Source organism: Durio zibethinus, chromosome 2, assembly GCF_047325235.1.
Source record: "Durio zibethinus cultivar Kanyao isolate XHJ-2024 chromosome 2, ASM4732523v1, whole genome shotgun sequence".
NCBI lineage: Eukaryota > Viridiplantae > Streptophyta > Magnoliopsida > Malvales > Malvaceae > Durio > Durio zibethinus.
The window spans coordinates 39,248,622-39,315,989 of record NC_143163.1 but is presented as its reverse complement, the minus strand read 5'-3'; the positions used below and the strand labels follow the sequence as shown (position 1 = coordinate 39,315,989).

Sequence of the window (67,368 nt, the reverse complement as noted above, 5' to 3'; positions counted from 1 at the left end):
ACTCTCACTCAAATTAAATCTTTTTCGTTAGTAGCCTATAATGGGTAAGGATTGGACTGTCTTACTAGTCTGTGATGGACGATGATGTAAGCAACAATTTGAAAACCTTTAATAGTCAAAATCACCTAACCCTGTATATAGTTCATCCTTAAGTGGCCAACCTTAAGATAGAACCATTTCTTCCTATCCACAGATACAATTCAGAATTAAGACACAAGAAGATACAATTTATATATTATTTATTTAACCTTTCTATTTGTTTGATTCTATGTATTTGTAACATTTCCATATCATTATTTCATTTTATGCATCATTCTTATGTTCACATTATCATTTGCATCATTCACATATAGGAAGTATTTGTCACTTATTAGTTATTGATAAATTAGATCTCACACTTACATCTATGGAAAGCTAAACGCAATCAAAGTTTGCATCAGTTCATTATGAGTCTACTCATCAATTGAAAATCAAGTCAGATGAGGGTCAAAGAAAATAAGAAAATTGTTTGCCTGAAGGGTTTATCTCATTATTACCCGAGAGAGTTTATTTTGAGCTACAACAAAATGATTTAGCTGATGTAAGCAGTATCTAGGGATGTATGAGTAGAATAAGACAGAAGGCATTTGAGAATAAATATGGAGACATAGCATCACTACTTCAAGTAGAAGTGGATGATAATTTGATTAGAGCTATCGCTCAATTTTGAGATCTTTCTTATAGATGTTTCATTTTTAATGAAGCAGACATGGTACCCACAATTGAAGAGTATATGTTTCTCTTTCACTTCGATTTACCAAACTGAGATAAGATTTATTGGTCCAACAAGGTGGGCTATCGTAAAACGCTAGTATAAATGCTTGGACTTAGCCTGTCTCAAGTCGATGCATGTGTCAAGATAAAATGTGAAAGTAAGGCTATTCCATAGATTTCATCCAGGGATATATAGATGATGATCGGGGGTTAGTGGCTATGGCTATAGCTTTATATGGACTGGTGATCTTTCCAAAAGCCATCGAGTATGTTAATGTTGTAGTGATAGACTTCGTTGATCAGTTAGCATACTAGGTCAATGCAGCACCAACCATTTTAGCAGAAACTATTCGTTCTCTAAACTTTTGTCACAAAAATGGTAAAGGTCGATTCAATGGGCGCCTACCATTGCTTTATGTTTGGATTAAGAGTCATATGAAATACAAAAAAAGTCAGTTTCGTAAACCATACCTTCATTCCAGCATCCCAATGAAGGAGTTTTGTTGTAGTACATGGCCTTAAATAAAGTCAAAAGAAAAATGAGTTTCTTACTTTCGAGCCCTTGATAGTCAAAGAATAGTTTGGAGAGCACTTTGGATGTGTCATGATACAGTATTATACAATTATAGAAATCAATCGTGGGTGTTCTTATTAGGCCTATGGAGTGCTGTTACTTATGCCTCAACTTTAGTAAGAAGATAATCCGAATGTAAGTAATTCATTTAAGAAACTTATGGACTTAATCAGTGAAAATTCTCTTTCACTGATAAATGGGCATATGAAATGGTCAAAAGGGTTAAAAAGGTATGAAAGCAAGCCACCCGGGTTAACTAAAAAAGGCTTACTTATAACGTCACCCTAAAGTATAGTGTATGGCATGCGATGAGAGAAAAGGACATTATGATTCCTAGTGAACAGTTAAGGCATCCCCTAAAACCCATTCTTCAAGATCCTTTGCTTAAATGGAAATAGCTAAGAGAAAACTCTAATCTGAGAAAGATGAATTAGAATAAAAAAACAAGCGATTGAAGTTAGAAATAAAAGAGTGTTCACGACTTCAAGAGCTAAAAATTTAGAGCCTCATTGAGCAAAAAAATTAATTGAGAGCCTTATTTAATGATCTAGATATGATACATTCATCAGTTACATCCAAGCTTGCTCGACTCTTAAAAAAAATGAATTGTTAAAAGTGAGGGTGGAGAAAAAATAAAAGGCTACTACTAGGGCACACAAACACGGTCAAATACTACAAGAGGTAATGGATCGATGCATAGCACAAATAGAAACCTTGTCTGATGAATGCAAAAAGTAAGCTAGGTAGAGTGAGTTATGAAAATACATGTGCACTGAAAAACAAATGCATTTAAGGTATTTGTTCGATCAGTTATGCATTGCCAAAGACAAAGCATCGAAAATGAAAGAAAAAGTGAAAGATTTAAAGGCTATGGTGTAACCAGTGAGAGCTCATGGGTGACAATTGCTTGATTTCTTAGACAAGGTACAAAATCATTACCAACAAGCTAGAAAGTTTATAAGGAGGCATTATAAATAAGGAATGATGTTTAGGATTTTAGAATATTACTTTGACTTTATTAAGATGTAATTTTGAAATTTTATTTAATAAAGTTTCAAATGGAGATTTCTTTTATCAATATTGGTGATATGGCAAATATTAGTATATTTCATGCATACATTTGCATATCATACATAAAATTCATAATTTTTAATAATCATATAATTACATTAACTTTGGTTCAAGGATAGCTCCATCTAGTAAAAACCCCACTCATCGATATAACACAAGAGCCAAAGCTAGACAAATAGAGTAAAAAAACTCTTATCGACTTAAAAAGATAGAAAAGACATAGAAAAAGTTAAAAAATGAGTTGAATAAGATTCTAGATACTCTCAACAAGTTAAACAAGAGCAAGGGGATAGAAAAAATATAAGCTAACAGGGCCCTCCATCACAAGAAGTGACTGATCCCTTATATCCATCTAGTTTTGGTCCACCTCAAGCCCAGTCTATACAAGAAGTTTCACCACAATAATTCACATATCCTACATATCTTGGAATGCCATTAGCTTCTAATCTAGAGTATTACCATAGCTATATGAATCTTATTTTTACTGAAAAAGTAGTAGAATCGATTCAAATTCTTGATCTGGATGAACTGAAAGAAAAAGAGAAGGAAAAAGCAAAAGTGGAATCTAAAAAAAATTCAAAGATTAGTATACTAGAACAAAAGTTACGAGCTATGGAAGGAATCGATTTTTATGGTTCTGTTGATGCTACTAGGCTTTGTCTGGTCCTAGATGTGGTTATCCCTTATAAGTTTAAAGTACCAAAATTTAAGAAATATGATGGTACAAAGTACCCAAAAACTCATATCACTATGTACTATCGGAAGATGACAGCCCATGCTTATAATGAAAAACTATTAATGCATATTTTTTAAGATAACCTTAAGAACTTTGCTGTTATATGGTATGTCCAACTGGATAGAAATCGTATTCGTTCTTAGAGTGATATGACCCATGACTTCATCAGTCAATATCGATATATTGTAGACTTAGCTCTTGATCGTCTTTCCTTGTAAAATATGAAAAAAAAAATCATTGAATCATTCAAAGAATATGCCCAAAGGTAGAAGGACATGGCTATTCAGGTGCAATCTCTTTTGATTGAAAAGAAAACCACTGTATTATTTGTCAGTACTCTAAAATCTTTTTATTATAAAAAAATGATAGAGAATGCCACAAAAAATTTCATTGACATGGTGATTTCGGGTGAAATCATTGAGAATACCATAAAAAATGATAAGTTGAAAATAGGAAAAGCTAAGTAGGTACATGAGAAGAAAAAAACTGAAGCTTAAGCTGTAAGCTTTGACAAATAATTTAGGGGATGCCAACCTTATCCACAAGGTTACTCTTCATACTATCCTGTTGTGAACAATACCTCAGCCTACCCATACCAACCTATACCACAACCATCTTACCCATCCATATATCAACCTATTTTTAACCTTCAAGCTCCCACATACAGCCTTAACATTCAACCTCTAGCAATATTCTAAACTCATCTTGCTAATATAGTAAGTGGTTCACGAGAACAATGGACTATCTGAAAAAAACTCATATTTGATTCAATTTTCATGACTTATACGAAGTTATATCGAGAGCTCTATAATAGCCATTTGATTACCCCCAGTCATGTGGAGCTACTTAAGCCACCCTATCCCAAGTGGTGGGATCTTACAACCCACTGCGACTACCACTATAAAATTACTAAACATTTCACTGAAAATTACACTGCTTTGAAACATAAAGTGCAACAGTGAATCAAGAATGTGATAATAAGTTTTGATCAATGAGGAGCAACAATACCTAATATTAGTGGCAGTCCATTATCTAATCATAATGTCAATGCTCTAAGTAAAAATCAAGAACACATTGATTAGAAAATGCCTTAAAAATTGCAATGAATCGAAGGCAATAAAGATCATTCACCTGATTGCACATGGGCATACTTTTGAAAAGGTTGTTCAGGCTGTTGGAAGCTGCTTGTCATTTTAAGATTTTTTTCATGTTAATGTTAGCAATTCTTTTTTGCAATATGATTTCACTTGTTATCATTTCAGCAAAAGGTAATTTAATGTATTTCATTACATTTTTTTTTCATTCAACTATTATTCCATGCTTTGTCACCTTTCATAACTTTTCATTCCCATTCTTAAATTTTAAACGATGAATGTTTAGACAATGATAGCAATAATTTTGAGATTTAATTTTGAAAACTCATTCACATTGATTTAAGAAGATTATTTGAGTAAAAAAAGTCAGCCGCTAGCAGATGCGAAATTAATATGACTCGAAGAAGTGCAGTTTCTTATAAAGATTCATGAGCTTGTTCAATAGATGATGTTCAAAGAAAGCATTCACATTTGAGATAAAAAATGACCATCTTTCTTTTTGAAAAACTATTCATCGTTACTCTTTTGAGCCTGTTATGACTTTTTTTTAAAAAAAAAAACTTTGCCCAAGGATCACCCTCCACACTGAGGGATAATTTTTTTAAAAAAAAGCCCAAAGATCACAAAATGTCTAAAAAAATAAAAAAAAAAAAGAGAAAAAATAAATACCATAACAAGTTAGGGTAAAGTACTAAGAGTCCTTTTGTGAAGAATGAAATGAAAAAAGAAAAAATAGTGAAATGATAGGGCAAAATGCCAAGCTAAATCAAATGAAAAATGATCCATTGGTTTTAAACCCTTTAAACACATATTTGAGCCCATTGTATCCACTTCTTTCATGATCCATCACCGTGGCCTACATTATAACCTTTAAAAGTTCATTTGGATCAAATGTAAATGCTGAAATTGAATGAGCATATGTTAGACTAAGACATGCTCATGATGAAACGACAGAATCATGCTTGGTTGCTCTAAAGATTGATGTGAAAGAGATATCAATAATGGGTGAAAGAAAAAAAAAAGAAAAAAAGAGGAAAATGGAAAAAAGAGAAAAAGAAAACTCAAGTTAAAAACCCGAAAGGGCGATTTGAATAGAAAAAATTTTAAGCTGAGAGTTGGACAAACGATTCACATGGATGGAAGATCAAAGATATATGAAGATCCCTCAAAGCTGGGGCAAAGTTTGATGAGTTCAAAATGATTTCGATAGTCAATGTAATAAGGTTTTGAAAAAGAATCTTAAATTAATGTTCAAAATTGTCTGGATATTCATTGTTTGGATATACCATTCATCCCAATGACATGTATCCAATTCATTTTTTTCCTTATTTGTTTTACAGCAAGCTCGTCCTTCATTGATTACCTTTCTCTCAAATCACCCTCTATTCCCTTATTATTGTATCCCATAATAAATAAATAAAAATGTATGAGTGCATTATATTTGTCATGATTTGAAATGATAATGAATGAATGACAATGTGCTTAAAAGATTTTTGCATTCCTTTGAGAAGAAATCCATGATGATAGGATGAATTGAGAAGACACATGGTATGACCAAATGAGAATATGATGATGGATTGGTCAACAAAATGAAGAAGAGGCAAATTAAAAAAAAAAAAAAAGTGGTATGTCCAAGTAATGAATATGATGATGAATTGATCGACATAACCTGTGAGTTGTGATGAAAAAGTATGGGGCAATGAGCGAAACTGATGCTGAAAAGTCCATGACGATGTATGAACTCTTTTAAGCTCAAATGATGTTCAACATATATGTATGAACTCTTTAGTGTGCTCTCATGGCTCTAAGTGTGGTTTATCTCTCCAAAACCGATATTAGAGCCAAAGTTACAGATTTGAGTTCTGATAGTGTTATGCAAAAGTGAAACACTTAAGTGGGCGATGTATTGAGTCAATTTGGGGTGTAAGCTTGAAAGAGCGCTGAGATAAGTTAGGTGGTAAGATTGAGTGCTGTGATTGAGCTTAAAAGTGTACTAGAGATGTGAGGTTACCTGACTCAAATGAGATGTTGATAGGGAACTTCACTCGCAAGGAAAGTCAAGATGAGATTTGACGAGAACTTATAAGTGGGGTACTAAAACAACCTAGGTGGTAAAGTTAAGTGTTGTGATCGAACCTAAAAATGCAACAGAGATGTAAAATTATTTGACCCAAAGGAAATGTGTTGATAAGAAACTTCACTCTTTTTTTTTTTTTTTTTTTTTGATTTTTTTGTCAACATTTCTTTTAAATTTTTTTGGTCCCAACATTTCTTTTAATCCTTTTCAGAGTTTAAATTTTGAGACTTATAAGTTCAAAATTTGAACTTAAGTCTCAAAATTTGAACTGTAATTAGCTGTTGAAACATTTCTTGTAAGAGACAATGAAAACAAGATAATTAAATCATTCTAACAGTATCAATTTAATTATGATTATTTGTAATGATTTTACCCTTGAGGAAGGTAATATATAGACACACCTATAAAATGACTTGGATTTCACAACCGATTTCAGTTCCACGAATATATACATATATATATATATATATATAAATTATTGTAAGATGAAGCAAGAAATGCTTATTTTGACTCAGACATACTAAACCAAATTGGACAAAAATCTTATGATATTTTCATATCTGTAAAAATCATTATACAAAAATATGGTCACTGCTAGAGCTGACAGAGATAGGGACCCAACAATATAATAATCGTCCATTGTGCTAATAAATTCTGTCATGTCAAGCAATTAGCTATTGTTAGCTTTCAGGCCCTCCAAACAAGAAATAATCTTCTTCTTCTAAGGTCATACGTAGCTTTAGAAGATCACCGTCCATGGTCGTTCCACTAGCCATGGATGATGGTTGGTATGTCCTTGAAAAAGCTATAATTTGACTCACTTTCCATCCTCCATGACTATTCCTTTATGATTCATACTCTCTTTCAAAAAAAAAAAAAAAACCCATTGCTTCTTTTAACCAGTCTTTGGGAATTGCAACTGGGATTCCATTCATTAGTGTTAAAATTTGATTTTGGCTTTGGGAAAATAGTATTCATATATAATCAGACGGCCACAAATGCATTTGTTAAAGCTGCTATATATTCATCTTATCGTCATCCGCCACTTGATAAATTCCTGAATTGATAAGTCAGGGCTTGAGCTTAAAGGATCATGCTGCTACGTGTGTACACGGATTAAAGAATCAATTCTTCATCCTAATTACATTTTAAATATCAATAATATATTACAGTGGAAGGTGCAACATGGAAAATAATAAACATTTCAAAGAAGCTAGTGAATTAACAAGGAAAGAAGATTAAAGATATCTTTCTTTTAACATTGCCATTTTGTGGAAGCACTGCACTATAATTAAGAGGCTAAGGCATCAATAACTTTACAATATTTAAAAGGTTAACAGAAATCGCATCTTGTGGTACAGTGAGAGTTTGAACTAAACAAGCATTTGGGTTTTAGAGTCAAAGAAATAGAAGGGTAACTTATTTTTATGTTTTCTCTTTTATTTATTTATTTATTTGCCAAGATTTTCTCGTTTACTTTGGGTGCAGAGGATTCCTCCCCTTTATTTGGGAAAATATGGTCATCTTTAATCTTTAATTATAACCTAGCAATCTTGGATAATAAGAAACTAACTTTTTTTTCTTATCTCACGTTTTCAAATGGATTGGTCTTGAGTCTTGACTCTTGAATGCATAAAAAAAATACAGTTTTTTTGTGAATAAGTAGCTGTAAAAGAAAAAGAAGAATTCTCAGTAAAACACAAGGTTCCAATGGATCAATCAAAGTCATTTTCTTTAGTGTCTAGACCATTCTCTCCTCCAAGTTGAACCCAATGGCTCTTCCTTCCCCACTCTTTAAATAGCCCACCACCCTTCTTTTCTAATCAAATTTCTTCTTTCACCTGTGATCCAATATAACTTACCCAAAGTTGAAAAAGGAGAGAGAAAGAGCAATGGTGGGTTCCCCTTTTCTCTCTCTCTTTTTTTTTTTTTGGCTCCCTTTTTATGTTGTCCTCTCACTCACTCCTTGTTCTGGCTTGGCTTCACTCCTTATTTACTAACTCTTCTTTTGTTGACTTTTTCGCCACAGGAAGGAGGGAACCAGGATATCAGATGGGAAGGCTATGTGAATTGGAGGAATAGACCAGCTTTAAGGGGCAGACAAGGTGGCATGCTTGCTGCCTCGTTTGTCTTGGGTAATTAGTTTCCTATCAACCAAATTCCCCATAGCCCTTTTCCTAATGTCAGCTTCTATTTTAATTATTCTCTTTCTCTGATATGCTTTAATGATAAATTTGTGGTAGTTGTGGAAGTGCTGGAGAACCTAGCGTACTTGGCAAATGCCAGCAACCTGGTGCTGTATCTGTCAAAATACATGCACTTATCTCCATCCAAATCGGCGAACAATGTCACCAATTTCATGGGAACAGCCTTCCTTCTGGCTCTGCTTGGAGGCTTCTTATCTGACGCTTTCTTCACTACTTATCACATCTATCTGATAAGCGCACTCATCGAATTTCTGGTACTAATTCACTCTTTTTTCTTGCTCTCTATCTCCATCACCGGTTTTTGTTACTTAAATTCATCGACCACTATAGAATTGTGAAAATTTTGTATCATTGTTGCATTGGATCCGCATTCTGGTTATTTTTGAGAAAATAGCCTCTGCATGAAGGATCAGTACTTGAAAAGAAGAACAATAGAAAAGACACGGGGAAAAATCTTAGTGTGGAAGCATTAAGGTTGGGGCAGTCACAGGCGCAAGCCCCCTGAGACTTTGGTATATAGATCCAAGGAACACCGTCTGTCTAGGTACAACTATCGAGGCCTAGTGATAAATGTCCATGAATTTCTCTCGTCTGTCAGATCCCAAAAATGATCAAAACTCAAATAACGATAATTCTAAAGAAAACAGAAAAAGGGTCCGTTTCAAGTTTCAATCTTTCATCACATAAGAAAACTTACTAGAACAATTGGTTATGCTAGTTAGGCTTTCAAATGATCATATTCGGTCAAAGAATTACTCCACTCCTTTCGCATATTTCATTTTTTGTTTAAAAAAAAAAAGAAAAAAAGGAAGCATCAAATTTAACTTTATGTCCGATTAGATTGTGAAAAGGTAACTAAATGATAATTCAGACTTGGAGTGAGTGGATCCTCGAGTAGGCCAAGGTTGGATCCCTTGGATGCTAGTCATGGAACGTATCCAATCAAAGCCAACGCCTTGGGGGCCTTAGGGGAAGGGGACCCTTTTTAAGTGTACGTGTGGTGTTTTACAACAAGAGAAACTTCCTTTTCTCAATTTCAGCAAGATAGTAAACTCTGTCTTGTCTTGTCTTATTGCTTTGAAATCTTGTCTCTGTTGAAGCACACGAATAAAGCCAACATAACAGGTGGTAACAGTTTTAGCTAGACATGTCCCATATAAATCTTAACTCGTGTCAGCTTTGGTGCCGGAGGACACATTTGACCCACAAGCTTGTATTGTCTACGTCTAAGATACGGTAATTTTGATCCACTAATGACTGTACAGTATGTCAGGGAAAATGACGAGAAGAAGAAAATCTAGGGAAAATCAAATCCATTTATAATTCGTACATTTCTTTCTTCAAATGGTTTTTTCATCCTAAAGTACAAAAATGCAAAAAAAAAAAAATTGTAAATGAGTAGTTGCTCATTTTGGGCAGGTTCATGAACCACGTGTTTGGCTACTGTTAACTACTTTCATAGACCCAAAGTTAAACTTAGAATGTCTGCTGAAGAACCATACCCACATGCACCATTCCATTTTATAAAGCCAAGTAGCCAACAAACCAGCTTCTTTTACAATGACATTTCATTGAAATTTTGGCAGAGCAGTCCAAAATCTTGTGTGTGTTACGAGATCAAGGGACCCACTCTTTGTTGAGGTACTGAACTTAATCGGATGATTTTTGAGTGACCCCAATATATTGTTGTTTTCCTTTAGCAATGCTGCAAGCTTTTGGTTTTGGTGTGGCAATCAGATAGGGAAACTGGCGAATAGATTTGGTCCAGGACTGATCTCTTCTTGCCTATCCTACCAAGGCCTTAAGTTTTGAGTTTTGGTTTTGGGTGTTTCATACGGTTAATTCACACCTACAGTAGAGGCTAGGGCCCAAGTTGGGTCTTTTTCATTTTTTTTTTTGTCCAAAAGGGACATCAATGAAAGCTTCAATTCTATATATGAATGACTTGAACTCATCTTGGTCAAGCTAGGTACTCTTAAAACAGTTACATGTAACAAAATTAGAAATGCTTGATAACGATCAGCACAGTCATTCGAATTAATTCCTGGCATGGCCAACTTTTATGGTTTATTAATTATTACAGACTTGCTAATTATACATGCCTAATAAATTTCGGCCATTGAAACAGGGTCTGGTCATTCTTACCATTCAAGCTCGGACACCTTCCCTAAAGCCTCCAGAATGCAATTCGTCCACCACGTCCATTCCATGCCAAGAAGTTGGTGGTGGGAAAGCAGCTATGCTGTTCATAGGCCTTTTTCTTGTGGCACTTGGTGTTGGAGGGATAAAGGGGTCTTTACCAACACATGGCGCTGAGCAGTTTGATGAGAACACCCCACAGGGAAGGGAGCAAAGATCAACCTTCTTCAACTACTTTGTGTTCTGTCTCTCATGTGGTGGCCTTATTGCGGTCACAATGGTTGTGTGGATTGAAGATAATAAGGGATGGGAATGGGGTTTTGCCATCGCCACAATTGCAATCTTGTTATCAATCCCAATTTTCCTTGCAGGCTCAACATTTTACAGGAATAAAATACCCTTTGGCAGCCCACTTACAACCATTTTCAAGGTAAAGTTCTGATGCTCAAGTAATTTCATTCTAATAAGCACTGAGAGAGCCCTAAACTTTTGAACAATCTACCTTGATTTCATTCCTGCCAAGAAGTAATAACTAATAAGTATGTGTTTTACTTGAACAGGTTTTGGTTGCTGCTATGTTGAACGGTTGCATGAGTAGGAGTCCAAGCAATGCCATTGCGAACCTGGCTACAAGCCCTTCTTATCAAACTGAAACCAGCATGGAAGCAGAAGAAAATACCAAACAAAGTGAGCAGCAGGATCAAATTCCAACAGAAAGCCTCAAATTCCTAAACAGGGCTGTGATGAATAAGCCAGCTCACTCAGCACTTGAATGCTCAGTGCAGCAAGTAGAGGAAGTCAAGATTGTGCTAAAAATCCTTCCCATATTTGCTTGCACCATTGTTCTCAACTGCTGCCTGGCTCAGCTCTCCACATTTTCTGTTGAACAAGCTGCTACCATGAACACTAAGCTTGGTTCATTGAAAATACCACCAGCCTCCCTACCAGTTTTTCCTGTGGTCTTCATCATGATCCTAGCCCCAGTTTATGATCACTTCATTATCCCATTTGCTCGGAGAGTAACTAAAACCGAGATGGGCATCACTCATTTGCAACGAATTGGAATTGGTTTGTTTCTTTCCATAGTATCCATGGCAGTGGCAGCTCTTGTTGAAATTAAGAGAAAGAGAGTGGTAACTGACTCAGGGCTACTAGACTCAACCAATCCATTACCCATTACATTTTTCTGGATTGCTTTCCAGTATTTGTTCCTGGGGTCAGCAGATCTTTTCACCTTGGCAGGGTTATTAGAATTTTTCTTCACTGAGGCGCCCTCAAGCATGAGATCGTTGGCTACATCTCTTTCCTGGGCTTCGCTGGCAATGGGGTATTATTTAAGCTCGGTAATTGTATCAATAGTAAATAATGTGACAGATAACTTAGGCCACAAGCCATGGCTCTCAGGTCTTACAATAAATCGCTATCATCTGGAGAGATTCTACTGGCTTATGTGCGTGCTCAGCGCATTGAATTTCTTGCATTACCTTTTCTGGGCCATGCGCTACAGATACAGATCAGTAGGAGCTACTAAGTAAAATAAACCAGGGGCAAATTCTGAATTCTTATGTGAAAAGATTACCGTGAAGGAGAAAGTCTTCGGTTGCTTTGTATCAAGTTAATGTATAATTTTGGAAGAGAGAATTCAGGCCAATGCAAAATCCAGCCCCTATGCTATCCAATTTGGCAATGGCATAAAAGCCAGATTTAGTGCTTATCAGATATTGTTGATAAGCCTGTAAATAGGGTATGTAAAACAGGGGGTTCAAGAATGTTGGCTACTGTATCAGATATTTTAGCTTTCCTCTTGAGCTTTGTATTTACTGCTCTTATTTTTAGCTTGTTCTTGTTTCTTTCCTTTTTCTTGGTTCTGTACTTCTGTTAACCTTTTTTTTTTTTTAATTTGGTCTTGAGCTTCCCCTTATACCAGCCTTGGTTTTTAATGAAAAAAACTGGGTTATCCTGTAACTTTTATAATTGATTATTTTCTACTTTAACTTAAATTTGTTATTTTTGCAATTTTATTTTAAAATTTTCTATTGTTAGATAAAATTAAAGTTGAAATAATTTCAATAATTAAAACATCATTAATTAACAGAAAGACAATAATCTTTCTTATCATTCTATTATTAATTTTTGCGATATTGTGCTTTTACATTCACTGTCATTATTTTTACAACTAGCAACTGCAACAAAGAATAGAAGTCATCTATGACTTGGAGGAGCCAGCAGGCCCAGCACCCAATGATAAGCTCCTCACTGCAACCTTCACTGCACCAACAGCGCTAAGTTGCCTCATCTCAGGGCTGAGCCCATGTCTATCCTGGTTCTTAGAGTCTTCCTCTATCTGAACGCCCACAAAGTAAGCTATCTGAACAGATACAATCAGTGTAAGAGAGGGCAAATCACAACTGCTGCAAAAAAATATATTCCATGACACTAGCATTTGATCCATTCCTAGCAGGCTTTAGATGATATGCAACCAATCAGAAGAAAAAAAAAATACTAAAAACAACTATGATTATTGACAATAATTGAATGTTAGCCTAGATCCCAACTTCTTGCAACTTCCAGTCTCACCAGGATTTAGCAAGTAGCATCAACATTTTCAATATGAAAATGCAAAGAGATTAAAACACAAATCTTGAAAAAAAATGACTTATAGCCCCTTGGAATGTGAAAGCCTTTTGCTCATAAATTTCGCGTCAGTTACTCTATTTAGAATGACAACCAAATAATCAGACATTTCCGAAGTAAAGATAGAATGAGGCAGCAAACACGTCAAGTACTAAACATCCATATCTCTCAAATTCTATGGCTTATATGCTACTATTAAGGATACTTAAATATTAATGCTATATCTAACAATTATCCTTCACCTATTTTATTTCAAGTTTCAGATTTATAATGAAAGATTTACTACCAAATGAGCTGGTTTTATACACAGTTGGGGCACATTCCACCATTCCTCTATTCTTTACACTGCTGTACAGACATTAATCTGTAAAATTCAAATACAGTGTAAATCCCAGAATGGAGAGGAATGAAAGCAGAAAACTACCAATTAACTATAGAATTTCTAGCATTCAAACCTAGTCCGAGGTTATGGACTGAATTGCATGACTGACATGATAGCCTATGTTTTTTTTTTCTGTTGTCAAACAAACTTAACCAACTTTTCAGAGAAAACACATCCTTTGGTTATTTCGAGCAATAAAAAGAAAATCAAATTCATGTTAAATAAAACTGATGTACCAGTACCAATTACCTCCAATCCTTGACTGCAGTGAACGAATGAAACTGAAGGTACACTAAGTTGGCTAACAACAAATCTAAATAATATTCATCTTATCAACAGAATATCAACAAATAAGAATAGAGAATTTATCTCGACTCATAAAAGTTAATGCACGACCAACAACACAGTACCTTGCCAGAGGCATTACGAACAGGTGATAAGTGAAGGCAATTCCAAAATGAACTTTTGTCCTTCCTGGTACAGTAATGAGACATGTATAATTAGACCTTATGGACACAATGCTATTCTTCAATAAACATTGGAAATGTGAAAGTATCAACCTGTAACTTAATATACGTACTGTGCATGCTCGTTCTGTCTGAATGCTCTCGTTTATCTGGAGAAAAGTAGTCAATATGCAAACATGCACTCAACAGAAGGTTCTTACATCATCATGATATAACCCAGAAAGTTCTAAGATTTATATTGGATGAAAGCAGCTACCTGATGTAAAGTTGAAGTATCTGTATCAACACCATTCAAATCTCTAAAATTAAGGCCCAATGCTTCATGCCTATCATAGCCTATTGAGGCAAAGAAGTATGTAAGCAGCTACATAAACTGCATTGTTAAATGAATTTATAAACTGTTTACTCTAGTTCTTTCCATCTTGACCGGTGAAATAATTATGTAAGATTAAATTTATGATGATTAGTATTGTAGATCGGATAAGCGTTAAAGCACCTGTCAATTTTAAGAAGGCATCACTTGCATAAACTATAGGCATCCCGGGTAAATGTGGATCAATTCTGCAAGGCCATGGAAATATGTTGCAGGTAACAAAAAGCAAAGACATCATAAATCCCAATAGAGCTGGTCATTTACTACTATAAAAGAAGAAAATTAAGAATTTGCAAACAACTCACAATACAAAGCTTTGTTTGATTCTACCAAGTGATATATTTAGTGATGAACTGATGTAGCCAGCCCCAGGTACACTGCGTCTTTTCCCACAGACCAATCTGCCAGTCAACTTACTATAATCGGTAAGCACAGACAAGATGCTGTTAAATGCAATTGCAGCCCTTCCCTTCTCCAAATCACTTGCCTCGCATGTCTCTTCAATATCTAATACTGTAATATAGACTTTATAGATGAGAACTCAACCAAGTGAATGCAATAAATATAATGGAAGATGAGAATATAGTGTCAATTATTGTCGTCAAAACATAGAATGAAACATCAATTAAGCAGCAGATATTGGATGACAAGCTCTAAAGCAAATAAAACATCCGTGGTGGAGTTGGAAAACATTTTATCACTGTAAAAAGTGGGCACAACTGCATTAGATATTGAGCATAGATAACCCAAAAAAAAGGCAAGAGAAAATATTTGAAAGAAAATTGTGAATTGGGTTTTGATAAAATGGCAATAAGCACTCTTCTTAAACTGCTATTTTATCAACATGTTTTCACATTAAATGCACAGTTGATAGCAAATATACTATTAATAAAAGCAAATTGAATGAAAATATTTTTCATAGCAGTTCCCTTAATGCACTGGTTACTTAGTTTAACCCAAATAAGGAAGGTATGTTATATTTTATGAGCTCTAGAGCTCATAAACCACCAATAATTAAATTGCATCAATTGCATGAACGACTGCAACTGATCAATCAATAATGGTTACACCTACACACAAAAAATATAGCAAAGAAAACGAACCTTTACTACCCGTATCCAAGCACAAAACACGACCCAATTCCAGCGAAGAATCGGAACCCACTTCCCTCCTACAAGACCCAAACACAATCTCATTCAAACCAGAGCCATCCTCACTCAGACTCACCCCTCCATTCCTCCCATGGTTCCTTGTAATCGGGACCTGAACCGCCACGAAATGAGTCACCCTCCCATCTTCTTTCCCAAAAACCGGACTCATATGAAACAACATCCAAAACGGCGTCCCATCTTTACGGTAATTCAACAAATTGACCTGAATACCCCTCTCTTCTCGAATCGCTTCCCTTATTTCCATCACCGTTCTTCGATGAGTTTTCGGCCCCTGAAATATCTTCCCATTTTGCCCAATCACTTCTTCTTGGGAATAACCCGACATTTTCAAGAAGCCGCCGCTGGCGAAAACGATTGGGTGGCCCGAAATTGACGGATCGGTGATAGTGAAATTGTCGGGTAATTCGTTGAGAGCTTCACGGACACGTTGGGAGTAACGGGTGTTGAAAGATTGCTGGATTAAATCCAGTTTCGAATCCATTTTTCTCGTTGTTGCTGTTGTTCTTTGAGGTCTGTGATTCTGGGTTTTCCAATTGGAACCAATCCCATGTGGGTAACAAATTCTTTAAGAACTTCGAGGAATTCGCAGATTGAAAATATCAAAGAAACAGCAACTTACAAGGGAATCCCAGAACAGAGAAGCTTCAAAATTAACAAAAAAATTACTACAAGAAGCTTGAAGTTTATTGAATTTAAGTTATTTGCTACTAATTTATGATAAGTTATGTCTCTCTCAATGAGGTGAAAAAGGAGAAGAGATGTGGCTGTGAGAAGTACGAAGTTGGGAAAATATCTTTGGAAGTGAAATTGTGGAGCGAATGAACAAAGACGATTGAGCAATTCCCATCAATCGTTTTTTTGGGGTGAATGATTCGTTAACAAGGGTTGAATTTTTTGTGATGATCGCGAAGTTGCGGTGTTGGAGAATTCTCTACTACTGCTACTACTACTACTCTGCTACCACAGCACAGAGCTTGGCAACAACAGTACTGTGTGGTCAAAAGTTAAAAGAACACAACACAGTACTAGATTTTTTTTTTTTAAGGTTTCCTTTTTTAACTTTTATCCGTAGGCTGATTTGATTTGATTTTGCTGAGTTAAATTTTTAATTATTTGAATAAAATAATTTTCTTAGTCGTTGTCTACCATATATATATTTTTAAGTAAATCTAATATATATATATATATATATTATATAATCACATATATAAATAAATTTATCACATGAGTATTCATACGAATAATTTACTTAAATAATACATAAAATAATTTTTTAAATAATAAGATAGTTTATTTTAATTACAAATTAAATAATTTTAAATTTATTCAAATATTAAAATTATTCATATTATAATTAAAAATTAAATTAATTTAGAAATATATTTTTTAAATTAAAATATATAATATATATTTTATTTTTAATAAATAATTTTAGTTGTTTACCAAATAACCCTATTTAAAATTTTATTTAATTATCAAAATCTTTTAAACATATTTAAAAACAATAAAGATTAAGTTTATCTAAATTTTTTACCAACCTTTTTTATCTTGATTTAAAAGAATAATATTTTTAAAAAACTTACATATGACATTAAAAATTCAAGCAATTTTATGTAAGATTTTGAAAATTTAAAAAAATTTTATCTTAAATCTAACATATATATATTATATTATAGAATATATGGATACTTGATAAGATATGTCACATAGATACTTATATGGATAACTTATTTTTTTTTATATGTAAAATAATAATTTAATTTAAAATTTTAACCAAATAATCCCATTCAATAATTATTTTATTTTTAAAAATATTTGAAAGTTTAAAAATTAGATTTATTTTAATATTTCAACAGTTTTATTTTAATTTAAATCAAATAAAATTTATCCCAAACTCATTTTTTTCAAATACATTTAGAATAAAATCAATAATTTTGTTTTTTTTTTTAAATAAACTATTAAACCATCTATACATCTTTTTTTAAATTTAAAAAATATATATAAAATTTAGATTTATCTCTAACAATCTAGATATATGATCTATTTTTAAATATATAATTTAAATATATTTTTAATAATTTAAATATATCTGTTTTAAATTTAAAAATTTTAAAAATTTTATAAATTTTAAAGATCAAATATCATTTATTTCACTATTTAATCGATGCCATCTTCTGCCTTGATAAAATATTCTTATGCTAAATCTTTCTTATTACTCATTTAGTCCATTAATTGCACATATCAATGATATTAATCGTACTTGTATCAAATAAAATATCATCTTAATCTTTTTCATTCATTACCAATTGCATATATTCTTTTTTATTTTAAAAAACTATTATTTTGATTTTTAATAGCTGGTTAATGGTTGAAAGGGATATTAATTACAAAACATTCAATATAGAGCTTTGAGAGTTTTCATCAACAATTGATATTATTTTAAAAATATACCAGTGTGACAAAATTTCTCTTATCAATTTTGTTTTACTTGATCAATAATTATAGTTTTACCATTAATTTGTGAGATTTTTGCACTACTATAACTTGCTTTTAAGAATAATAAGTTATATATTAAGTTAGAGGAATTGAAACTTTAAAATCAAATATCCCATCAAACAAAACAACAATTTTATCAAGTAAATTTTAATAAAAACTATAATGTTAATATTTAAATATTGTATTTTGTTTAACTAGATTATTGTAGGAAGTAGGAATTGAGATATGTTTGCTTTAATGTTAAAACTCAAGGCATCTTTGATCTTTACAATGTAATAGTAAAATAATCTTATATAAGGTTTCTTTGTTTATTTTGTATTGCTAAATGTTGTATCCATGAAATACAAAAGTGAAAAGATTAAGTTGGGGTACTCTGTTATGGTAAAGTAAAAAAGTAAACTATGGAAATAAAATAACACCACTTGCTTTTATTTTTTGAAAATATTAATCTTTATAAGATGATAAATATATTTACTTTGCTACTAAACTTTATCATTTTATATTAATAACTTAACATTGAGATCGAGATGAAAAGCTTTTTTTTTTTCTATAAAACTTTTGAAGACAATTATCCACGGTATCTACAACTTTTTTACTTTTTTAATCAAATTGTTCAAATAATAAAAATTTATTATTTTCGTTAATTTTGTAATATAAGTTTTTTGTCATTAAATACTGATATTTAAATATAAATGATAAAATAATTAAAGTGAAAATGAAATTATATATTTTTAATTATGAATGATAATTTAATTCATTTGTATTTCATTATATTTTTAAGCATTATCCAATTTATATCCTTAAGCATAGGAAAGTGTTTATTTTTCAAGACTTTCTATAATTTGTAAATTTAAATGCATTATTTTCAAGTTAAAATTTGATAATTACACAAATTTTGAAAATAGTTTATGAAGAGTTGATTATCCATTTTCACTTAAAAATTTCAAAAAATAAAGAATTTAATATTTTTGAATAATACATTTATATTTTGTTCATATATTTATTTAAAATTTAATATTATTTTATAATTATAATTTCAAAATAAATAAATAAAATAATTCATGCATTGCATGGACCACAAGTTAGTTAATATAATATAAAATATTTACAATTTTGACAATTTTTTAATTTAATATGAAATCCAATTCTTTTTAAAAAATGAACTCATTATTATATAATATAAAAAAATTTATAATTTGATTAGTTAGGTAAAAAATCTAGGTTTTTTTTTTTTTAAAGAGAAAATGAATGTTGCAATTTTGCAATTGTTTTCAAAATTAAATTTGATAATTTGAAATACAATATAGTGATACAATATAAAAATAATACGAATAAAAAATATAAAAATAACATGTTTAAATTTTTAACAAAAATCATAAATAATTTTAATAAAATTTAAAATATATTTTATATTTTAGTGTCAACATAAATTATAACACATAATTTTCATATAAAACATAACACGAATACATAAATTATCAATATTTTATACAATACAAATATTAGAATTATTAAGTTTACTCAAAACTCTCTTATTTATATACTTTATCATTATTGATTTTTATAGTAAAAAAAAAATCAACCATAAGTTGACCATGTTAATAACATGTAGTGTATACTAAGAAACACTGATTTTGCTCACTACTTGTAGTTGTTATTGTGTATATCATTTACAATTAAAAAATTTAGTACGCAAATATAAGGATACAAAACATATGATATACAAAATTCAAAATTATATCATAAATTTTTTAATGTTTAATTTAGGAAAAAATATTTTTATTAAAATTGAAGCAACAGATAAAACTTTCAAATGCATTCACATCCAAGCAATCTTACAAATAATTTTTGTTTGGAAATAGAAAAAGAATAGCTTAGATAGTTTAAGATTGGAGGCAAACCAAGTAAATTAGGGAGGAAAAGCAAATGGAAGGGCAAGTGGAGCGTTTTATAGAAGGCCTCTCCTCTCCCACAAAAGTATACAAAAAGTTGGAAGGTTCGCAGCCAATTTACGCAATACATCAAGCAAATCGCTCTCAATTTAATTAACAAGCCCACTTGCGTACACATACTTACTCAGTGGACCCCAACCTTACTCAATTTTTGATTCTACCATATTTTATTTAACCAAAATTTGCCTCACCATACCTGAGAAAAATATATTTTCCAAATTTGCCTCACGAAAATTGTGTTTGCCGTGGGCATGGGTTGTTAAATGATATATTTTATAATTTATGTTGAAATTAAAAATTTAACAATTTACTAATAAATTATATTATTATTAACAAAACTTAAAAATTTATTTTTAATTTTTTGAATTTGAATATATGATTTTTATGAGGTAAGAGGATTTTTTTAGTTAAAAGGGTATTTCTTGTTTTATCTTAAAAATTGATCAAAATTATTTATTTAAAATTTATAAAAAAAGACAACATAAAAAAATAAAACTTAAGAATTCAAGACTTAACTTAATTAATCTAAATTTAAAATTTTAATTTTAATATTTAAAATTTATCTTTTTATTTCTCAATTGCAGACAACATAAAAAAATAAAACTTAAGAATCCAAGACTTTAACTTAATTAATCTAAATTTAAAATTTATCTTTTTATTTCTAAATTGCAGCCTACAATACAAAAAAACAAAGCTATTGTGTTGTGATACTTATCCATTTAGCCGCGTCATCCCAATGTGGCAATGTCGTTTTTTAACCTCATTTTCTGCTACAGTATTTAACTATGGGTTTAGACGAGTGTAACTGCGAACTAAGCATTGAATGCTGCTGTTGCCGCCAAACGTGAGGCTTTTTGTCGTGTAGAGGCCTGCCTGGCGTATGTACTTGGGCCGACTCGTGTCGTGTGATTACAACAAGGGAATGATAGGTGGCCACTGACTGTTGTTAGAGTTTTCGATAATTACGACTCAACCATCGGGTGTTATTGCGCATCGCCGCGTTTCCACGTGTTTGAGTCACCAGCTCGTAATCTGACATCGATACGGTACTGTTAAATTTACAAGGTAGTACTTGGTTTGGCTTTAATAAATGGCCCGCTCACTGCGAAATAATTACTGCATTTATCTCCAATAATCCCATATTACCACGTGTGTTGGCCCGTCGGAAATTGACCTTTGAAAAAAAAAAAAAATATTTTTAAGTTGGGTATCGTTCAATTTGATGATCTACTTCGAATTGTCAATTGTGATTACAAATTATAGTTTAATATAATTATAATAAAATATTTTTATTTAATAATTCCATTTAAAGGGATCATGTTATTTATAATGATTGTAAAATAATTAATTAATTATAATTTAAAAATATATAAAAATTATTAAAATTTTATTTTATATTTCACTTGATGGCATTGATATATACAAATATTGTATACTACCAATCAATTGATATACTAATATTTTATTAACGAGTAAAAGTAAAAATTTAATTAGTTACTAAAAATAATTTATTTTTAAGGATTTAATTATTTTATTTATTAATAGGATGTTATAGTATGATTGGTTGATTTATTAATTCGTATAACTAGTAAAAATGATACATTAATTACATATTTTATTAAAATAATTTTTTTCTTAAATATATCTTAATTAATGCCATCAAGTGACGTTAACATTTTATAAATTAAACTTTTAAAGCAAAATCATAAAGTATTAAAGTGATTATGATTTGTTGATAGAATATTGACCGTGTGTGATTCACCCTACCGATCAAATCCCTAAAAAAAAAAAAGTAAAATTTAAATATTTATCTTCACAATTATGTTGGTATGTTTTTATTATTCATATTATTTATATTTTTACATAGAACTGACGAAGGAAATTTCAAGGATTGGGCTCCAAAATTCATTGTTTTATCTCAAAGGGCTCGATCAAACTGGTCTCAGGCTAGACGGAATGGGCGAAAACGCCGAGGGCTGAGGCCCATTCCAATCTAACCAGGGCCGAAGTAACCGACCTGAAACCCGAAATAAAAAACCTAGACGGCCAAAAACCAGATCGAACAATCAATCGACCTAGTTAGAAAGTCCCCTCAGAAAGTCGGATCTCCCATTTGCCAGGCAGCAAACAATTAAAATAAGAAGTAAATAAGAAAACCTCATCAGCCGTTGATCTCCGATTAGGTAAACCATTCACTAATTTCCTTTTCAAATTTTGATAAAATGCAAATTGTTCAATCGCATTTTTGGTTCTTCAATTTCAAATTTCGCAATTTTTTTTGCTTGGTTATGAATATTCGTAATAAGTATAATGAAATGAGGGATTTTATGTCGTTCAAAGCTTATTTCAGTTTACAAGATTTATTTCAGTGATTTTACTTAGGCAAAATTGTTATTTTCCTTGTCTTTTACTTTAACTTTGTTGTGAACTTAAAAATCTAAAATTCAAGGTAATTTATAGGCTTAAAGGCCAAGGAATTCGGATAAAGGAAAAATGGTGTGGTTTAAGTTATTGATAGAAGGGGGAATGTTTGAAGTGTGATTTTGTTCATTTAGCTTTCTTTACATTTAACCTTCACTTTTGTTTGAGAAAAATCGAGCTGAGTTAGGAACATGATTGATTCTAAAAGAGAAACAAGCCTTGGACGCCTGTGTTTCCATGGCATTCTTGTTTTATAGTACAACTTGTACTTCCAGTATTTGAGATGTGAAGAATTGTTGGTGTTTGATTTGGCAGAAGCTGATTTTGGTCGGAATAATGAATTTTCTGCTGCTGCGGTCCAATCAACAGGGAGCACCAGAACCACCTCCAGTACCAGAGGAGGTGGCGGAGTCAACTTATGTTTCTAATTCTGCGATAACTTTGGAAGGGTTTATAGCAGAAGATCCATTTCCAGAGTATCCCACAGTTGAAAATCATGATGGACAAACTAATGGATTTTTAGGCAAGAATGCTGGTGTTGCAAGTGATAAGATTGCATCTGTCCATGATAACCACATCGATGTTTCTGAAGAAGATGGATGGATCACTATTCCATATAGTAAGTGCACACCTACTCTACACATTTTTTTGGTGATTCTTGTAGTTTTTTCTGTATCTACGTATGGTTTTAATGATTGGTTTTTACTCATTTTTTATCCTTTTCCTCCTCTCGTTGTTCCTTTAAAAAAAGTTTAGTTTGTAAAAGAGGTTCCTGTTTTAAGTATATGACACCATGTTATGCATTGAATCAATCTGCTCCTAACATCCAAACAATTGAGGTTGTGTAGAAGCCAATGGCCTGATATTTGTTTTGATTGCTGATTTACAACATCTGGTACGTAGACTGAGTCCGGAAAGGTAAATGCCCTAAGCACTGAAATATAAAAGTTAAATGTAACCAATTTTTATGGAATTATGTTAAGTATATTTCAATTTGATAAGAATTTCCTGGCACGATTTAATGAATGCTTATTTACAAATGTTATCTCCCTGAAGTTTGTGTTTGATGTGCTTTGATATACTTCCTGAATTAATACACAGTTTATTTGATATTTCTTTGTTGTATATCTAACCTTGATATGCATTTGTAGAGGTCCTCCCTGATGATTGGAATCATGCACCAGACATACGTTCGTTACATTCCCTGGATCGTTCTTTTGTTTTTCCTGGTACCTTTGTCTTTTTTGAACCTCTTGCTTCTGTCAGATTTGCCATGCAGTTGATTTTTATTCATATAGGAGATATGTTTTTGTAACTTGAATGTTGATCTGTTTTTTTCTTCAGGTGAACAAGTTCATATTCTAGCATGCTTATCAGCATGTAATCAGGAAACAGAAATTATTACCCCATTTAAAGTTGCTGCAGTGATGAGTAAAAATGGTATGCGAAAGGGTGCTGAGAAACAAAATGGAAACATGGAGGGTGAGACAAATTCAGTGCCTGTAAGAGGGGAAGTGAGTCCTAATGGTGCAGTAATGGATCAGAATAGTGAAAACTTGGAGATAGATAAGACTGATCCAGCTAAGGATGTCTCTTCTAGTGAATCATTTCTTAGGATGGAAGATCACAGAAGACAGACTGAAATGCTGTTGAAAAGGTTTAAGAACTCTCATTTCTTTGTCAGGATTGCAGAGTCAGGTGAGCCTCTATGGTCCAAAAAAGGTGCTTCTCAGACAGCTCCTGAGTCGTCTGAGTTGGATACCCATCGGGCTGTCGCAAATGAATCCAAAAACACTGCCAAGAATATATCTAGACAACATGCAGTTATTGATAGAGGAAATTTTGATGCCAATGTTTCTGGTGGAGTAGCTAGAGATGGTGTTAAGTGTTGCTCTCTTTCCAATGGAGACATAGTGGTAAGCACAACAGAAACTACATTGTTAATTATATATTGTTGTTTTCCTATTTGCTTTGACTTTGGATAAATGCTGGAGACATATTTGCATTTATTTTCTTGGCTGACAGGTAGCAAGTTAATTGTTTCCATTTTTCATGCAAATGAGTTATTATGGTAACTGCTTATATTTCTGTCTGATTATGCTGGATGTGTTATGGTGAACCTTGTAAACATTCAGTTGGTGTAGTAATTGCAGTGTGTTTTGAATTGCTGACTTGCATGTGGATGACATGCCAGGGGGCAGGGACAAAGACAAGGAATGCACTCTCTGTGACTCGCCTCTTGCCTCTTGCCTCTTGCCTCTTGCCTCTTGCCTCTTGCTCAAACCATCCCTTTCTGTTCTAGCTTCCAATTAGAGGCTAAACCATTGTCCAACCCCTCACTGTCAAAGACTGGAAAGAATCCAACTCCCTATCCCAAAAACTGTCCTTTTCCTGACAAGAAATCTTTTAATTACAAAAAGCTACATTCATCTGGATTTTCCAGGAAACTAAACAGAAAAAATGGAAAAAGATGGCTGGGGGGGGGGGGGAGAATAGAGAGATTTTGAAGCAAAGTTGTTGAAGATTGAAGATTGAGCAATCTGATGATCTTGTAGAACTCCTTGCCTCAATCTTTCATGGATCTTTGCTAGAGGGAGATATCAAGATTTGGCTTGCTGGTGCAATTTTGGAATTGTGTTAAGGAACGTGCAGATGATTTTGATGGAGAATAATGATCAGACAACGTTGTTTGCACCCGCAAAAAGAATCCTAATTGATTAATTATTGACCTTGGGAACTAGCCTGTAGTTAAAGGTTGAGTTCTTGGACGGTATTGTGAGAAATGGTAGGTAACTTGGAGAAGTATAAAGAGTAATTTCAGGTAGAATAAGAATCTTTCATAACATTGCTGGAGAGAGGTGAAGATGGAAAATGGTTATATCAGTTTAGGACTATGTTTTTCCACACTCAATATCTTGTTAGAAATCTGGGGCATTCAGCAATGCACTTCCTACCATGTCATTTGGAGGCTTGCTTATGAGGCTCCTGCTAGGCAACCTAAAAGACATTACTACTCATGTAAACTGGATTTGATGGAATTATATTTTTAGTATGCTACATATTGCAACCTCGCCACTGGCTTGTTCTTGTTCCTAGGCTTTTTTCCAAGTTTACTGGAGGAAGCCTATCTGGATTGTAAACTGCTTTAAGTTAACTATTATCTTTCTCTGGTTCTGCAATTGATTGCAGAAGCTTTTAGATGCAATTCTTCTCTTTTGTTTTAATTGGCATATTAACTTTAGTATTATTTAACGCCTTGCTGGGTGACTTGTTGATTCAGAGTACTGATCCTCATTCTATTTCTCTGTTTGGAAGGATGCAGGTACTTTTACAAGTGAATGTTGGTGTTGATTTTCTGAGAGATCCTGTCATTGAAATTCTTCAGTTTGAGAAATATCAGGACAGAAATCTGTCTTCTGAGAATCAGGACAACTTTGTTTATGCAAATCAAGATCCATGTGGAGAACTGTTGAAATGGTTGCTTCCTCTGGATAATACTCTTCCTCCCCCTCATACTTTATCTCCTCCACCACCTTTAGGTTCTGGTTCTGGAATTAGTAGCACATCTCAGAGGTCTGCCTTTTCTGCCTCCTCTGGCTCTCAGCTCTTTTCATTTAGTCATTTTAGAAGTTACTCCATGTCATCGCTTCCTCAAAATGTTGCAACTCCTCCTGGACCTGTTAAAGCCCAAAGTTCTAAACCATCATTTGACCTTGATGAGGTGGATCATTCCTCTTCTCAGAAGAATTTCAAGAGTCAAAGAACAGGGACTGGTGAACTTTTATCTTTTCGGGGTGTGTCACTAGAGCGAGAAAGATTTTCTGTCTGTTGTGGATTAGAAGGGATCCATATCCCAGGAAGAAGATGGAGGAGGAAACTTCAAATAATTCAACCTATTGAGATCCATTCTAATGCTGCTGACTGCAATACAGACAACCTTCTTTGTGTTCAGATAAAGGTACACCTTAACGTTCACTATTCCTGATAAATCACAAATACTTTTCTTCCACTCTCATGGACATTGTCACTAGGATCTTTTATTCATTTCTGAAGTTATTTTGCAGAATGTTTCTCCAGCACATTTACCAGATATTGTAGTATACATAGATGCTATAACAGTTGTTTTGGAAGAGGCTTCTAAAGGTGGACCACCTGCTTCCCTACCAATTGCATGTATTGAAGCTGGAGAAGACCATAGTTTGCCAAATCTAGCTCTCAGGTTGTTTTCACTCTAGGTCCCTTAATTTACTTGTAATTGTTTTTGACGTTTAGCATTTTAGCATGATGAGTAAGGTATCCACCCAAAAAAAGAAAAATATATTCATCTTTTGTTTCTGTATCAGACATGCTTGCTTAGATGTATGGCATAATGTCACTAGTACATTTTCAATGATTGACAAAACCAAATTGTTGCAGAATATTAAACAGTAAATTAACAAAAAACCCTTGCATGCATGAGGACTGCCTTTAAATGGTATACATTTATTTGACCATTATCTAATATCTTGAAATGTGTTTGGAATTAAAGTTTAGCTGAGTTATATCTACAGCCATCTTATGGTGCTGTAGAAGTGGGAAGAGTTGTGTATCCTCATGAGCTTATTGATGGTTTTGTTGCAGGAGGGGTGAAGAGCACTCTTTTATTTTAAAACCTGCTTCTTCTATGTGGAGGGACCTCAAGACTTATGGAGAACAGTCTAAATCATCCAGTTTGCAACCCCCTTCCAAGACTTTCGATAGAAAGGGGAGTGCTTCAATTGTTAACCACTATGCAGTTATGGTATCATGCCGTTGCAACCACACTGGTATGTACATTTCTCTTAGTTTACAGTATCATCTGGCGAATTTCGTGTTAACTACATGTTCTAACTATTAACATAGCAATTTCTTATGTTAAATGTAGAGTCAAGATTGTTTTTCAAGCAGTCAACAAGTTGGAGACCGCGAATTCCAAGGGATCTCATGATCTCAGTTGCATCCGAGATGTCAGGACAGTATTCTGGACCTAATGAAGGAGTCACTCAGCTTCCAGTTCAGGTATTGTACAATTTGATTCTCTATCTTTCTTGCTTGCAAACGAGTCATTTATCTAACTATGACTATTCTTATTCAACTGGTATGATTGTCAGGTCTTAACTCTTCAGGCTTCAAATCTGACACCTGAAGATCTAACTATGACAGTTCTTGCTCCAGCCTCCTTTACATCACCTCCATCTGTGGTATCATTGAATTCGTCTCCGACATCACCAATGAGCCCATTTGTTGGTTTTTCTGAGCTTGCAGGGAAAGCAAGTAGTGAGAGGTGCAGTAGTGCAGTGTACAGACTCAGCTCAATGCCTACTATATCAGAGAATCAGAAACAGAATGGTGATGCTGGGGCAAGGTTTACTTCTCTCGATGAGCATTTGACTTCAATAGCTGATTTCATTCCAACTTCTGGTTTGGGATGTACTCATCTCTGGCTGCAGAGTAGAGTACCACTAGGGTAATGCATCATCTTTTGTAATATTGATTCTAATTGTGAATATACAAATGGTAACACGGTTCACATTGATTGCTTCAGATGTGTTCCTGCTCAATCTACGGCTACCGTTAAGCTTGAGCTGCTTCCATTGACTGATGGCATAATCACTCTTGACACTTTACATATTGATGTTAAGGAGAAAGGTATCCATCTGTTCAGTTGTCCCCTTTTATCATTTGCCATGCCTGTATAATTGAACTATGTTAGAAGAAATGTGTAGCTTATGTGTTTTTTATGGGATCTATTTATTGTCGGATAGCTAGCCATGCATTGATCTTGAGCACGTCATATATCCATATTTGACATTGAAATATAACCTTTGCTGAGTGGCACAAAAATGCATGCCTTTTCTGGATGACATTGTTTTTTAATTCTCTCCTCACCAACCGTTAATGTAGTTTTGTAATTTATGTGTACATTGTCTCTAGCACATTTTGCAGGTTTTGTTCATTTTAATAGTTCTTTATTCAGTAAAATGTTACACTTTCTTCTGGACATCATCAAATGTAATGCTTAAGGTCTATCAGAAAGCTAAATTTTTATGGTGAATTCATTTTGGTGCAACAGGTCTTACATATATCCCTGAGCACTCACTGAAGATAAATGCGACTTCTAGTGTTTCCACAGGGATTATTTAGGATGGATTGCAACTTGTGTTTCTTACTTCATGTTATCTTTAGCCATCAAGGATTTCAAAATGTCATTCATTCTGTTATCCAATATTGGGCTTCTGGTGCTGTATTGTGCAGAATCTTTGGTAGCAAGGTAGATATCTTCCTGTGTTGAGCAGAAAAGGAATCGTCTTACTGATTCGTCTGAAAAATACGGCCACAAATGATTTCTTGTAAACTGCAGTCTTGAGAATGGCATTTGTTATATACCCCCTTTGATGGGGAAATAAATGTTCTTTGTAGATGAATCTAGAGGTGTGAAACTGTATCAGTTGCAAAGAAATTACAAGACTTGTGTACTTTATAGGTAATCAGGCAACACAAACCTTGTTAGGATTCAAAGACAGCCATGTTACACTTCCAATATAGTGAATTTGTACTCCTCTGATACAATGATTGTTATAACTCATTGCCATGGCAGCAACCCTAGTTCATGAATAGCTCAAATGGCTCGAAGTTTGCTGGTCAAGAAGACCAGTACTGGTTGTGATGCTGGTATTTTTTACAATGAATTGTTTATGATCGATAAGAGAAAAGCAAGCTACGTTATTTCTGTAATGCATTTATCGTTTTGATTATTGGTCATGGAATTCAGACTTCAAACTTCTGTATCCCACTGTTCTAATTTGCATTATTCCTTTTCCTGTTCATACTGTGGTTTTCGAATATGTAGGATCTGGTGAGGGGCAGGAGAATATCATTAACATCAAGCTTAGCCTGAGGTTTGCAGAGCTTGGGTTTCAATCCAGGCTTGAAGCTGATGCCAATGAGCTGCCGAGTGTGAACTGTGAAGTATTTAAGCTTTAATCTTGATTTGACATATATTACTAACAATTTTTCATTTCATTTGGAAACTAGCTTTGTTTCAGGAGCAAGATAGCCTATAAGGAGTAGATTGCAGTAAAAGGATAGATGAGATAGTTCCTAAGAAAAAGAAAATCTACTTAGTTGAAAATTTTGACAAAATTAAATCCTGTTAGGTAGGTTCACCAGCCAATATTGGTGCTGGAATGCTGAATTGTTGATGGCGACATAGATTCAAAGTCAAAAGAAAAGAGCAATTCCTTGAAAAAGGAAACCAACTCCAAGCACAGGTCTGGCTGCCTGGACTACCTACACTTTTAAACTCTTTCTATTTAGTTCTCACTTGTCAGATATGTACTAATAGTACCATGGAGTGAAGGACAGCTCCTCAGGTTTAATGATCTTGTGGTATAATTCAACACATTCTCCTCTTTCCACTCTGTTTACTTGGAAAAGCAAAAGAAATCTTAACCAGGGTTTCAACTTATATTATATATGTAGGCAATCTGACTTAGCAAACTTTATGTTTAGATATGTAAATTTTTTACAATGGGTTTTACAGGAAAATGTCAGTTAGTGTTGAAATTTTCCTTCAAAGAACAAAGTAATGACTAATATCTTTTACTGTAGTGAATAATGAAATTATGAATGGATGTTTAGTACACTAATCAGTAATTACTGATTGGTAAATTTAAACTGAAAGTTTTTTTTTTGTGAAATAAAATAGGTGAAAATGGATTAAAAACAAAACAAAAAAAGGATAGAGAAGCATGGATTTCAAAGTGACGCGCGCGTAGGCGTCCGCCCACCGAAAATGAACACGTCACCACCCAAGTAGGTCCCACTCTTTTTTCCATCTCTGCCCGAACCACCCCGCCTCTCATCTCGCACAACGTACAATCCCTCTAAAGCCTGTACGGTATTATCTCTCTCACAGGGCACTTCCTGCCCCTTTTCTCCGGGCAGCCCCCCCATTTCGCTTTTTCTTCTGGTCTTTGATTCGATTAGAATAAAAGAATAAAAACAAAAAAATAACAGAAGAGAATCAATTATAGCAAGGGAACTAGAGCGAAGTGTATACTACCATGGTTTCCTTTTTTTTTTTTTTTTTTGCTTTAAAAACTTTTAAACTATTTTAGCTCTGTATTTCGCTTATGTGTAATAATTTTTTAGAGAGAGAGTACATTTTCTTGCTTTCAACTTCCAATTGAGATTATTAATTCGATCTCCTAAAATAAAGAACCGAAAAATAAAAAAAAAGAAACCAACTTGTTTTCCCTTAAGCATTTCCAGACTCCATAAACATTCTACTCTTTTGTTTTTTTTTTTTCTACTTAATTTTGGTCTGGGTCTTTCCACCATTGGGTTTCTCTAGTTTTAGCTTTTTCAGGCTTTGGTTTTTTAAAGTGGGGTTTTGGTTATTAACATTACTAAATTTGGGTTCTTTTAGTTTTGGAGGGTTTTTAATGGTATGAAAAATTGTTAGGGTTAGAAGAAGAGAGAAGAAAATGGGATTAGGTTCTGAGGAAGGAAAGGTGAAGTCTTCGGATATGTGCAAATCAAAGGTAAGGAAGAAGAAGAAGAAAAACAGTGAAAAAGAAGGTCTTGATGATGAAGCTGTGGTGGAAGAAACAGGGTGTTGGGTTAAGTTAAGGTTTATTGGAAGCTGCATTTCTTCAAGATCCAAAGTTGATAGTTCTGTTAGTGGTACTAGCACCCGTTATGGTAATTTTTCTTTGTTTCTTCCTAAACGTTACTCCTTTTTTGCGCTCTGCTATTAAATTGTTGAACTTTTTTTTTTTTTTTTTTTCTCTTTGGCATGTTTTACTGGATGAAACGATATGTTTATTGTTTTGATCATTTATTGATGTGAATGTTCTGTTGCTATTTTGTAAGTACTTTGGAGATGATAATAGAGAAGCTAATTTAGCTTGGTTTAGCTTGTAAGATGCTGCATCCAGCTTAAGGAATAATAATTCAAGTTTATTTTTCACTATTTATGATTGGTGTCGATTAGTAGATTTTAATGAGGTATCTGTCTTTCGAAAATGGGAACATATATATTTTTTGGAATTCTTTTTCAATCCAATGAGAGTTTAACCACCCCAACCTTGAGCTTTTTAAATATTACGAGCTGTGGAAGTTACTGTCCTAAATCATTTTGAACCCTTGTTCTCGTGAGGGACGGACACAGAGTGGTTTAATGTGAAGACTGAAGAATGCCACTATGCCTTGTGTCAAGCATTTACATACTTGCTCAACTAGTTGCCTGTTTCTTTTTGTCTTACATTCTTTTTTCTTTCATATCTTTGCATTCTTAACTTGATTTATAGTCGTTGCTTCCATTTTGATACGTGGAAATACTAGGTCTGGAAACATTGTGAAAACTCTTGTTTAGTGCTAGAACTGATTATCTGCCACAATTAATTTCTTTCATATGGTAGCTATTATTGTTTTAGAGGCTGGGGAAGGAAATCAGTTGCTGGCTGGAGAAATTGAAATATGGCTTTTGTCCAGACTTAATTTAGGTGGTTTGAGTAACTTATTGATGCTGAACTCTCATGCATGATAGCAGCTAATCGATGCTTATATTAAGAAACAAGAACGATGAGAAATAAGAAGTGAAAGGAAACCGCCTTCTGCTATCAATCCTTTAAGGAATTAATTAATAACTGGATGTGTAATATTTGAAATAAGTATAGGATTAGCAATTATGCATTTAAAAAAAAAATTTACAACGAGAAAAATGCTTGTTCTCTCTCGTCTCCATTGAAGAGTAGGTTGTTCTTATTTGGTAGCCATTATGGGCTACACTAGTGACAATAGGCCACTAACAACATGTTGAATGTAGTAAGGCCATGTTTGAAGCAGTGCCAATAGCATATAATTCATTGCTGTTATTTTAAAAGAAGTTTGCCACCAAACTTTTTGGCAGTTTGTCTGAGTATGTATATTTGAACAGCTGGTAGTGGAATTTAGGTTTGTCAGTGCTGGTGTGCCTCATAGGTTGGCTTTTTGAGCACTAAATATAATTTGTATGAATATAGGTTAACTTTACTCTTCATTGACCGTCTTGTGTCTCTATTTTCCTCTCAAAAGTTTTTACAGTCCATTGTGTATTGTTGGAGTATGGTTGAAACAATCCTCTTTAACAATTTGTACTTATTGCTTCAATTTAAATTATTTTGAGAAAGTTATAGATGAAGTAATAGCAGTGGTGATGCCATTGAGGAGAAAGAGATAATGTGAAATATCTGGAGAAACTGAAAGATGTTTTACAATCATATATACTTAAGAATGGATGACAGTATTAGCATTCTAATCCTGCTGGAACTCATGTAGAAAAGGTAGAAGGTGTGGCAACTCAAGTTCCACAATGCCTACCCCAAATTCCCCCTCCTCCCCTACGTTATGTTTTTCCTTGTCAAGACATATATGATTTTAGCTTGTAACATGTTAAATCTGTGCATTTATGAACAGATAACAAATCTGCCAATGATACCAGTAGAGATCAACCGGCAGCTGCAGTTGTCTCATCTACAACCACTAGCAATACAGAAAGTAATTCATCCACTTCCAAACTTGAAGATGAGCTTAAAGTCGCATCTCGGTTACGGAAGTTCACATTTAACGATCTAAAGTTGGCAACAAGAAACTTCAGACCTGAGAGTCTCCTTGGTGAAGGTGGTTTTGGTTGTGTTTTCAAGGGGTGGATCGAAGAAAATGGAACTGCTCCAGTTAAACCAGGCACTGGGCTTACTGTTGCTGTTAAAACACTCAACCATGATGGCCTCCAGGGTCACAAAGAATGGCTGGTTTACACCTTTCCTCGGCGTTTCTGCTCTACTCACTATTTCATATCAGTGACTCACCTTTTCCTTCTGTTATTCTTCTGAATATTTGATCTTTTGTTAATTCTTGGATCATCTATTTGGCAGGCCGAAGTGAATTTTCTTGGTGATCTCATCCATCCTAACTTGGTTAAACTTGTTGGTTATTGCATTGAAGATGATCAGAGACTGCTAGTGTATGAGTTTATGCCTCGAGGAAGCTTGGAGAACCACCTCTTCAGAAGTATGTAGCTGCTATTTTGTATATGAATGATTTTTTTCACTTCAGAATGTTCATTACAAAATTTTGTATAGTTGGATTTCAGTCAGTTTCTTTATATATCTTCTAGGGGATTTGAGTTAGTACAAATTTCATCTCTTTTGCAGATGGCTGATTTTAGATTGGAGTTCCAAAAATAGCGAATCTGCTATCTACTTTAGAAAATGCTGACCCCTTAGATTGGAGTTGTGTTACTGCTCACCCTTGATAGATTACTAATTTATTATAGCTGTATTCTCTGAATAAGGGTTTTATGTTTACAAATAACATTGTAACACAGTTTGTTGCAAATTATGGTTTATGTAGGATCCTTGCCCCTTCCTTGGTCCATAAGGATGAAAATTGCTCTAGGTGCTGCGAAAGGTCTTGCATTTCTTCATGAAGAGGCAGAAAGACCTGTGATATATCGGGATTTCAAAACCTCTAATATCCTACTAGATGCAGTATGTGCGGAAAACTTTACCTCAATAAAATTCTGTTTAACCAAAAAAAATCAAGAATTTTTTTCTGTGGAATGGCCTACTTGTTCTAATAATATGCCATTGCAGGACTATAATGCAAAGCTTTCTGATTTTGGACTTGCTAAAGATGGTCCTGAGGGAGACAAAACCCATGTATCAACCCGTGTGATGGGAACATATGGCTATGCAGCCCCAGAATACGTAATGACTGGTAAGCTTTAATAGAATGGAGATACTTGTTTAAGGTTGCCACTTTACCCCTCCCTTCCCTCATATGCCCTCAGCTTTATACTTGACAGTTAAAAGATTTGCAAGGTAGCTTTAACTTTGTTTATCTGCTTTATTTATATTTTCTTCTTCATCTCAACAATATGCAGTATTCCTCTTTATTGTGGATGAGCAGGATTTTGTAACTATTCATGCAAATATATCTCCCAATGGAGGTTAAAAAAGGATGGTCCATGACCTTTTCTAATTGTTCTCGTGAGCTGATATCTTTTAGTTTTACCCTTTCTTTCGCCTATAACAAATGAATGTTCCAATCTATGAAGCATGTTTTGATGCTTTCCAATGAAAGACATGAGACACTTGGGCACATACCTGACTCTAATCATTATTGGGTTTTATATATCTTACATAACCTTTTAGGGGCCATTGTCAAGTTCAATAGTAAAAATTTTAGAGGTGCCACTTGTAACTGTGTATTCAAATCCTTACCTCCTTGAGACAGGCAGTTACAGAAAACTGGAAACCGTGTCAGATGCAGATACTTATTGCAATATCCCACTATTTTGCTATGTAACTACTGGTAGAATGCCTTTGGATGCTCTTTTAATGGGATCACAAGCTGCAGGCCTTTCCATCCCATTGAATTGGTATTCATATAACTGGAGTGGTGGCAGTTTGAGTTTAAGACATCAGTTGATTATTTAAGATATTTTTCAAGAAAAGTTGCCGCATTACCTGGTATTGTTTATGTGGGTTCATGCAATCCTTTTCTTTGATGACCTCTAAAATTTCTTTTCCTTTATGGGTTTATCTTAATGCATATTTTCGACCTGATCTCCTAATTTGGAGATGACAAGGAATGCTTATCTGTATGGAAAACAGCACTTCATTTTGTTTTTCCTCTTCTTTGAGTCTAATCAAATGAACATAATTCTATCTCAGGACATCTTACATCAAGAAGTGATGTTTACAGTTTTGGTGTGGTTCTACTCGAAATGTTGACTGGTAGAAGATCCATGGACAAAAACCGACCTAACGGAGAACATAATCTTGTAGAATGGGCTCGGCCTTATCTTAGAGAGAGAAGAAGATTCTATAGATTGATCGACCCTAGGCTTGAAGGTCACTTTTCAATTAAAGGTGCTCAGAAAGCTGCACAGATGGCTGCTCACTGTCTTAGCCGTGATCCGAAAGCTAGACCTTTAATGAGTGAAGTGGTGGAAGCCTTGAAGCCTCTACCAAATCTCAAGGACATGGCAAGCTCATCATATTATTTCCAGACAATGCAAGCAGAACGGGTAGGGTCGAGCCCAAATGCTAGAAATGGTATCCGAACTCAAGCTGGATTACTTTCAAGGAATGGGCACAGAAGCCTTTCCATTCCCAATGGTTCCCATGCTTCTCCCTATCACCATCAGTATCCCTATCAATCACCAAAACCCAATGGTAAACCATAAAGTTGGGTACTTAATTATCCTTTCCCCTAACCTCTTCTCATAATTTATTTCTCCCCCCCCCCCCCCCCCTCCTTTTTCTCTTGGTATAGTCTACAGATGTATTCTGTCAAGGCATTTGTTCCCAGACAATGGAAAAAGTAACAGAGAAACATGTTTGCTTTATGTTATGTTTAGGATGTTAGCCTCCCAGCAGGATAGTCAGGGCTGGTGAAGCTTATGGAGCAAAATTCCATGTTAATCATCTGTTGCTTTAATCTATTTGAAAATATAAAAGATTAGCTTTCTGTTCTCCTTCCTCTGATATATGCAAGGGCTGAAAGAGTTGCCTCTTTCTTTTGATGAGTAGCCTTTGTCCTGAGCAACTCTTTAGAAATTATTCTCATTTAAATGAATTCATATAATGGAATTTAAGAATAAGTCTATCTGATATGATTAGTGATTCAATATAGACAATAATTCAAAGGATAATCTTTATTCCTTTGAATAAAGAAGTGGATGTCTTGTCCAAAACAAAAGCACACTCAAATGGCCAAAGAAGTGGATGTCCTGTCCAAAACAAAATCTTGAGACTTTATACATTTGTGAAGCAAAAAGATATAAGAATAATATAACAAAAAGAGTTATAAAAGAGAAAAAGAATTTGTGAAGCAAAAAAAATTAGTAGATGATATCATGGGTTGACAACTACACTCATAATTTAACTTTTGACATTATTATTTAATTAAAAAAAAAAACCCACGCACACACACGCGAAAAGTCTCCATCAGATTTAAAAAAGGGCTCAGCGTCCAGCGGTTCACCCGGCACGTATTGAGAAGAGGAGTAACAACTTGGTAATTCCTCCGTTGGCTTTATCCAGACGACAGCGACAATTCTTATAGCTTTTATTACTCAACCACTGAAACTGACAAAACCGGTATGGTTAGGCAACAAAAGACTTTTCGCCTCTTATCCTATCCCATTGTTTCCTCGCAGCATTTTCTTACTATACGGCGTCGTTTTCCTTCCAAAGTGCTTACTGTTACTATTACCGTATTACTAGTATTTGATTTCATTACTTGCCAGCCGTTTCTTTCCACTTCCAACTCCTGACTTCTCTCTTTCTCTGAATCTTCAATTCTCTTAGGTAAGCCAATGTCTTCTTCTTTCTTCATTTTGATTTTTTTTTGGGTTCTTGAAGTAATGCAATTCTCGTGATTATAGCTACAATTTTCCTCTTTTACTTTGTTTTCTTTTTCTTTTTTCCGTTTTTAATTTCCCCTGTGATTTCGTTAGCTTAGTTTTATTTATTTTGATAACGAAATAGCGAGGTTTCGCCAGTATTGCTTGGAACGCCTCGAATTTATTTACGAGTTCACTCGATTTCTAAGTTTTCTGCCGTTGATTTTGAATCTAACAATAAAAAAATCATGATTTCCTTTTTTCAAAGTGGATTTTTTTTTTTGTCTTTTGTAGATATATAATAAAAACAATATTTTAATGACAATAGTTTCCTTTTTTTTTCTTCTCTGTTTATCTATTTATTTAGGCCTTTTAGGATTCTACTATGGAATCTTCTTTTATACTTTAAAAAATTAAAGGTCGTAGGCAGAGTAGCTCTGACTTCTCAGGCCGGAGCTGTATAAACAAATAGGTTCATAGTTTCCAAGGAACACAACTATTGCTGACTGGTTTTATTTGGTGCATAGATTATCTGCTTCCTTAGTTATGGTAAGCATCAAACTGATTAGTTCAATGAGAAGGGCTGAATTGTTTTGCTTTGCTTCATAATTGTATATAAATTAGAGAACGTGTCTTATTCAAGGTAGAAAAATTCAACAGAGTGTGGGTTTCTTTTCAATTTTATCTTTAAGAACATATTGGTGCTCTTTAGAATACGAAACCTCAACTATAACTGGTAACAATTGTCTTAACACTGGTGTCATGTATTTGTTTTTATGGTGGATGTTAAATGTTAGTATGAGTTTATTCTATCAAGGACTTATTGGAATAGCTTATTCAGTTTTCTATGAATTGGACACAAATTGTGTATAAACAAAAGATTGACTGTTGTCGACTATTTTTAGTATCTGAAAAAGATTTGTTATGTTTTTATTTGGTGCATAGTTTATCTGCTTCCTTAATTATTAGAAATATTCAAACTGACTAGTTCAATGAAAAGGGCTGAATTATATTTTCTTTGCTTCATAATTGTATATAAATTAGAGAATGCATCATATTCAAGGTAGAAAAATTCAACGAAACTATATGCTTCCTTAATTATAGTAATATTCAAGCTGATTACTTAAATGAAAAGGGCTGAATTGTATTTTCTTTGCTTCATTATTGTATATAAATTGGAGAACGTGTCATATTGAAGGTTGCAAAATTCAATGAAAGTTTCTTTCTTTTGTTCTTTTCTTTTCAGTTTTATCTTTGCCGACATATTGGTGCTCTTTTGATCTGAAAACTTCAACTACAACCGGCAACAACTGTCTTAAAATTGGTATTATGTATTTGTTTATTATGGTGGATGTGAAATGTTAGTATGAGTTTCTTCTATCATGTCTCTGTTGTGTATATAAAGGACTTATTGGAATAACTTATTCAGTTTTATACGAATTTGGACATAAAATGTGTGTAAAAGAAAGATCGATTGTTATGCATTTTTTGGATGTGAATTTAATGTTTTGATTGAAGGCTGTGTATGCTTGTTGATGTTGGAATAATTGATTTTGATCAGAAAATGGGGCAAGCTCTTGGGTGTATTCAAGTGGAGCAGTCAACTGTAGCTATAACGGAAACCTTTGGGAAGTTTGATGATGTGCTTGGTCCTGGTTGTCATTGTTTGCCTTGGTGTTTGGGAAAACAGGCAGCTGGTACTCTCTCCTTGCGTGTGCAGCAATTGGATGTTCGATGTGAAACAAAAACCAAGGTTTGTTGCATTATTGATATCCACATGACAATATTTTGAATTTTGAATTTTCAATCCCAATTAGTTATTGCTGCCCACCCCCCCCCCCCCAAAAAAAAAAAAAAAAACCCAGTAGCTGTTATTGAAAATTATATCCTTCATGGAAATGGCAAACTGACTCGGAGAATTTCTGACACAAGTATTCAACTAGTTCGGACTTGTTTAGTGTTGAATTGGGATCAAGTCACAGTATGTGTATTGGATATAATGCTTCTCATAAGGGGGGAAAAGGGAATGAGTCATTAGTAATGGAAGTTTTAAATTTCATTCTTTGGAATATATAAAGAGAAAGGTCTAATCAGTTTGATAATGGCATTTAGAACACTGAATTATTTTTTGAGCATTAAGTTTTTTTTCCCATCTGATTTATTCTTTTATTTATTTTCTGAGGGATTGAAACAAAAACAGTTATTATAAATTGATTTGAGATATTTTATTATAAAAGGTTGTGAGAAACAGTGTTGGATGAGGTTGATGCTATAGTTGGTTATGTGCTCTTTTAAGTGGAAAGCATGTGATTTTCAGTCTAGACCTCCATCAATTATTACAGCTGATTCTAATCTTGTATAATGTCTTCAGGATAACGTGTTTGTTAATGTGGTAGCTTCAATTCAGTACCGAGCCTTAGCAGATAAGGCTCAAGACGCTTTCTATAAGCTCAGCAATACCAGATCCCAGATCCAATCCTATGTCTTTGATGGTATGTATGTTTTAACTTTACCTTACTTTGCGTAGAAACTTGAATCATGGCTGCTCTGGTCATATATATTTTTTAATGTCTAATATGTACAATGTGCTTATTTTAAGTTTATTGACAATTTATTGCAACTGACATGTTTGTGAAAATGCCTCCTGAATAGCATTGCTTTGTTGGAGTGTGGAATGCCTTCATGGTTTGTTTAGTGTTAGGGGGTTAATTTTAGGACGCTGGTATAGAATATGGGGTGTGGGTCTCAAATAGTTTTCTAGTGTGCTTCTATTGGTTCTTCCTTTTGAATGAAGTTTGATGTTAAATTACATTAATAAAATCTCTTCTAACTTAAAAAAAATTTATTGCAATTGATGCCCTTGATTTTACATGTTTTATTTCCCACTATGATATGGTTTTGGATGAAAGTGGCTTAACTACGGGATATCACGATATGGTTTCATGGATTTTGGAAATTTGAATGTTTTCCCCCACCTATGAAGCACGGAGACGGACACAGTCATAGACATGGACATGTAATATGGGTACGACATGATACGAATATGGCGACATGGCAGTTTCTAAAAAATGAGGATGCCGATATGGCAAGACATGGCAATAAAAAATATTTTTTATATATTATAATTATTAGTTAAAAATATATGGTAGATATTGGGCTGATTTTTAAAAGATGTTTACCCTTGTGAAAAAAAATTGATGATAGACTCAACAATAAAAGACCGTATGGTCTCATTATCCACACGAGAATTGTTTTTTTCTTCTTTTTAATCTTCTTTGTCGTATCTGGCTAAGTTCAACACGTATTTCAATATGTCACAAGCATCAAAGTATCGGACACAGATATGACATGGGTACACGAGGGGTTGAGAAGTGTCTTTGCTTCATAGTCTACCACTAACTTCATCATCAATCATTCTCCGTAATCATGAGGCATCCAATCTTTATAAGCATTGGATGATTATGAAGAATCCAGCTGCTGATATTGCAGCCGGTGAAGTATTTCAATAAGGATTTCCTCAATTTTTTGAACCTCTGATATGATTCTTCTCTTGACCTGTGTCAGGACTAATCTAAACATCACTTTATTCCTCTCCTGTGCAGGATGTGAATCTTTGAATTATTTCTCTCTTTAAAAAAAAAACCATCCTCATCTTTTCAGTCTTGAGGATTGTGAATTTTTTGAATAATTAATCTGCGCTTTGAACCATATGCAATCTGTATTTATATTTGATCATGTCAACTCATACTGTAGCTGGTCACACTTCGAGTCGTTATGTTTATAGATCACAGTTCTGAGGATTAACTAATGGAATATATTTTTTGTTTAGTTATTCGGGCAAGTGTTCCTAAGTTGGAGCTGGATGCAGTATTTGAGCAGAAGAATGATATAGCGAAAGCCGTGGAAGAGGAACTTGAAAAGGTATTGCTCTGTCTAGTCTGTTGTTTTAGGATTAATCAAGGTTGTCCAGACTAAAACATACCGGCTATTTTGGATCTTTAGGCCATGTCACATTATGGGTTTGAGATAGTTCAGACTCTTATTGTGGATATTGAACCAGACGAGCATGTAAAGAGGGCAATGAATGAGATAAATGCAGGTATAATATTCAAAATTTTATGAATTAGAATCTTGTATTTGTTTTGCTGTTTTATTTGGCTCCCTTGCACTTATTTTATTGGAACTTTACCCTGTTAGTCAATGTTTGGTGTCCTATCTAGCCTTAAAATCTTCATAAAGAGCTACCTGTGCCCCAAATGAAGAAATTAAGTTCGAATGCTTTAGCTTGTTTAACATAAATTTTGTCTATAGGTCTGATATTTGTTTACTTGTAATAAATAGCTGCTAGATTGAGGGTGGCTGCCAATGAGAAGGCTGAAGCAGAGAAGATATTGCAGATCAAGCGAGCAGAAGGAGACGCTGAGTCAAAGTATCTGGCTGGGCTTGGTATAGCTCGGCAGCGGCAGGCTATTGTTGATGGACTTAGGGACAGCGTTCTGGCCTTTTCTGTGAATGTACCTGGCACAACATCAAAGGATGTCTTGGACATGGTTCTTGTGACACAATACTTCGACACAATGAAGGAGATCGGTGCGTCATCAAAATCCAACTCTGTTTTCATCCCACATGGGCCAGGTGCTGTAAGAGATATTGCTACTCAAATCAGGGATGGTCTTCTTCAAGCGAGAACCACCGAATAGCCTAAAGTTTGGACAGCCCATCTATCCTGCTTTATCAACCCCCCCCCCCCCCCCCCCTCTCCCTATAAAAAGAAACAAAACTTCACTCCTATATACTATCAACAGTATTTTGAGTCTTTCTACTCGATAACAATAGTAGTAATCAAAGATGGTCCAAAAGGTTGTTATCCTTGTTAATAGGTTAAGGTTTAAGGTTGGAATCTTATTTCTAAATCTTGCGACTTTATTGTATGTATGAAAATAGAAGAGCATGTCAGTAGTGGTAGTAGTATATACTCGTTGATAAACTGGGTTTTGAGCTTTGTAATTGTACGCATGGAAGATGTTACAGTGTTTTTTATTGTGTAAAAAAGTTTTAACGGCGTTATTGGTTGCACATACTCTTTTAGAAAATAAATGTTATTGCAGCAAAGGGAGATTGATTCATTGATTGGAACTTTCTGAACGGGGTTGCCGAAGAGGCTTTTCGGTTTTGTTATTGTCCACTGTCCTTATTAATTCTTTGATAAATTATATAATACAGGGTTAGATTTTAAAATGACACTGATTTCTGCTATAACAATTAACAACCTGGGCAAAAAGAATTTTGTTCACAAATCGCATATCAATCGCATGCAAGCAACACTTGTTTCGCAGATGAATGAGATGAATAGAAAACATGAAGCTTGTTCCAACAAAAATGTATGCCATGTGAATTCAACAAAACATATTGCTAATTTCAGTTTGCCAATCACAATTATTTTCACAATCCATCACCATCAAATCCCTGATAGTAAATTATTTCTCTCCTGGTCTCCACCAATCAAAATCATGGCCTGCCTTCATTCGCATGACAATAATAAATTTCCCTATGGCTTAAGTGCCAAGGCCAGCCCAACTTTAGCACTCTTTTCAATTGCTCTGGTGTCCACCTCTCCCGAGATAGTGAAGAGAGATTTTGGGCGCCATTCATGCTGGATCAGAGCACTTGCTTTGCCATAGTTGTTCACCCGAGCCTTCACTGTGGTCAAGGGGTCAAGAGCATGTTGCGTACCAATTGTTAGTGTGTTCTCGTTACTTGAAAAGCTATGGGTCAGCTCTGCACCAACTGCTGTGTTAGACAACAGGCTAACAATGTGGTAGTAGGAAGCATTAAGGGTGTCACCTTTGTCATTCCTGTAGTTATCAACAACAGTAAAAAAAAGCCTAATCAAAACCAGATGCAAACCAAGTAGAACAATGGAATACATGCACAAGTGACAAAAACCACTCAGGCAAGCCAATAGTTTAACTAATGAACAGCAAGGATCACATAAAGCAATTCAATAGAAGCTCCATATCTGAGAATATGGAAATATGAGTGCATATGAAAATATAGAGACCTATGAAATTTAACCCCAACTCTGCCAATAGAACTACTTACAATGTCAGGGAAGCAATGAGGTCAGAATGGGTGAAATTCAACCCAGCATTCAATTTGATAAAATTCCCACTGGCAGTGTCAAAAGAGAGATCAGTCCCAACAGAAACACAATTGTTTCCAACCACACCAGAGAAGTTAACAAGGGGATTTGCGGTCAATCCAATGCTAGTGCTTATGCCAGCATATTCATGCTGGTATTGCAGCTCCACCTGTTACAACAACAATAATGATCTTGTCATGTCCTCGTGAAACCTAAAAAAAGTTTACTGATGCGAATGGGCAAACATAGCTACAATTTATTACTTAAATAAGGATGCTGAAAATGATGGTATTAACAATTAAAAACTTAATAACAGGAGTAAGGAAGTCCCCATTACCTTGCCAGACCTTTGATCAGGGACAATGAAACTAAAGATTGTCTTCAATCCAGGTGCAGGTTCATCGACAGTAATAGTGGTAAAAAGCTACAAAATTAAAACCAAATAAAAAAAAAAAAACCCAATAAGATAATATTTAAGCCAAGACTGAATTCACTATAACAATGAGTAAAAACTGTACAAGATAAAAACATTCCTAACTTTGTATTCATATAATGAGATGGCATGCAACGCTTTTATAAATATGATCTTCAAACATAAAGACTTACCAATTTGTAAAGAAATTTTTTACAACTTACATTAGATTTAGTGTCGATTTTCACATTGGTTGTAATGTTCTTGTTCTTCAGCTCAGTACTTATATCAGCCAAAAGCAATTCACCTTTCTTAGTCCCGGTTGATGTGATTGCCTGACATATATATATGGAATTTCAAAAAACCAGAATATCAACTAGATAAGAAGCTAGCATCTCAAAATGGAAACAATAAGCCAAAACCGTAAATCTCTACATCAATCATAAAATCAGGCATAAAAATATTTATGCAAACATATTTAGCAAAGATATTTCCAAAAAATATCATAAGAAATGTCGTACACTTCCTTTGTTAGTGAGATCATTTTTTTTCTCACCAAGGGATAATGAAAAGAGTTATAGAATGGATTGCTACCTATGCCTAGTTCATGGATAAATGGCAATTTTATTGATAAGACCTTTTCAATCGTAGCCAATATCTTATTATGAATAATTCCAACAACTTAAGGAGAAAAAGAGGCATTTACTTATTACAGAGATGGTGCAATTTGATTATTATTATTATATTATATTATATTTTACTTTACCACTAGCCAAAAGCATAAAAATAATAAGTAAATAACATTATGAATGGCACACACGTTTCACATAAAAATATAGAAATTCAACAAACATAAATAGATTAATAATGGAAATAACAAACAAACATAAAAATAATAAGTAAATAACATTATGAATGGCACACACGTTTCACATAAAAATCTAGAAATTCAACACACATAAATAGATTAATAATTGAAATAACAAACAAACATAAATAGATTAATAACATTATGAACGGCACACAAGTTTCACATAAAACTCTAGAAATTCAACAAACATAAATAGATTAATAATGAAAATAACAACAATAAATAGATTAATAATGGAAATAACAAATAAGGAACAAATAGGAGAAAAATAAATTACTATATAAAGAGAGTTAAAATATCAATTCATTTATAAAAAAGATTAAAAATAATTTAAAAAGTAAAAAATATTTAAATAACCAAAAATTAAAAAAATACTCACAACTCCATTGGAAGTGTAAGTAGTGACAGTGAACTTGTGGTCGGTCTGATAATCCTTGTAAAGAAGATCTGAATTCAAAACAAAATACTAATAAAAAGCAGTTAAATGAAAAAAAATGAAAATAAAATAACAAATGAGAAATTTTCACCTCTAGCCTTTTTGCCGACATCGGTGTAGAGACCAGGACCTTTTCCCATGCTTTTTTTCCGGAAAAATTGGAGAGTAAAAATGAAAGAAACAAGAGCTGCTTCAAGATACTGACTTTTGCCTGTTTGCAAAAGGCCGGAAGAAAAAAGAACGAATTTATAAAATGAAAAACCCTAATTTTGATAAATATTTGGTAATTATGGACCGTTGATTTGGACTGCAGAAAAATATTCGCTGTTCTTGACATATAAACTTCATGGTTGGTGGGGTATCAAAAATCGAAATTGAGCATATTCGTTTAATCACGTGTTAGTTCCGGAACTCAGGTATTGGCATTTGTATGCGTTTTGGCAAGGCCCTGTTTGCTTTTGGAAGTTTTAAAAATTGGGTCAAATGAGGTTTTGTAAACAAGATTTTGATTTGGTCCAAGCCCACAAGCTTGTTGAAATTTTAGGTCGGGCTAGACACATTTTCAAGGTTTTGATCTTGGCCTAATAGCTTTGTTTACCATTTAGTGTAAATGAAATAAAAATAATTCATAGGCCTCATTGGATAGGAATAGGCTTTGATTTGGTAATTCGTACTTTTGTATTATGCATATTTTGCATCAAATAGTATAAAATACAAATATTATAATATCATAATTTATGTTAATATGTTAAATATAAAATATATATATTATTTTTATCAGACTAAAATATGAGTTTTTATAAAATTTTAAATCTTATTTTTTTTATTTTTTTATATTATTTTGATATCAGTACTTGGATTCTCCCAATAATAAAAAAATATATCATACTTGAATTTAATTGGAGTTCGCGATGGTGGAGGAATTGGATCCGAAAAAAAAGAGATTATAGTTGTAAGATATCTAATGAAATCGTCGTTAGAATTGAGATCTCATTCAAAGAAAAAGATATTAAATATCTGAAGTTTTTTTTGTATATTATATGGATGATTCGATCCGCAAAGATCATGATTGAGAATTGTTTGATCGTCTTATTGTATTTAAAATTATTATATTTAAATAAAATAAATCATGTACATAAAAATATAAATAAAAAGTATGCTACACATATAACCTATTTTTGGCCTTTTGTTCTTAAATATGTATCTTACTCAGGTTGATTTTCTATGCAAATGTGCAGCAATTTTATTTCGATTCATACTTCAACTTATATTTTACTATTTTTCTATAAATTTATTTAGTTTGAAACTTTTACTTTGAGCATTTCTCTTTTTTTTTTTTTTTTTCTAAATTTCAAGTTATATATATTATATATAAAAAATTATCTAATTTACTATTAATAAAATTTTTAAACCACACAAATAAAATTTATTTAATCAGTCTTTCGATGTACGTAAAGATGATGGGAATGGGATGCTCCCCGTGGCAACAGCGCAGGAGTAGGCACTAAGCAGATTTCCAATATTTTCTGTTATATGCCCAAAGTTTGTTCGTGTCAAAAGAAGTAAAGGTTGGAATTGGATATTGTTTGTGTCGAATTTTGATGAGATTATTTTTAAAAAGATAAGAGGGAGAAAAGAACGATACACTAGAGTCTCTTTATGTTTGTATTTTGTGTCGTAAGTTAGAAATTAGAATAAAGAAAATTGAAATTAGAAAATAATAGAGATTTGGACCAAAATGAAATCTAAAATGATAATATTTAAAATTTTATATTTATAAATAATAATAATAATAATATAATCGAATTAATATAATATTAAATATATCAAATTAATTTGATATATCAAATCAATATAAATATTTAAAATATTTTTAATTATTCATTAACAATTTATTATAAAAAAAAAGATCGTAAAGCTTTTTTGACAACTAAATATTTCGACAAATACAAATTCGATTTTTTCAAATCAAAATAAAAAAATTAGATTATAATATATATATATATATATATATATAATGCACTGGGGACAACATAAAATTTTTCAGGTTCATACTACAAAAATATTTTAATTTTAAAATCTTTCATTCATTCTCATTATTTGAAAAAAAAAATATATACAATTCAAATTTGATAAAATGGTATGTAACTTTTTAAATTAAAATTTTATGAATAATTTGTAAATTTAATATAAAGTATAGTTGAAATTTGCTTTGAGTTTGAAATAAAAAAAAACTTATTTTAACCTTTTTAATAAAAAAGTATTATTTTGCACAGAAGAGGGAATAATTCCAGAAAGGGCATAGTTGCTTTAGAACTTACTTTTAGAAAACCATTTTTATATAAGGAAAAAAAAGAAACTGTTTTTAACGTGCTGGAATCTCAAAATCTGAGACAAATTACGTCATAATTGAAGTGGATAAAATTGCATTATTTTAAAATTCCGAAATTCGTGGAGAGCTCACTGATATTTCGTAAAACCCCAACCAAATTACCGATCTTTATTTAACGGAATAAAGAAAAAGAAACAGAATAAAAATATTAATAATAATAAAAAAAAAATCTAAGAATCCATCATCTCCTCCTCAACTTTCTCATTCATTTGCGAGTTTCTGCAAAAAGTATCTCACAAAATCCACGTCTTTCCATATCAATTGGCGACGAACCATGGCGACCGTTGCCATAGATTCTCTTCTCCAAAACCCTAGGCGACCATCTCGTCCGAAAGCTAAGGTGTTGCTAAAGCCGTCTCGCTCATTGGATTGTTCTCGAAATCGTAAGCTTCTCTTCTCTCGGGCCGCATGCTTCTGTAGCTCCAAGCCCATCCGGAAGATTCATGTCGTCAAATCCAGCTCCAGTGATACAGCTCTCTTTGACACCTTCGACACCTCTTCTTCAGATGACATCTTGTATAAAGAAACTTTTCCTGTCAAGCGAATTGAAAAGGTGTTTAATATTCAGCTTCGTATATGTATACGTATGTTAAATGCGTTGCTTGATGTGTATTGCATGTTTGCATGTTGTTTCTGTATAGCTTTGATTTTGCTTTTGGTTTCTATTTGGTTGCATGGAAAAATGAAACTTGTTGAATTCAAGTTGATTTCTTTACTCGGATGCTTGGTGGCTGAGAAATTTTGAGGAGAAAAAGATGGATGATTTAAAATTTTGATGTTAGTTTTGTAAATTTGGTTGAACAATGAGGCTTAATTCTATATACAGTAACAATTTATGGGAAATGTTCTGTTTTCAACTCGAACAGAGCTGACTCTTCTGTTTTAATATCTGTTTAACTTTGAAAAAGGAATTATTGAAAAAATTGAATAGAGATATGCGTATTAGGTTTCCGTTTGATTAGATGTTTTCTTATTTTTGAGTGGTTATTTATTTCTTTAATTTGAAATGGTAGGTGGAGGGAAAACTTGTCATCAGGTTGGATCAATCCAAAGATCAGCACAATTGGCAGCTATCAGTAGGATGTAGTCTTCCCGGAAAGTGGATTCTTCATTGGGGAGTTTCTTATCTTGGAGATTTTGGCAGGTTAGCCATGATCTTGACTGTTCGTTGGACTGTTCATTGGATATGTTTGTAGGTTATGTAATTGAATATTATTTGCGCACACAAAGATATTACTTTGCTATTGGGGACTTTTAGTTATCCAAAAGAAAAGGTATTGAGAACTTCTTTTTCTGTGTACTAAAGTAAAATTCATCTTTCAAATTTTGCAGTGAATGGGATCAACCACCTAAAGACATGAGACCTCCTGGTTCAGTTCCCATTAGAGTATGTATTGGCTTCTAATTTTTGTATAGAAGGCTGCATTTTTGTTTTGAACATAAATATATGGAGTAATTGTAATCTTTTCAGGACTATGCTATTGAAACTCCCTTGAAGAAACCGTCTGAAGGAGATATGTTTCATGAAGTCAAGATTGATTTTAATCCCAGCAGTGCAATTGCAGCTATACATTTTGTCCTGAAGGTTTGTATTTCCAATACGAAGTGATTGAGAAAATGGTTTTATAGTAGATATGCTAATCATTTAAGACATTAGTCAATCTTGTTATTATATTATCTTGCTTTTTCCTCTCTCTGATATGCGAGATAACATGTTGCTGCAGGATGAAGAAACTGGAGCCTGGTATCAGCACAGAGGTAGGGATTTTAAGGTGCCTCTTGTGGATTACCTTGAGGATGATGGCAATATGGTTGGAGCAAAAAGAGGGTTTGGCATATGGCCAGGTTGCTGAAAGTGTTATAGTCTTTTTTTCCATGATTCTCAGCTTTTACAAGAAATCAGTTTCTGCTATTAATTTAAATTCATTGAGGATAACTTCTTTTTGTTTATACCAAATTCTGGTTTGATAATGCATGCTGGCCACTCCTGATGCAATATATTATAGAACATGAAATCCAGTGGCTTTGTACCGATTAATTAACTTTTATTAAAAAGAGACATTTCCTTAATTTACTGAAAAAGATGGATAGGATAACATCAATAAAATCACTTCATTGTTATCTATCTTGTGTTATTCTAGATGTGGATTAGTAGTTAGAGCAAATTTTATTTTTTGAAAAAAGTGGTTTGCACAATTTATTTCTTCACCCTCCTATTCTATTGGTCTGCACCCTGTGCAATCATGACTTAAGGTTAGTGTCTCATAGGTTGAAATATGATTTCTTCCCTAAAACCTCCTAGGTGCAATTAGAAGTCAATATAGAAGAATGAGTCAAGTGGCGTACTTGCCTATAAGTTATAGTATCCCATCTGATCCTAGTTTATGGGTTGGGAATTGGGAATTGGGATGTGGGTCAGGGTGGGAACAGAATGGACTATTTTTCTACCATATCTTTCCTATCCTCTCTGTTCATTGTTTAGTGAGATACTGACACATTTCTTTGGCTTCTCCTGATCCTAGGTGCTCTGGGGCAGTTCTCTAATGTCCTACTTAAAGCAGAAGCATCACATGCTAATAGTCCAAACAGCAACAATGAGTCCAAGGACTCTAAAAATGAGAATAGGCGCCTTGAAGGGTTCTATGAGGAGCAGCCTATTGTAAAAGAAGTTTCAATTGGTAACTTAGTGAGTATTGCTGTTAGGAAGTCTCCTGATACAGCAAAAAATGTTCTGTATATGGAAACTGATATACCTGGAGATGTTGTAGTTCACTGGGGTGTTTGTAGAGATGATGCTAAAACATGGGAAATTCCTGCTGCCCCATATCCACCGGAAACAGCTGTATTCAAGAACAAGGCCTTACGCACTTTATTGCAGGTGTGAATTGTAATTATAGTATCCTAGTGAAAGCTTAAACATAGGCTAAGTTCTTACTACACATAACTAGTTCTATTCTTGCTAAAAATATATTAACTAAACTTATGCATTCTTATTTAGATGTCAGCAAATAGTTTTTACTAGTTTCATGCAGTTGCTTTGTTTTCCTTTACTAGTTCTTTCGATAAAAAAAAAAGAATATAATTGTTTGTGGCACATGTGTAAAGATTTATGTTAGATTATTCTGGAACACCTTTCTGTAGTCACTAAAGGATGAAAATAACGTATGAGATTACTAATCAAAGAAATGAAGATTATGATCTTTTTCTTTCTGGCCACAGTTGCATATAATTTTCTTCTTTTTAGTTTAGTAGCTTGTAAGTTCAAATAATAGCAAGTTCTTTGACTAAAATAAATTAATCTTTTGGTGCGCTGAAGTTAAGTTTATTCATGGAGCATGGAGGTAGGATATTGAGTTTGCAAACATGCTATTTATCAAGGGGGAATGTTTAAAAGAATCAATTATCTGTGACCGTTCTAGGGTTTTTGACTTAACTTTTTCTCTTTTTGATCCTCTTTATTGGATGCTTTTATCAGGATGTCTGAGATTAGGGATTTTTTTGATTTAGAAGTTTTATTTTATTGTTCATTTATTGTTCTCAAATCAAAATCCTTTTTTTTTCAGCCAAAAGCTACAGGAAACGGATCAAGAGCATTATTCACTTTAGATGAAGAACTTGTTGGATTTCTTTTTGTCCTCAAGCTGGATGATAACACTTGGTTGAAATTTAAAGAAAATGACTTCTATGTTCCCCTCTCTGGTGCAATTAGTGTTCCTGGTCAACATGGTCAATCTGACAGTACAAGTGAGGAAATTCCTAGCAAAGCATATACTGATGATATCATCAATGAAATACGGAACTTGGTTAGTGGCCTTAACTCTGAGAAGAGTCAGAAGACCAAAACAAAGGAAGCACAAGAAAGCATTCTTCAAGAAATTGAGAAGCTAGCTGCTGAAGCCTATAGCATCTTCCGGAGCTCCATTGCAACCTTTTCAGAGGAAACTGTTTTGGAAACTGAGGCAACAAAGCCTGCTGTTACAATATCCTCTGGAACCGGTACAGGTTTTGAAATATTGTGCCAAGGTTTCAACTGGGAATCTCATAAATCTGGACGATGGTATATGGAACTCAAAGAAAAAGCTTCAGAAATATCTTCACTTGGGTTTACTGTGATTTGGCTGCCACCACCAACAGAATCTGTTTCACCAGAAGGATACATGCCAAAGGACTTGTATAATTTAAATTCCAGGTACATATTACAAGCTCGTAGTTTACATAAAAACCTTTCAGGGTCTACCATTTGGTGCTTGGACCAGGGCATAGAAGCTGAAACTTGCAAAGATGAACTTTCAACTTCTTTTACATAACAAATCATTCTTTTTTTGAAATTTTTTTAAAAAAATTATAATTACGAATCTTTGTTCGGAAAAAAAGATGGAACTGGATGTTTTTTGATGTTTGCTTTAGTATGCTAATCAATGTTGGTTTAAAGTACCAGATTTTGGACCTTCTCTTCTACATTTTGTTTTTTACTTAAACTTAACTTTCTGTCATTGTAAAATGAGACTTCAATTACTCTTATCTTATTAGTCTAAAAGATAGCTTGCAAATGCCTCTTGGACATCCAGAGCTGTAGAAAATTGATAGTTATTTCTTGTATCTGAAAGAAATCATCTGTTACATGGTCCTCAAAGGGCCTAAGGCAAACCATTGTGTGAATTTTCTTGATTTGTCAGATATGGAACTATTGATGAGCTGAAGGAACTTGTAAAGAGCCTCCATGAAGTTGGTTTAAAAGTTCTTGGTGATGTTGTATTGAATCACCGTTGTGCACAGTTTCAAAATCAGAATGGTGTATGGAATATATTTGGTGGTCGCTTAAATTGGGATGATCGAGCAGTGGTTGGAGATGATCCTCATTTTCAGGTATTGGTGTTTTCTGTGATTCTCAAAGCTTGAGATACATAGGCCATTCTTGAGGTGCATGGATAGCGCATCTTAAATTCCTCTGTTGTCTTACAACTTATTGCACAAGAGTACAAGTTATGTTTTTCTTATGGAAAATATTATAATTATTCGTGCCACTGCATTTCGATTCTATTAGTACGCAACGGGGTATTAAGATAGTGAAAAAGGATGCTCCTAATGAGTAAGGAACTTGTGGAGTTCAACTTTAGGCCTGTGAAATTTTAGGACAATATGTAATCAGACATCTGCATTATTTGGTATTACCTGAATTTTTCTTGCAGCAAGACCAAGTTAGCAATTGTAACTATGTCTCACTGCACCCATTATGGAGCTTGATTAGTAGCAATGCTGGTGGTGTTAACTTTATAGTAACTTTGTGGAATGAATAAATATAGTTTATCATTTACCATCTTGCTTTACATCTTATGTGTGCTAATATTCCTTGAAAATTTGATTCTGAGATCCATGCTCTCAAAAGAATTATCTGGATGAAAAAATGCAGTTTAGATGTTGCGTAATTGGCATGCTTAGGATGTATGTATCTGAACTTGTCAGTTCAGCTGGAGTGGTGGTAGCTGAGAAACTGGATCCTAATGGCTGCTTACCTATAATTTTGGTTGTGATAGGCCAAACTTTGTTCAGCTTGCTTCATGCCTGTATTTATGCATGTTCTCCAGATTTTCTATTTAGACTTGAAGAATATTGCTTATTTTATGCTTAATATGGTGCAATCTTTTGATTGAACTCTATGCATCTGGAATATTAATGTTCTGGAAGGTATGAACTCCTTGTTTCTGTCAAACAGGGAAGGGGCAACAAAAGTAGTGGAGATAATTTCCATGCTGCTCCAAACATTGATCATTCACAAGAGTTTGTGAGGAAGGATCTCAAAGAATGGCTTGTCTGGCTGAGGTTGAAACTTGAATTTCATTTCCTTCCACCATCTAACATGCATGAAAGGATTACGAAAGCATGTATTTTCTTAGTGTGTGATCATGCTTTTGCCTTCTTTCCTCTTCCTGTCAAAAGTTCTGCAATGGACATGGATGAATACATACCTGGTAAATATTTGGTTTGGCACTGTTGCCAAAGTTACCTTGTCTTGTGTCAAAATCTTACTTTAACCCCCACTAAGTTGAGAATAGAAAATATGCAATATAGGCTTTGTGAAATATTTAGATAGTACTCAGGTTCAACCAAACAAAAAAGGAAAAAAAGACCATTGGTAATTAATTGGATTACTTCTGCACCTTTTGCAGCAACTATCAATTGAACTGATTGTTGATATAATTTTTTATGCTGGCAATAGGATGACTAAATAACTGAACTAGAAACACAGTTGCACTTGCTATTTATATTCATTGGTATTTCTCCTATGTTTCTTTATTAAAACACATGGCCCAATTGACAAAGGATCTACTGATGGAAAGTTTTCATTTTGTAAACATACAAGGTAACACAGTTGCACTTGTTATTTATATTCGTTGGTATTTCTCCTATGTTTCTTTATTAAAACACATGGCCCAATTGACAAAGGATCTACTGATGGAAAGTTTTCATTTTGTAAACATACAAGGTGCAACATAGTGGTTCTTCATCACAAGTTTGAGCCTAATCCTTTCAATTTGAAATTTTCTACCTGTATTTTGGTTATATAGCCTAGTTTTGCCAAAAGGTTTTTGTGAAAATTTGACAATCTCGTATTCCATTGAGATATTTGATTGTTTCAATTGCTTAAACTTAGGTCCTATTTTGGTTATATGCCTCATATTTTATACTACAACTATTTTAACATTTGCTTTCTCTGTCTTTTTTTTTTTGGAACTTTCTCCCAATTGGATGATAGTAACTTTTATTCCAAGGAAGTTGAGCTGAATACAGCGTTAATAGTCAGGAATTAGTGAATGAGTTATCTTTTGTTTCTTTCAAGCATATTTCTGACCTCATCATGTTCTGATCAGCCGTGTCTGTGTGCTTCTACATGATAGGAGAGATTTACTTCTTGTTTCTCTATAATACATACTTCAACCGTAATAGTTTGTTGATGTAATATTTTGCTGGCATTTTTTTGACATGTAGAGAAGAAATTGGTTATGATGGATGGAGGCTGGATTTTGTCAGAGGATTTTGGGGTGGTTATGTCAAGGACTACTTGGATGCAAGTGAACCTTACTTTGGTGTAGGTGAATATTGGGATTCTCTCAGTTATACATATGGTGAAATGGACCACAATCAAGATGCCCACCGACAGAGAATTATCGACTGGATCAATGCTACAAATGGAACTGCTGGTGCATTTGATGTCTCAACCAAGGGAATTCTTCATTCAGTAAGCAGTCATCCAAATTTCTCCTGTTAAGTTTTTCATGAAAGTTTTGTAGAAGTTCATTTAAAGAAAAATACAACCTTGTTCATATTGGTTGTCTCCCTCGCTCTGCCCACAAATTGAGAACCACTATTTGGTGTTTCTAGGTATATTTCACTTAGCTTTTTGGCATGCATGATATTCTGATACCTTTCCATCATTTAAACATTTAACAGGTTGAAAAACTCATAGAGAAATGATTTGCTCTTAAATTGGCCCTTGTTCTTGGTCCTCTGTCCTCGGGAATTTTTTCTATTCATTTCTTTTCTAAAGTAATAAGGCGCTGGATATATTTACGGATTATTATTTCACTCAGGCTCTGGAAAGATGTGAGTATTGGAGATTATCGGATGAGAAAGGGAAGCCTCCTGGGGTTGTTGGATGGTGGCCGTCTCGTGCTGTTACCTTCATAGAGAATCATGACACTGGTTCTACCCAGGTTTGAATCTCACTTGAGTCTTTCACTCTTCAACTTTTTCATTTTTTCTAACTGAAGGCAATCAAAAGAAACTATAATGCATGCCAAATCAAGTGTTTGTTAAAGTAACACTTTCACTGAAACTGAGGCTTGATGATATTGTTGAAGTTCTGTCTTCCCTTTGTCTTCTTCTTTCTCATCTATGAGAATTAATTTTCTTCTTTAGGATTCAGGTACATATAGGTTTCAGTTAAAATTTACTGAAACGTTTTTTTGAAGAAGAGGGCACTGTTCACATAAATAAACATGTTTCAGGAGTTTGTCGAAGGAATTTCTTAATAGATGGCCCTAGATGATTTTTCTTTGTGAATCTGTATTTTGTTTTAATGCTCTAAGCAAGTTATTATTATTTCTTTAAGATTTGAAGGTAAGTTTACTTTTAATATTAAGTCAGGCTGAAGAAGTATTCATCTTAATAGATGGTTGATTCTGAATATAGAATGTTATATATATATATATATATATATATAAGGGTCATAAGTTTTACACTCTTTTCTCACTTTTGGATCGAAATTAAATTCTTAACTAAATTGGATTAAAAAATATTTTAAATTTTAGCCATTTTGATCTAAGGATAAAAAAAATAGTGTAAAACCTACACTGCTGGAAGTGAATCCATTTTTTATTATATTATTTTTATTTCTCTCGTTTCTTGAATTTATTAAAATCAAAGGTTAAAAAAATGTGTAAAACTTTTTACAAAAAATTTTTACACAATGTAAGTTGATCCTTCGTGTATATATATATATATATAGTATAACTAGTTTTTGAGAGTAGCCCACACTTCAAGGAGAGAAAAGGATTCCGGTTTAGACCTTGCTATAATGCTACTCTCATGGTTCGTTGAATTTTTTTTTTACTTAATTATCCTTTAATCCTTTTTTGCACCACTCCTGAAGGGTCACTGGAGGTTTCCAGGTGGAAAGGAAATGCAAGGATATGCTTATATCTTGACTCACCCAGGAACCCCGGCCGTGTTCTATGATCACATTTTCTCTCATTATCATTCTGAAATTGCTGCTCTTATCTCTCTCAGAAACAGAAACAAAATCCATTGCCGGAGTACAGTAAGTGTCAAAAACTCTGCTTCATGTGTGAACTAAGGTTTAAGTGGAAAGCTTTTCCAAATAATTTTATGTTCTTTAATACTTAAGAACTAACCGTTGGGCATCTACTCTTTGATGAGAAAATTTTGGGGAAGTAAATATAAACATTATTTATTACATTTCCAATACAGGATATGTGAAAAGCTAGAAACCTTTGCTGGACTATTTTGCTTATATGGACTGCTTTCTAATTTATCTTCTTCACCACAAATATGCTACATGACCGCTCTTCATTTGCCCATCCGGGAAGAGTTTAGGCAGTTGTTTTGTTGGCAAATTACCAACCAGGTTAAATATTGACTTCATATATCGAAATGTATATGGTAGGTTAAAATTGTCAAGGCAGAGAGGGATGTATATGCAGCCATCATCGATGAAAAAGTTGCAATGAAGATTGGACCAGGTTATTTTGAGCCTCCAAGTGGTCCCCAAAGATGGTCCTCAGTCCTTGAAGGGAGGGATTACAAGGTCTGGGAAGCATCCTAATGCAAACTACGGGCATTATTTATGTTGCCAAGTGTGTGTGTATATATATATATATATATATATATATATATCTCCTATAAAAATGTCCACCATGAAACCTTCATCCTTGTCTTAAATCAAGTTAAAGAATCTCGAACACAACACGTGTATCATATTTGTTCTGAACAGCACGGAGGCTGTACTCCCGGTCCTCACCAATGTTCATGCCATTGTTGTACCATTTTTAACTCGAAATACAAGGGGTAATCGACTAAGGGCAGGGCTGGACTAGGTGATTGTTGAAGCCAGTTAGCTAATTTTGGAGATGTACCCTTATACACTATAGTTTATTTATAATGCCTAACGAGTATTGAGATTAATACCGGATGGGCAATTTCTTCCCTTTTGCATACCTGTAATATTTTGCAAGAAATCATTTTCTTGCGAATTGGATGTATTGTTATTATTTTGTTATCAAATAAAGTACTGACTATTTTTTCCTTACCAAATTTCTAGTGGGCCTGTGTTCCAGGTCCGCGATCCTGTCTTCTGATAGCCTGGTTTCTATATCTGATTCAAGCCTCACTTGGAAATAATCAAATACTAGCATGGAAGTGATACAATTTATTACTACAATTGCAATCATGAGGATGCTGAAACATGTGATTATAACACTTCGGCCTATCACTTGCCTATCAGAGACTTGATAAGCCAAGCTTAGTTTATTGGTCTATTAATTTTTTAATACAAAAGAGACCAACTTTAAGAAAAAAAATTATGAAATGAAAATTTTTACACGATGAAATTGATCTTTTAAGAGAAGTGGATGAACTATTTAAAGTAAAGCCGGGCTATATTGGTGTTCTAATTTGGTTAGACAAAAAATAATACTATTTAATTTAATGAAGGTGGAAAAAATTATAATACTAATTTGGTTAAATGAAGGTTGAAAATTATCATTATCAATACATAATAAAGCAAATGATGATACATGCATAGCAGTTCATCGAACAGTCCATCTTCCGTCAAGGGCAGAATAGTAGAATTTGTCAAAAATGGCGAAGAAGTTGCACTTCCTCTTATATAAAACATTAAGTTACTTCTTTTAATAATTTCGTCTTTCCATTCAACATGGTGGTTTCATTTGATGAAAATAAAGGAAGATAGTAAGATCTTAATTATGAATTATCCAACAAACTTTAATAGTAACTGAAAATCCCATAGTCTTCCAATGAAAACCATATGTATTGCATTGGCTAGTTATGGAGATATGGATGCAAATTCGCCTCCAAATTATCAGTAAACTGTAACCGTTTACCAAGAATTGAAATGCTTGCGGTTCCCCTTCTTTCCCGCCGCAGGAAAAACTCCTACTCACATCAATGATTCCTTGTCTTGTTTTGGGACCTCTCTTCTTGTATTTAAACAATGCCTGTAATACTTTCTAATTCGGATTCCTCTTCCAAACGCCCCATTCTGTAAGTTCAACCTGTTGACTGGGGTTGTTTCTGGTCTTGGTCCTGTCTGCAATCAATAAATGTTTGCAGGACCTCGGCATTGAAACCTTTTTTTCCTTTCTTTTTCTTTTTCTTTTGCCAACAGATTGAACCACGAAGCCAAAATCCAAAGCCTGAAACAAAAAGGGCTAGAAACATGGCAGCCAGCAATGGAAGTTTTAGCTTGTTTTTCTTTTTCTTGTCTTTTGTTGTCATAATCCCAACCCTGCAAGCTCACATTGCTGAATATGATGATTACTGGAAGCAACGTGAAATGGAAGCTAAAGAACATACCGAGAAGGCATATAACCCCAATCCCGAGGAAGTCACCCAGCATTTCAACCACCATGTTGCCAGGTATAAGAGTGTGAGATTATTAATTGCCATTTTTCAAACAACGATTTTCTTTTTTTTTTTTGTTGAATTGTTTTGTTTAATAAACATGGATTGCGCATTTTTCTCTTGCATTAAGGACCTTGATGGGGTTTAATAGCACAAGGCGGAATTTGAGGGGAAAGGGGAAAGGTGGTCCCTGCGAGGCAACCAACCCCATCGACCAATGCTGGCGCTGTGATCCTAACTGGGCAAGAAACAGGAAGAGGCTGGCTGATTGCGCCCTTGGATTTGGTCGTGGTACTATTGGTGGAAAGAACGGAAGGTTTTACGTGGTGACAGATCCTTCAGATAATGATATGGTTAATCCTAAACCTGGAACTCTACGTCATGCTGTGATCCAAAAGCGGCCTCTCTGGATCGTCTTCAAAGGAAGTATGATCATCAAGCTCAACCAGGAGCTCATTATGACTAGCGACAAAACCATCGATGCTAGGGGAGCCAATGTGCATGTGGCTTATGGGGCTGGTATTACTATCCAGTTTGCGAGGAATATCATTATCCATGGCCTCCATATTCATGACATTGTTCAGGGCAGTGGTGGCATGATCAGGGATGCTGAAGACCACTATGGATTCAGGACAAGGAGCGATGGTGATGGGATTTCTCTTTTCGGAGCAACCAACGTTTGGCTTGACCATCTTTCCATGTATCATTGCTATGATGGTCTCATTGATGCCATTCAGGCTTCAACTGCCATTACCATCTCCAACTGCCATTTCACTAACCACAATGAGGTAATCAAAACTTTTTGACATTTGATTCTAGGAAAAAGTTGAACAAGCTCGGATGACAAATAATTTCATCTGGTGTGGCGATGCAGGTGATGTTGTTTGGGGCAAGTGATAGCTACTCCGACGATCAGAAGATGCAGATCACTGTTGCTTTCACCCACTTCGGTAAAGGATTGATACAAAGGATGCCAAGATGCCGATGGGGGTTTATCCATGTGGTCAACAATGACTACACTCATTGGCTCATGTATGCTATTGGAGGCAGCAGCCACCCTACCATCATCAGCCAGGGCAACCGATTTGTTGCTCCAGCAAACTCGGCAGCCAAGGAGGTAGCCATTCACATTTTCAATTAGTTAATTTTCCTAGTGATAACTGATCATATATTGTTTTCTTGCTAACGTAATTTTCATGTCTGGTAAATATTGGTGAAGGTGACCAAGAGGGACTATGCACCACCAGAAGTATGGAAGAGTTGGAATTGGAGATCAGAGGGTGATCTGATGGTGGACGGGGCATTTTTCACTCAATCTGGAGATCCAAATGCCAGCAAGAAATACGCAGGCAACAATATGATATATCCTAAGCCTGCTCATATGGTGTCCATGCTCACAAGACATGCTGGATCACTTGACTGCATCCGTGGCCGGCCTTGTTAACACTTAAATGCAAGCCTACTCTCATTACTGCACTAGGAAGCACAGCGAGTGGAAGTGGTAAATGGGAATTAATTGTTCTTGTATTCCATCAACTTTCCCTCGTATAAATCAGTCGGGGAAGATGGAATTGCGTAAGGGAAATTTTGAATTGGGGCTTGTTGCAAGGGGAATGGAAGCAAATTTCAAGATTATATGAGTTTCTGTTGCTGCTGTAGGTTGGGGGAATTTTGTTTTATGTTGTTTTTTCTTTTTTTTTTCATGAGGTATTTATCAGCTTTTGCATCTCAACGTCAAAGGCTTTGCTATATATGTACACATTGTATTGCATAACATGTACTCTCACTTATACATATTGAATTCGACAATAAAATAAAAAGTATTGTTTGTATATATCTATTTCAATGATATAAAATTTTTTTTTAATTAAGTTGACTAGTAATTTTCGTTTCTTAAGTTGCCTTGTCAGTCGAACATGTACATTTGATTTCAAATGGAGAGTTGCTGTTGGTATGCATAGAAAAGAGATTGTATTACTCCATGCAAGCATATGTTTTGCCATTCAATCACTGTATTAAAAAAGTTATTTATTTATTACTAAAATCATTAATGATTTTATTGAAATAAATATTTATTATTTAATTATCATAGTGATGTATAATAAATTCTTGATTTTTTTCAATAATGTATTTATGAAGTATTATTTGAATAAAATGGATATATGCTGATATGAAATATCTATTTCATATAATTTTTTTAATTAGTTGGTAGTCATTGCTGCATATATATACACGTGTGTGTGTGTGGCCTTTACCCTTAACAAGCCCACCCTACCTTAGCAAATTAAAATAAAGAGAAGGAAAAAAAAAAGCCCACTAGCATATAATTGGAAGTCTTGCAACCTCTTCTGTTTTATGGTAAACATCGCCATTCAACCTCAAGAGCTCCGTGGTGTACTCAAACTTCATTTTTGACCCACATAAAAACTTGTCAAATTGTCAACTGGAATCTGAAAATGTAAACAAAAGAAGCCACAGATGATTAATGATTTATTTTCCTTGACGAAAAATCTTAAGCATGACCAGACATAAACAATATAGTTCCCAACTATACCATTTTGTTACTTTATAATTTTCACAGAAGACAAGTTTCCTGTTAGACGTAACTCATCCCAGATGACAAAAACTTGCATTTTCTCCAAGAGTAAGCCAAATTTGAATTTGTCATAGGAAACTTGTCGGTTTGGGTCCTCCCAAAAGCTCAGACCTACCATTGAATTCTTCCACTTAATTTGTCTATCTGCAATATGTAAACAGCAGTTCAGTTCCCTGCATAAAAGTTACTACTTATAGACATTAACCTAGTGGTCTGATGGTAGAGCGTTGTATTCTTAATTTCAGTAACTAAAATTCAATCCTGGTTTAACATATATTGCAACTGGAGATTATTGGATGACTGTTACTTAGCTGGTTTAACCTAGGATAGGGTTCCATCACAAATGTAAGAGGTGACCCTGGTAGAGTGAAAATAAGTTCTAGTACTACCCATCAACACGGTTCCATTTTGAAAAAAATTACAACTTGAGTTAATTGAAGTAACTTGCTACTTCATGAAATATTATCTTCACTATCTAGTTTTAAACATTATTGACATGGTAAAACTCTATCCGATTAAGGATATGGTTTAAGAAGAGATTAAGTAATTATGTCAAAGTCATTTAGTACCTTGAAAATATCGGCTAACCGGGTCAGTTTTGACACTAGAGATCTGCTACATGGCAGATGGATTATTATCTGAGGCCTTCATTACAGTCCTTACACTGTAGTCCCTGCTTGGCTGGGTATAATAGAGTATAGACACTTCACTTTCTCCTGGCTGATATTGTGAGCATCGACAAGTTTTGTCCTAATACACTAACGACAATTTCAACAGCAAAAAGACAGAATAAGTAAAAGACCAAGTTGCGGCACTTATATATCTGAACACTAGTTTTCGGTTTCTCATCGTCCCGCAAATAAATCAATTATTTATAGCTCCTTGATAGTGAGATCAGAAACATGGAAACGGTTACTGCAAAATCTAAATTAAGCCCTGGAAGGCGTCGGTTGTGCATGGCAGAAGATGACACTATCGAGACCAAGTGTATTAAGAGACGCCGAAGAGATCCCTCCACCGGTGCACTAGGCTGCAACAATCAACAAGGAGAACAACAAGTACAAGGTGATCAACCTACTGCCACTACAGTGAAGAGAAGTTCAAGATTCCGGGGTGTCAGCAGGTTTTAAATGCTCTTTTCTCTTGGGTTTACTGTTTATTATGCTTCGAGTATCAAATCAACAAGATTTTAAATGGATGAGGCTGATTATTTCCTACTGCAAGACATCGTTGGACTGGAAGGTTCGAAGCTCACTTATGGGATAAAGGTTCCTGGAATCCGACACAAAGGAAGAAGGGAAAGCAAGGTATGCGACTTATATAAAGCGATTTCTTATCAGATACAAATGAGCAAGTTTTTGTGCTTTTATTTCTTGTGCTATATTTGCTAATAGCATCTTGATTGTTTGATTTGTCATCTGCTTACACCTTGGACGAAATTGCTGGATGGAGCAGTTTATCTTGGTGAGTCCTTTATTGATGAAAACCATCTTTGCTTCGGAAAAAAATAATTAGTGGAAAACTCACCATCTTTTGTGATTGCTATCTTATCAGGAGCTTATGATGAAGAAGAATCTGCAGCTAGAGCATATGATTTGGCTGCTATTAAGTACTGGGGAACATCAACTTTCACAAATTTTCCGGTACAATTACTCTTTGTGCTGATCTGACAGTTCCCTTTATTTCTAGGGCGACATGAAATCTAATATTTTTTCAAATGCATTTATGGTATATTTTCCAGGTATCTGATTATGAGAAGGAAATTGAGATAATGAAGAGTGTAACAAAAGAGGAATACTTAGCCTCTTTAAGAAGGTAATTTTCCCAAGATGTGGTTGTTTCTTATTTCAAATTTTGCTAATCCAAATATTAACCTTTTTTTATTTCTTGGTTTATAGGAGAAGCAGCGGTTTCTCAAGGGGTGTTTCCAGGTATAGAGGAGTTGCAAGGTAAGCAGTAAGCAGTAAGGAGACAGAGTGTGACTTTATTTATCTTGATGTTGAAAATAAGGACTAAATTCATAGACCTTTACTAAATGCACTGCAGGCATCATCACAATGGGAGATGGGAGGCAAGAATAGGGAGGGTGTTTGGAAACAAATATCTTTATCTTGGCACATACAGTGAGTTTTCATGGCCTAAATGTGTTGTTACTTACTGCAAAAGTTACTATTCTGCCCAAATATTGACATAAAAAAAATAGTTGATCTGGTTCTGATTTAAGGTTAGAGAGAACTGCAAATTAGATGCAGTATAGTTGTAGACTGATGCCATATTATTTTTACAATCAATACCCAACTGGCTTAAGAAACATTTCTTTGTCTTATTATTATAGGTACACAAGAGGAGGCTGCTCATGCTTATGATATTGCAGCAATTGAGTATAGAGGGATCAATGCAGTAACCAACTTTGACCTAAGCACATACATCAGATGGCTAAAACCTGGAGCCAATCATGCCCTTGTTTCTGAAGAAGTTAAAACAACCTTGGCATCTCAGCCCATGACAACATCTAACCTTTTTCCAAATGAGCAGACAAATGACTTACCTCTCTTCAACTCGAATCCTTTCACAATAGAAGCCTTTGACAGACCAAAGAAACAAGATATTTTGCAAAAGAAGGCCTCTGTAAATCCTCGTGCCAAGTCATCTTCCCCAACTGCACTTGGCCTCCTGCTTAGGTCTTCAATGTTTAACAAACTAGTAGAGCAGAACTTGAATGCAAACTATGATGAAATTGAAGAGAACGACACAAAGGGGCTGACCGAGATAGTCGACAACAATGGAGTGGGAGAAATGTTCTACAACGAAATTGATCATGTCCCTTTTATGTGCTCCTCCAATAGAGACGTCCTGGCTGGGTTAGAATCAAAAGAAAGTGAACTGCCATTATATAACAAAACAGTGCAGTCCCTGTGGAATGGTGCCTTAAACATACCTTCTTTACGTTAACTAACAACCGCAACTGTTTCCAAACTGAGTAGATTAAGTTATTTATTTCTCCTCTTGTTTTTGTTGAGTGTTGACATAGAGGCAGTGGATGTCAACCAATCCCTGGTTTTGTTGTATTCATGTATATGAAATGCAAAGATAAATGGGATCATCACTAAGCTATGAAGGAATCAAAGTCTTGTAATCTATGTTGAAAGGAGAATGGCCGAAAGCGAAGTTATTAATCCACTGATAATGAATTCTTGCATTGGCAACAAACTAGTACCATTTTTAATTCTTCATCATCGTTGGGAAGCTGCTGCATCACCTCCCTCACCTCCTCTAGATGAAGATAAGCTATCATTTTACCGTCTCCACATAACGTTTCTAGGAAAAACAAGTTCAGAGTGAAAAACTAGTGCTTCCAACCATTGGAAACAATTTAAACTGGAGCGATCAATTGCTGGTTGACCAAGGGACTGACATTCGCACTAGGACAAATGCTAAACCACCTTAGAGACTTTAAGGAATAGACCTTGGTCCTGTTTTGATTCCATCGAGAACATGAAGGCAATCGTGATAACCGTAGGCAACTCATCTAATATCTGAAAGAGAAAGAATAAGAAGGGCGTTGGAAGGGACAAGAAAGAAGGCCATGTCAGAAAAATGACAATACAAATAAAGGATAGTAAACCTATAGTAAACATTTGCATTATTGAAATCATGAACTAAAAAAGTAAATGGAGTCAAGCCCACTCCTGCAAAATTTCCCTCAACACAATAGAGGCCAGCACTAGGAGCAGGGGATGAGGAAGCAATGCTGATGCCTTGAACAAAAGAACAGACAACAAATCAACCGAAGATACTTGAACTGTGGTATAGTAGTATTCTTAAGGAGGGAGCTGCGGAGCACAAGTTTGAGGATTAACTATTGCGGACAGATGAATAAGCCTTCCACATCACATTATTGAAAAACAAAAACATTATGATTGTTGGGATGCATACCACTTGGAGTTGATACGAAAAACCTTTAGTCACAAAAGAAAAGAAAAAGGGAAGACAGAAATTTGATCACTCTATACTTTGAGGAAGTAATAAACAATTGCATTATTGAAATCATGAAATCTAAAACTACGCGAAGCCAAGCCCACTCCAGCAAAATTCCCTTCAAACAAATACCATGCCGACAAATGTCAAAGCAATTGCCACCAAATTCTTTGTAAAAAATGCCCGTGAGGCCCTATGAACAAATCCTGGATGCATGCAAACATAAATTTTTAGTTGATATTTTGTTTACCCAAAGAAGAGAAGAGAAGAGTCTTCATATATGTTAACACAGTTACAAGTTTTACTTCATGTTTCCCACAAGAACACAAAACGAAAAGTTTTTAATTGATAGATGGAGCATGCTCAGAGAGTGAGAACAAGACAGTCTTGCTCCAAGTTTTCCAGTTCAAAGTTCTGAGTTTTGAATCACGTGCCGGACAGGAGAAGGAGATGGTTCCTAGCATCCCTTGTTTTCAAGTTTCAGTTTACGTGCAACGTGGATGGAGTAAGATGTTCACAGTTTCCAACTTATGTTTGAGTTCTTTCTTATTCTAGGGCTTTAGATCTTTTTTTGACTCTTCTCTAGGGAAGCCAGCACCAATCTCCTCGGCCCTCGATTTTATTTTAAGTACATTTTTTTTCTTTTATTTTGTCCCCTTGGTGAGAAAGGTTTTACCTTTTTTTTTCGTTGGAATAAATGACTATTTAATAATTTAAATTTAAAAAAGAAAAAAAGAAGTGTGAAAGAGCAATAAATTATAGATATGAATCTAAATTGGTTAAACAGTCAAAGTTCATTTATGATAACTAAATATTCAAACTTGCCTCATACCAAATTTAAGAGTCTAGCTAGACTAATTAAATTTTTATTTTTAATATATTTTTATATATAATAAAAATATAATATTTAATGTCTGCATTTATAATTTTACAAAAGAGTAAAACTCAAAGTAAGTCATAAGTCAAGAGTAAGAAAAAATTTGATTAGGATCGAGCTCGAAGCTCTTGAGCTGTAGCCTATAGATCGATTAAAGCTTAGGCTCTTGGCTATTGACAATTTGTGTCGAAGGTCTAAAATGTTCAAAACTCAAATTAAAAGGATTAAAAAAAAAAAAAAAACGATACGGCTTGCTTTTCTCATTTCCATTAATGCTTTGTCTACCATCCTCGGGACATTTAAGACTTTTGCTTTTTATTTTAATGAATTAAAGAGTAATGTTGCAAACTTTAAGATCGTAATATTAGTGGCTAATATTAGTGGCTAAAGACGTTTGAAGAAACATAAAGATTTGATTTCAAGCTATACTTTTTCTTTCCTTTACTTGTACTAAAGCTTTGCATGTAGCCAAAAAAAAAAAAAAAATCATAAATAATCAACAAAAAAAGGATGACTAATTTCATGGAGTAGATTTATTATGCACAAATCTTAGAAAATACAAAGGGAAAAATCAAAGACCGTTACACAACTTGTTGGGTTTTTGAATAATTGCATTTACTCTAAATCTTGTGTACTTGAATTATTATGTTATTATAGACATAGCTAAATGCTCTCAACTGCCACGCTGCAAAAAGGTGGTTGTGAACATGCTATCAACACCTAGCTGAAATGCTCCTGCAAATATCAAATTGCGTAAACAAAATGGACCAAAGTTTTCTTTTTATTAAAGCCAAAATGACATGCCCCAAGATTAATAAAAACATTGCCCTCCAAAAAGTTTTGTACCTAGCACATTAGGTTAAATCTTAGGTGCATTGAATAAAAAAAAAAGATTTGCAAAATTATGAATCACACCTATGGAGGCTTCTCGGCTCTTCATCCAAATTATCAATACCATCTTGCGTGATAGCATCTTGACCTGAATCATTCATATTTCCAGATAAAATATCCGCAACGTCTTTCAGACCCTGAAACAAACCAGGTAAAGCTTTTATAGATAATGATATACATGCCAAAATTTAGACATTACTGTTATCAGTTTAAATTCTAGCAAGTCATTACATAACTCAAAAAAGGTTCCAAATTGAAATTTTTACAGCAGAATGAACACTTGAATTGGATTCTTCATTAAACTTTACGCTAGCACATCCAACTAATATTGATACCTGGTCAATGCACACTTCATTTGACCACAACAGATTTAAGTATAATGCGTAGGTGCAAGTGTAATTGCGAGAGCACAAGATTTTTAAACTTTCTCAATAAACACAGAAATATACCTTCAAAGTGGGAGTTCCTGAATGTGTGAGTAGAGTACGAGATTTCCCAGAAAGTTTAAGTTGCTCCTGCAAGAAAATGTCAAATCAGACAATCAGATTATGTTCATAAAAACGTTTACAGAGTTGGAAAGACTTAGGTCATTTTTGAGTGCACAAACATGTGTCATATAATCTTTTATAGACCAGCAAATTACCACCAG

The 67,368-nt window shown here is 34.1% G+C and overlaps 10 protein-coding genes and 1 long non-coding RNA gene across 26 annotated transcripts in view; 7 read left to right on the top strand and 4 right to left on the bottom strand.

Moving 5' to 3' along the window:
- The first annotated feature begins 8,076 nt into the window (after positions 1-8,076).
- Positions 8,077-12,625, top strand: LOC111318379 (protein NRT1/ PTR FAMILY 4.6-like). The gene is made up of 5 exons (XM_022921212.2): positions 8,077-8,200; positions 8,335-8,440; positions 8,549-8,766; positions 10,641-11,081; positions 11,212-12,625. Exons 1-5 carry the CDS (start codon positions 8,198-8,200, stop codon positions 12,184-12,186), a joined length of 1,743 nt encoding a protein of 580 aa, XP_022776947.2. The 5' UTR covers positions 8,077-8,197; the 3' UTR covers positions 12,187-12,625.
- A 110-nt stretch (positions 12,626-12,735) lies between these two features.
- Positions 12,736-16,693, bottom strand: PLPB (PAS/LOV protein B). Of its 2 annotated transcripts, none has more exons than XM_022921210.2 (7): positions 15,611-16,693; positions 14,813-15,020; positions 14,631-14,695; positions 14,391-14,470; positions 14,228-14,283; positions 14,078-14,141; positions 12,736-13,019 (listed from the first exon to the last, which is right to left on the bottom strand). In XM_022921210.2, the coding sequence occupies exons 1-7, from the start codon at positions 16,158-16,160 to the stop codon at positions 12,858-12,860; spliced, it is 1,185 nt and encodes a 394-aa protein (XP_022776945.2). In that variant the 5' UTR covers positions 16,161-16,693; the 3' UTR covers positions 12,736-12,857. The 2 variants fall into 2 exon arrangements, with proteins under 2 accessions (XP_022776945.2, XP_022776946.1); XM_022921211.2 differs by having other exon boundaries at positions 12,881-13,019; positions 14,248-14,283; positions 15,611-16,658.
- Positions 16,694-22,187: 5,494 nt separating this feature from the next.
- LOC111318373 (uncharacterized) lies at positions 22,188-29,354 on the top strand. Of its 3 annotated transcripts, none has more exons than XM_089756746.1 (11): positions 22,188-22,310; positions 22,864-23,167; positions 23,700-23,777; positions 23,893-24,464; positions 25,871-26,506; positions 26,613-26,767; positions 27,169-27,353; positions 27,452-27,585; positions 27,678-28,033; positions 28,112-28,215; positions 28,822-29,354. In XM_089756746.1, exons 2-11 carry the CDS (start codon positions 22,885-22,887, stop codon positions 28,839-28,841), a joined length of 2,523 nt encoding a protein of 840 aa, XP_089612872.1. In that variant the 5' UTR covers positions 22,188-22,310; positions 22,864-22,884; the 3' UTR covers positions 28,842-29,354. The 3 variants fall into 3 exon arrangements, with proteins under 3 accessions (XP_089612872.1, XP_022776934.2, XP_089612876.1); XM_022921199.2 differs by having other exon boundaries at positions 28,640-29,354; XM_089756750.1 differs by lacking the exon at positions 22,188-22,310 and adding an exon at positions 23,397-23,466 and having other exon boundaries at positions 23,044-23,167; positions 28,640-29,354.
- Positions 29,355-30,624: 1,270 nt separating this feature from the next.
- Positions 30,625-36,087, top strand: LOC111318374 (serine/threonine-protein kinase PBL34-like). Of its 3 annotated transcripts, none has more exons than XM_022921203.2 (6): positions 30,625-31,272; positions 33,028-33,362; positions 33,486-33,621; positions 33,964-34,100; positions 34,206-34,329; positions 35,289-36,087. In XM_022921203.2, exons 1-6 carry the CDS (start codon positions 31,056-31,058, stop codon positions 35,801-35,803), a joined length of 1,464 nt encoding a protein of 487 aa, XP_022776938.2. In that variant the 5' UTR covers positions 30,625-31,055; the 3' UTR covers positions 35,804-36,087. The 3 variants fall into 3 exon arrangements, with proteins under 3 accessions (XP_022776938.2, XP_022776936.1, XP_089612877.1); XM_022921201.2 differs by having other exon boundaries at positions 30,905-31,272; positions 33,028-33,410; XM_089756751.1 differs by having other exon boundaries at positions 30,905-31,272; positions 33,964-34,329; positions 35,289-35,854.
- Positions 36,088-36,790: 703 nt separating this feature from the next.
- LOC111318375 (hypersensitive-induced response protein 1) lies at positions 36,791-42,040 on the top strand. 4 transcript variants are annotated; one of them, XM_022921206.2, is made up of 7 exons: positions 36,810-36,929; positions 38,211-38,288; positions 38,526-38,717; positions 39,336-39,456; positions 40,794-40,885; positions 40,967-41,063; positions 41,306-42,040. In XM_022921206.2, exons 3-7 carry the CDS (start codon positions 38,529-38,531, stop codon positions 41,662-41,664), a joined length of 858 nt encoding a protein of 285 aa, XP_022776941.1. In that variant the 5' UTR covers positions 36,810-36,929; positions 38,211-38,288; positions 38,526-38,528; the 3' UTR covers positions 41,665-42,040. The 4 variants fall into 4 exon arrangements, with proteins under 4 accessions (XP_022776940.1, XP_022776941.1, XP_022776942.1 ...); XM_022921207.2 differs by lacking the exon at positions 36,810-36,929 and adding an exon at positions 36,956-37,513; XM_022921205.2 differs by lacking the exon at positions 38,211-38,288 and having other exon boundaries at positions 36,791-36,929.
- A 289-nt stretch (positions 42,041-42,329) lies between these two features.
- Positions 42,330-45,042, bottom strand: LOC111318377 (mitochondrial outer membrane protein porin of 36 kDa). The gene is made up of 6 exons (XM_022921208.2): positions 44,917-45,042; positions 44,769-44,836; positions 43,743-43,853; positions 43,444-43,530; positions 43,067-43,275; positions 42,330-42,819 (listed from the first exon to the last, which is right to left on the bottom strand). The coding sequence occupies exons 1-6, from the start codon at positions 44,963-44,965 to the stop codon at positions 42,513-42,515; spliced, it is 831 nt and encodes a 276-aa protein (XP_022776943.2). The 5' UTR covers positions 44,966-45,042; the 3' UTR covers positions 42,330-42,512.
- A 2,289-nt stretch (positions 45,043-47,331) lies between these two features.
- Positions 47,332-57,048, top strand: LOC111318372 (alpha-amylase 3, chloroplastic-like). 3 transcript variants are annotated; one of them, XM_022921196.2, is made up of 13 exons: positions 47,332-47,770; positions 48,231-48,361; positions 48,550-48,604; positions 48,689-48,802; positions 48,942-49,062; positions 49,740-50,095; positions 50,781-51,406; positions 51,894-52,083; positions 52,931-53,037; positions 54,205-54,454; positions 54,807-54,929; positions 55,868-56,035; positions 56,402-57,048. In XM_022921196.2, the coding sequence occupies exons 1-13, from the start codon at positions 47,492-47,494 to the stop codon at positions 56,558-56,560; spliced, it is 2,679 nt and encodes an 892-aa protein (XP_022776931.2). In that variant the 5' UTR covers positions 47,332-47,491; the 3' UTR covers positions 56,561-57,048. The 3 variants fall into 3 exon arrangements, 2 of the variants coding, with proteins under 2 accessions (XP_022776931.2, XP_022776933.2); XR_016334882.1 differs by having other exon boundaries at positions 47,355-47,770; positions 52,931-53,186; XM_022921198.2 differs by lacking the exons at positions 54,807-54,929; positions 55,868-56,035; positions 56,402-57,048 and adding an exon at positions 54,667-54,806 and having other exon boundaries at positions 47,357-47,770.
- Positions 57,049-57,635: 587 nt separating this feature from the next.
- On the top strand, positions 57,636-60,265 carry LOC111317633 (putative pectate lyase P59). Of its 2 annotated transcripts, none has more exons than XM_022920069.2 (4): positions 57,636-58,392; positions 58,508-59,165; positions 59,252-59,494; positions 59,597-60,265. In XM_022920069.2, the coding sequence occupies exons 1-4, from the start codon at positions 58,193-58,195 to the stop codon at positions 59,819-59,821; spliced, it is 1,326 nt and encodes a 441-aa protein (XP_022775804.2). In that variant the 5' UTR covers positions 57,636-58,192; the 3' UTR covers positions 59,822-60,265. The 2 variants fall into 2 exon arrangements, with proteins under 2 accessions (XP_022775804.2, XP_022775801.2); XM_022920066.2 differs by having other exon boundaries at positions 57,636-58,461.
- Positions 60,266-61,551: 1,286 nt separating this feature from the next.
- On the top strand, positions 61,552-63,925 carry LOC111317631 (uncharacterized). 2 transcript variants are annotated; one of them, XM_089756728.1, is made up of 5 exons: positions 61,552-62,616; positions 62,715-62,788; positions 62,872-62,922; positions 63,020-63,096; positions 63,309-63,925. In XM_089756728.1, the coding sequence occupies exons 2-5, from the start codon at positions 62,745-62,747 to the stop codon at positions 63,923-63,925; spliced, it is 789 nt and encodes a 262-aa protein (XP_089612854.1). In that variant the 5' UTR covers positions 61,552-62,616; positions 62,715-62,744. The 2 variants fall into 2 exon arrangements, with proteins under 2 accessions (XP_089612854.1, XP_089612853.1); XM_089756727.1 differs by lacking the exon at positions 61,552-62,616 and having other exon boundaries at positions 62,627-62,788.
- Positions 63,165-64,044, bottom strand: LOC111317632 (uncharacterized). 2 transcript variants are annotated; one of them, XR_002693510.2, is made up of 4 exons: positions 63,912-64,044; positions 63,739-63,830; positions 63,522-63,646; positions 63,165-63,440 (listed from the first exon to the last, which is right to left on the bottom strand). It is a non-coding gene; the product is annotated as an uncharacterized LOC111317632 (long non-coding RNA). The 2 variants fall into 2 exon arrangements; XR_016334876.1 differs by having other exon boundaries at positions 63,522-63,830.
- Positions 64,045-66,339: 2,295 nt separating this feature from the next.
- LOC111318370 (uncharacterized) overlaps positions 66,340-67,368 on the bottom strand; it is a 4,376-nt gene continuing 3,347 nt past the window's right edge. For all 3 annotated transcript variants that reach the window (XM_022921193.2, XM_022921192.2, XM_022921191.2), the window contains 3 exons: positions 67,169-67,234; positions 66,744-66,856; positions 66,340-66,563 (listed from right to left, as the gene is read on the bottom strand). In XM_022921193.2, coding sequence (XP_022776928.1) covers positions 66,542-66,563; positions 66,744-66,856; positions 67,169-67,234 — 201 coding nt within the window. In that variant the 3' untranslated portion in view covers positions 66,340-66,541. The remainder of the gene's footprint in view (positions 66,564-66,743; positions 66,857-67,168; positions 67,235-67,368) is intronic.

Excerpts from the sequence above, each read along its gene's own strand:
- LOC111318375 (XM_022921204.2), top strand. Across the intron at positions 38,718-39,335 it reads GATGTGAAACAAAAACCAAG|GATAACGTGTTTGTTAATGT; the intron begins GTTTGTTGCATT and ends TAATGTCTTCAG. Across the intron at positions 39,457-40,793 it reads CCAATCCTATGTCTTTGATG|TTATTCGGGCAAGTGTTCCT; the intron begins GTATGTATGTTT and ends TTTTTTGTTTAG.
- LOC111318372 (XM_022921196.2), top strand. The coding sequence starts at position 47,492 with ATGGCGACCGTTGCCATAGATTCTCTTCTCCAAAACCCTAGGCGACCA. Across the intron at positions 48,362-48,549 it reads TATCTTGGAGATTTTGGCAG|TGAATGGGATCAACCACCTA; the intron begins GTTAGCCATGAT and ends CAAATTTTGCAG. Across the intron at positions 52,084-52,930 it reads GAGATGATCCTCATTTTCAG|GGAAGGGGCAACAAAAGTAG; the intron begins GTATTGGTGTTT and ends TCTGTCAAACAG.
- LOC111318377 (XM_022921208.2), bottom strand. The coding sequence starts at position 44,965 with ATGGGAAAAGGTCCTGGTCTCTACACCGATGTCGGCAAAAAGGCTAGA. Across the intron at positions 44,837-44,916 it reads TGTCGGCAAAAAGGCTAGAG|ATCTTCTTTACAAGGATTAT; the intron begins GTGAAAATTTCT and ends TTTTGAATTCAG. Across the intron at positions 43,276-43,443 it reads CTGATCAAAGGTCTGGCAAG|GTGGAGCTGCAATACCAGCA; the intron begins GTAATGGGGACT and ends TTGTTGTAACAG.
- LOC111318373 (XM_022921199.2), top strand. The coding sequence starts at position 22,885 with ATGAATTTTCTGCTGCTGCGGTCCAATCAACAGGGAGCACCAGAACCA. Across the intron at positions 26,768-27,168 it reads TTGCCAAATCTAGCTCTCAG|GAGGGGTGAAGAGCACTCTT; the intron begins GTTGTTTTCACT and ends GTTTTGTTGCAG. Across the intron at positions 27,586-27,677 it reads TCACTCAGCTTCCAGTTCAG|GTCTTAACTCTTCAGGCTTC; the intron begins GTATTGTACAAT and ends TATGATTGTCAG.
- LOC111318374 (XM_089756751.1), top strand. The coding sequence starts at position 31,056 with ATGGGATTAGGTTCTGAGGAAGGAAAGGTGAAGTCTTCGGATATGTGC. Across the intron at positions 31,273-33,027 it reads TGGTACTAGCACCCGTTATG|ATAACAAATCTGCCAATGAT; the intron begins GTAATTTTTCTT and ends ATTTATGAACAG. Across the intron at positions 33,622-33,963 it reads GGAGAACCACCTCTTCAGAA|GATCCTTGCCCCTTCCTTGG; the intron begins GTATGTAGCTGC and ends TGGTTTATGTAG.
- LOC111318379 (XM_022921212.2), top strand. Across the intron at positions 8,441-8,548 it reads TGCTGCCTCGTTTGTCTTGG|TTGTGGAAGTGCTGGAGAAC; the intron begins GTAATTAGTTTC and ends AATTTGTGGTAG. Across the intron at positions 8,767-10,640 it reads GCGCACTCATCGAATTTCTG|GGTCTGGTCATTCTTACCAT; the intron begins GTACTAATTCAC and ends CCATTGAAACAG.
- PLPB (XM_022921210.2), bottom strand. The coding sequence starts at position 16,160 with ATGGATTCGAAACTGGATTTAATCCAGCAATCTTTCAACACCCGTTAC. Across the intron at positions 14,696-14,812 it reads ATCAAACAAAGCTTTGTATT|AATTGATCCACATTTACCCG; the intron begins GTGAGTTGTTTG and ends ATGGCCTTGCAG. Across the intron at positions 14,142-14,227 it reads GTACGTATATTAAGTTACAG|GAAGGACAAAAGTTCATTTT; the intron begins GTTGATACTTTC and ends TTACTGTACCAG.
- LOC111317631 (XM_089756727.1), top strand. The coding sequence starts at position 62,691 with ATGCATTTATGGTATATTTTCCAGGTATCTGATTATGAGAAGGAAATT. Across the intron at positions 62,789-62,871 it reads TACTTAGCCTCTTTAAGAAG|GAGAAGCAGCGGTTTCTCAA; the intron begins GTAATTTTCCCA and ends CTTGGTTTATAG. Across the intron at positions 62,923-63,019 it reads AGGTATAGAGGAGTTGCAAG|GCATCATCACAATGGGAGAT; the intron begins GTAAGCAGTAAG and ends AATGCACTGCAG.
- LOC111317633 (XM_022920066.2), top strand. The coding sequence starts at position 58,193 with ATGGCAGCCAGCAATGGAAGTTTTAGCTTGTTTTTCTTTTTCTTGTCT. Across the intron at positions 58,462-58,507 it reads TTTTTTTTTTTTGTTGAATT|GACCTTGATGGGGTTTAATA; the intron begins GTTTTGTTTAAT and ends TCTTGCATTAAG. Across the intron at positions 59,166-59,251 it reads ATTTCACTAACCACAATGAG|GTGATGTTGTTTGGGGCAAG; the intron begins GTAATCAAAACT and ends GTGGCGATGCAG.